The sequence below is a fragment of the Grampus griseus genome, assembly GCF_964374135.1.
Source record: "Grampus griseus genome assembly, chromosome: X".
Taxonomy (NCBI): Eukaryota; Metazoa; Chordata; class Mammalia; order Artiodactyla; family Delphinidae; genus Grampus; species Grampus griseus.
The window spans coordinates 13,600,082-13,672,170 of record NC_138999.1 but is presented as its reverse complement, the minus strand read 5'-3'; the positions used below and the strand labels follow the sequence as shown (position 1 = coordinate 13,672,170).

The 72,089-nt window shown below is 41.7% G+C and overlaps 2 protein-coding genes across 5 annotated transcripts in view; one reads left to right on the top strand and one right to left on the bottom strand.

The window, feature by feature from the left end:
- RBBP7 (RB binding protein 7, chromatin remodeling factor) overlaps positions 1–15,040 on the top strand; it is a gene marked incomplete at its 5' end in the record, with an annotated part of 25,289 nt that extends 10,249 nt beyond the window's left edge. For both annotated transcript variants that reach the window (XM_082681715.1, XM_082681714.1), the window contains 9 exons: positions 484–657; positions 1,777–1,892; positions 6,114–6,274; positions 7,062–7,188; positions 7,306–7,383; positions 8,750–8,826; positions 10,768–10,825; positions 13,761–13,871; positions 14,607–15,040. In XM_082681715.1, the coding sequence (XP_082537841.1) occupies positions 484–657; positions 1,777–1,892; positions 6,114–6,274; positions 7,062–7,188; positions 7,306–7,383; positions 8,750–8,826; positions 10,768–10,825; positions 13,761–13,871; positions 14,607–14,675 (971 nt within the window). In that variant the 3' untranslated portion in view covers positions 14,676–15,040. The remainder of the gene's footprint in view (positions 1–483; positions 658–1,776; positions 1,893–6,113; positions 6,275–7,061; positions 7,189–7,305; positions 7,384–8,749; positions 8,827–10,767; positions 10,826–13,760; positions 13,872–14,606) is intronic.
- Positions 15,041–16,200: 1,160 nt separating this feature from the next.
- On the bottom strand, positions 16,201–68,601 carry TXLNG (taxilin gamma). 3 transcript variants are annotated; one of them, XR_014298528.1, is made up of 11 exons: positions 68,465–68,601; positions 41,524–41,827; positions 38,889–38,980; positions 32,835–33,005; positions 31,011–31,205; positions 28,730–28,849; positions 26,980–27,054; positions 21,001–21,093; positions 20,264–20,359; positions 18,803–19,251; positions 16,201–16,270 (listed from the first exon to the last, which is right to left on the bottom strand). XR_014298528.1 is itself a non-coding variant. In XM_082681655.1 (11 exons), exons 1-11 carry the CDS (start codon positions 68,564–68,566, stop codon positions 18,797–18,799), a joined length of 1,404 nt encoding a protein of 467 aa, XP_082537781.1. In that variant the 5' UTR covers positions 68,567–68,576; the 3' UTR covers positions 18,662–18,796. The 3 variants fall into 3 exon arrangements, 2 of the variants coding, with proteins under 2 accessions (XP_082537781.1, XP_082537780.1); XM_082681655.1 differs by lacking the exon at positions 16,201–16,270 and having other exon boundaries at positions 18,662–18,841; positions 19,141–19,251; positions 68,465–68,576; XM_082681654.1 differs by lacking the exon at positions 16,201–16,270 and having other exon boundaries at positions 18,716–19,251; positions 68,465–68,576.
- Between the last annotated feature and the right edge of the window lie 3,488 nt (positions 68,602–72,089).

Sequence of the window (72,089 nt, the reverse complement as noted above, 5' to 3'; positions counted from 1 at the left end):
GGTGTTAGTTGGATTTCCGATATGAGGATGTTTTTGACTTTAGACTCAAGGAGTGTTCATACTCCTGAGGATGAACCTGTCTTAATGAAACCTAAAATACAATTCTAATTTCAGCACTTCCAAATGAGTTGTATTTGAACTAAAAGGCTGAGGTGTGTTAATTGTGTGGTTGTTTGAATTTTCGTGAATAATTACATCATCTTCACAACTGAAAGAAGCTTATTTTTAAATGTTTTAAGTCCAAGGTGGAACTGAACTGCATAAAATAGGTATCAACATTTTCCAATTCACATGGGCTTCGAGAATAAATTAATTCCAAGTGACAAGCGAGCCTGTATTTTTGTGTTCTTGCGTGCCCTCTCTCCCTCTCTCTTGGCAATTTGTGTTGTATTCTGTCAGATTAAAATCTCAGGTTGATTAAACTGAGTGACTTGTGAATTTTAATCGTAAGTGTATGTGTTTATTTCTTTCTTCTCACATTAGAATTTGGTGGCTTTGGTTCTGTAACAGGAAAAATTGAATGTGAAATTAAAATTAACCACGAAGGAGAAGTAAACCGTGCTCGTTACATGCCGCAGAATCCTCACATCATTGCTACAAAAACGCCGTCTTCTGACGTGCTGGTTTTTGACTATACAAAGCACCCTGCTAAACCAGGTATGTAGTAATAAAGTCAGACCATTGCTTGACCCTTCTTCTTGATTCAAAATGATAATAGCTTTGACGTCATTCAAACTAGTATACTCTAATTTTTAAAGGTTTAGAAATTGTTTCAGGGGTCCCAAAACCATGCCAAGTTCAGTGATTTAACAGAAGAACCTCACAGCAGGTTATTATATTCCTGGCTAAAGTTTATTAGAGCAAAGGGTATAGAGCAGAAAAACGGGAATAAAAACTGGCTAAGGTTTATTACAGCAAAGGTTACAGAGCAAAGGCAGGAGGAGAAAGATACACATCAGGCAGAGTCCAGAGAGGTCAGGCATAGTCTTGTGAATCCTTCTCCTCTGGGGCCACATACCACAGGGGCATAAATATCTCTGCCCAGGGAAGCCCATTTGAGTCTCAGTGTCTGGGGATTTTATGGAGGTCTGGTCACACAGGTACATTCTGCTCTGTGACCAGCCATGGTAAGGGAAACTCAGGACCCCAGCAGTGAAGCCAGATGCATCATGAATCTTGCTCAACAATCCTACAGGTCTCGACAAGCTGCCACAGCATGCCCCACTGCTCTGGGCATACACAGCTTCATCAGACGGCGACATGAAGAATTTTGTGAGAGTCACATTCCCAGGGGCTGGCTAGGTCAGTCATGGTTGCAGGCTACCTTGGAGACATGCAAGGACTGAACAGCCAGACCTGCTGTGTTAACTGTTTCCTCACAAAAATGTTCTTAAAACTGGACTTGGAGCTGGGGTGGGTTGTCACCATGTAAATTTGTGGGCTGGTATAGTTTTCAGTATTTTGTGTTAGAGCTTAGTACTAGGTTTTGCAAAGGAACAAGTCATTTTATGGTCACGAAACCTGGTTTGCACTGAGTATTTGAAATGAAGCACAGAGAACAGCTTTTCAGGGTGGTCGTGGGTGAAACCAAGTCCTTGCTTGTGTGTGGTGCTTTTCCAGGCATTATGATAAATGTTACGGCTCACTCAGGAGTGGGAATTTGCTCTTACCAGTTCTGATAAACAGATAATCACTTAGTAGTTAATGTATTTCTTTTTCTTTTTTTTTCTTTTCTTTTCTTTCCTCCTTTTTTTTTTTGTTTTTTTTTTTTTTTAGACCCAAGTGGAGAATGTAATCCTGATCTTAGGTTAAGAGGCCACCAAAAGGAAGGCTATGGTCTTTCTTGGAATTCTAATTTGAGTGGACATCTCTTAAGTGCATCTGACGACCATGTGAGAAACCTATTCTTCCTAATCTACTCATGCACTGAGAGTTAAAGACTGTGTCACGGACAGCTCTGCACTGATGGAGACTAATAGATGAAAGGTTTTCTAAGATAATACTGATTGTTGTGATAACATTTCCACAGGATTTAGAGAAATGGTTATCACAGTGCCCTTTTGGAGCCTTAGAATTCCACAAAGCTCTTCTGAAGCAGCCTTAGAGTGGAAGGAAAGTGGGCAAAAGGTGTCCCATTATTTAACAGTGGACCTCTGTAATGGAGACTCTTTTTAAAGTGTTTGTGAGGCCTGATTAATATAAATTACATTTTAGTTTAGTTGTTTTTTGGTTTTTTTGGGTTTTTTATACTGTTTTTTAAGTGTACAATCTGTAGGTTTTAGTATATTTACAAAGTTGTGAAACCATCACTAGTATCTAATTCTAAAACATTTTCATCAAATGTCACAAAAAGTAACTCCATACCCATTAACAGTCACTCCTTCCTTCCCTGAGCTCCTGGCAACCACTAGTTTACTTTCAATCAATAGATTTGTCTTTTCTTGATATTACATATAAATGGAATCATATAGTATGCGGCTCTTTCTGTCTGGCTGCTTTTATTTAGCATTAATGTTTTCAAGGTTCATCCATGTGAAAGCAGTGTCGGTACTTCGTCCCTTTTTATGGCTGAACAATACTCCATTATATAGATATACCACAATTTAGTCATTTATCAGTTGGTAGACATTTGGGTTGTTTCCCCTTGGGGCTACTTTTGAGTATTGCTACTCTGAACATTTTTGTACAGGTTTTTGTGTAGGTATGTTTTCATTTCTCTTGGGTAGTCACCTAGGAGTTGAATTACTGAGTCATGTGGTAACTTTATGTTTAGCTGTTTGAAGAACTGCCAAACTTTTCCAAAGCAGCTGCACCACTTCACATTCCTACCAACAATGTATGAGGCTACCAGTTTCTCCATGTCCTCACCAACACTTGTTATGGTCTGTCTTTATTATAGCCATTCTAGTGGGTGTGAAGTGGTATTTCATTGTGGTTTTGACTTATATGTACTAATGGTGTTGAGCATCTTTTCATGTGCTTACTGGCCATTTCTGTACCATCTTTGGAAAAATTTGTATTGAAATCCTTTGTCCATTTTCATTTTGTATTTCCTTGAGAGTGCTTTATATATTCTAGATTCAAGTCCTTTATCAGATATATGATTTTTTAAAAATTTCTCCCATTCTTTGGGTTGTCTCTTCACTTTTTTTTCCCCCCCCGGTATGCGGGCCTCTTACTGTTGTGGCCTCTCCCGTTGCGGAGCACAGGCTCCAGACACGCAGGCTCAGCGGCCGTGGCTCACGGGCCCAGCCGCTCCGCGGCACATGGGATCTTCCCGGACCGGGGCACGAACCCATGTCCCCTGCATCGGCAGGCGGACTCTCAACCACTGCGCCACCACGGAAGCCCTCTTTTCACTTTTTTGATGATTTCCTCTGAAGCCCAGAAGTTTTAAATTTTGAGTTCAGTTTATATATTTTATGTCACTTTTGCTTTTGATACCATATCTAAGAAACCATTACATAATCCAACATCACAAAAATTTACACCTATGTTTTTTCTAAGAATTTTACAGTTTTAGCTTTTATACTTAGGTCTTTGATCCATTTTGATATGGTGTGAGGTGTAGAGGTCCAACTTCATCCTCTGTGTGTGGCTATCTAGCTTTCCCAGCCAGTCTTTCCCTGTTGAGTTGCCTTGGCATCTTTTAATATAAAGTGTTTTAATTAATGAAAAGTACCACACAAATGCAAAGTGATCTTGTTAATTTATTATAGATCAACGTTTGTAGCATTCTTGCCACTAACAGCCCCATATTTTCTTTCATGGTTCCCATGCTGTAAGCCTGAAGTGTCTGGTATGACTCCAAGTACAAGCCGAGAGTAGACTTCTGGAGCTTTTGAAAGCTCATGTAACTTGGCCACAGTTAGCGTTTTATGTCAGCTTTGTGAGAGAAGGTTACTTGCCTTCTTCCTTAGTATATCCCCATACCTAGAACAGGGCCTGTCACATCACAGACCTTCTTTATTTGTCTGTTAATTGCAGTTTCTGTTCAGCTTTTTGAAATATTGAAAGTAGGCAGTTGGCCCAATCAAGATTGTTTAGTTACAAACAACCAAAACCAACTCTGGCTGATGGTTTTGTTTTGTTTTGTTTTCTATAATTTTTCTCTACATTTTTGTAAATTTTAAATTTTTACTATTTTTATTTTTTGTTTTTAAGGATATTCTTCAGGGGCATTTTCTGAGTGCTTTTAAAAAATATCTCTTTTAATTTGTTTTTAAAAAATAAATGTATACCCCCTTCACCTATTTCTCCCACCCTCCACCCCTGGCAACCACCAATCTGTTCTTTGTGTCTATGAGCTTGTTTTTTGTTGTTGTTTTTAAGTTTCCATATATAAGAGAGATCATGTGGTATTTGTCTTTCTCTAACTTACTTCGCTTAGCATACTGCCCTCAAAGTTCATTTTGTCACAGATGACAAGATTTCCTCTTTTTATGGCTGAGTAGTATTCCATTGCGTATATACAGCACATCTTTATCCGTTCATGCATTGATGGATACTTAGGTTGTTTCCTTGTCTTGGCTATTGTAAATAATGCCACAGTGAACATGGGGGTGCAGATATCTTTACGAGTTAGTGTTTTCGTTTTCTTTGCATAAATACCCAAGTGGGATTGCTGGATCATGTGGTAGTGCCATTTTTACTTTTTTGAGAACTTCCATAACTATTTTCCTTGGTGGCTGCAAAGATGGTGCTGGCTGATTTAAACAGAAAAGTAATTGATTGGAAGGGCCTTGGGTAGGGTAGCTCACAGAAGTGCTGTGGCGGCTAGAAAATGGTCTGGAAAAGAGGGGAGGCCGGGTCATTGACCCAAATTAGGCCAGTGAGGATGTCATTCTTGCCACCCTTGGAAAGTGGATGTAACACCCCCGCCCCCCAATCATCAGAACAGATTCTCCTTTTGTTGCTGTTCACAATTCAAAGACCTGGTCAGATGATTGAGCCCATGTCATGTTCTTGCAACCATGCTCCAAGGGAGGCCGGGAAGCAAGGGTCTACCTCAGTGCTCTGGAAGGAAGCTTTCCTTTGTTTCCCTCAAAGTGAACATCCTCCCAACAGGGAGGATGGGTTATACTCAGGAACTTAACTGCTAGTACTTTTTGAAGACACCAGGCTGGGAGTTGCTAGTCATAATTAATAGCTGACGTTTCCCAAGGGCTCCACATATGCCAGGGATCTTGCTAATGTTCCCAGGATCCTTCTGAGGTGAGGAACAGGTGATGGCAAGAGTTCCACACGTTCCGTCTCTTCCGTGCATGTACATTGTGCAAGTACCAACAGAGACTAAGGGCCATGTGTATTATGTAACAGAAACCCTTTCAGGTAAAAAAAGTGATTTATAAAGAGATGAAGCTGATACTAGTGTCAGTGGAATTAGGTCGAATATAGCTTAATGGAATTACCTCTTGTTTTAAACCATTGAGATGAGAATCATTGCGCTATAGCTTGCAGTATTTTTTCATAGAAACTTAAGACTTTTCTCAACTATTTTTATGATGAGATGTTAAGAAGAGACTCAACTCCCAGAGCCTGCTGATCTGTGATCTTTGAGGTGTGGGCAGGCCCTGTGGCGTCTTCCAGTAGCCTCATAGGGGTTCCTAGGTCATTCACCTTTTGCACTTCCCGATGTGTGTAGTGGTTTCTGCCATGAAGTGAGACTTGGCCAAAGGCTTTTGCTTTTTAAGAGGCATATTTTAGTTTTAATTCCCAGTCTCCCAACCCAGCGTTAAGTTTTAAGATGTGCATTTCTGTTCAGTAGATACCAAACACCAGGCTGTCAGTGTTGTGTTGTGTAATCTGGGTGAATTTTAGATACTTGACTGAATGTATGTAGGTGGAAACTCTATCTTGAATTTCTTGCCTGCCACCATGCTGTCTTCCTGTCCCCATTACACTGTATCTTCCTTGCCCTCTGCATCTCAGATTGTGGAAGCTGTACCAATACACTCTTCTGTTTATGAAGCTTTACTTTTGTTTATATTTCCTCCTCGTGTTTATTTGTAACTTTTATATAGTTAAGTAGTTTTGTTTTTAATAAAGGTGTTTTAAATAAGGTGTTAGCATTTAAATTCAGTATCTTATAACTTGTTTTGTTCCTTCTTCAGACTGTCTGTCTGTGGGATATTAATGCAGGACCAAAGGAAGGCAAAATTGTGGATGCTAAAGCGATTTTTACTGGCCACTCGGCTGTTGTAGAGGATGTGGCCTGGCACCTGCTGCATGAATCATTGTTTGGATCTGTTGCTGATGATCAGAAACTTATGATGTAAGGTGGAAAATTCAGTGGGGTCTCATTATATGGGTGTCCTGAATGGCCATCAGTGATTGTGGTGGCCTGTGGTTTGATTTCTTTTTTTTGTAATTATGTCTTGGCCTTCAAAAAAAAGAAAAAAAATAGCTTTAGTGAGGTATAATTGACATAATAAACTGCAAGTAGGTGTGGCCTTTTTACATAAAAGTTACTGTGCTGTATGGTTGAACACAACTTTTTATTTAGAAAAAGAAAGGAAAACAGGTATGTACACACAAAGAAACATGCTTAGGGCAGTGGTATGTATCAAAATTGGGATCAGGGTGGTTTGCATTGAAGTTGAGGGAGAGAGTGATTGCATCAAGGCATGGCCACGGGGCTGCATTCAACTGCCTGGAATGCTTTTTATCTCATAAGCTAATATCTGAGGCAAACAAAGCAAAACACGGAGATTTGACAAGGCTAGGTTGTAGGTATCAAATTGTTATTTTCTTTTTGTAGTATTTTGTGTACGCTTGAAATAGCTGGTAATCCAGACAGGAACGTAAGGAACAAGAAAGCAGAAATAGCCCTAGTTTGTTTTGCGCAGGTTTAGCACATATCAGTTAGTGGTTGGAAGTCCAACTCTGCGTGGTTGGAAGTCCAACTCTGCGTGGTTGGTGTCCCTGAAGGGGCGAGTTAGCGAGAGAACAGTGGCGTGGGGTGGTGCTGGTGTGGGCGCCGAGCGTTGGGGAGAGAGGCTGGGTCGGGTTGAGCAGCCTGCTCGTGTGCTATGTGCCTTGCTTGTACCTTTGTGTTTTAGATGGGACACCAGGTCCAACACCACCTCCAAGCCGAGCCACCTGGTTGATGCGCACACCGCTGAGGTCAATTGCCTGTCGTTCAATCCCTACAGCGAGTTCATTCTCGCAACTGGCTCTGCGGATAAGGTTTCTTAAGTTTTTGCATACTTGGTGTTTACAAACCCAGTGGTCTTGTTACTGCAATATTTTAAAGTTCTTATGTAAAGTGCATAAATGAATTCCTTTTCATTTATTTTTCTTCAGACTGTAGCTTTATGGGATCTGCGTAATTTAAAATTGAAACTCCATACCTTCGAATCTCATAAAGATGAAATTTTCCAGGTATGTGACAGTTTTCTGATATCTGTCAGATTTTAGTAACGTTTTGGTAGAGGGAAATCAAAAAATTTTTTTCTTTTATATCATGGTCAGTGGGCATTGTTCTTTTGTTGTTGTTTTGTTTTTTTTGGCCAAACCTCGTGACTTGCAGGATCTTAGTTCCCCGACCAGGGATTGAACCCACGCCCTCGGCAGTGAAAGCGCAGAGTCCGAACCACTGGACTGCCAGGGGAATCCCTGTTTTTTATTTTTGAAAGCTCCTCTTCTCCTATGTAAGTTAACTAGTGAGAAATAACTTGGATCTTTTTAGAAACTCTTAGTTCAGAAGTAGAAGGAAAAAACCTTGCAAAATAGGATCAGTTTAAAAAGTGAAGGGAGTTCCCTGGTGGTCTAGTGGTTAGGATTCGGCACTGTCACTACTATGGCCTGGGTTCAGTCCCTGGTCGGGGAACTGAGATCAGCGGTGTGGCACGGCAATCAATCAATAAAATAAGTAAACAAAATTTTAAAAAGTGAAATCCAGAGATTCTTCCCTTAAGGTATATCAGCATGGTGGGTCCTCTAGTGAAAAATATCTTGTATGTGGTTTAAAACAGAGATTTGCATAGGCTAAAATATACTTCATTGAAAATGTTAAAAGCTTCTGGGATGGTTTTGGGGCTGAATAAGTTTATTTGGACCCCTAGCTGAGTTCCCTTGTGTTGGGGAGTATGACCTTCCTGGGGGAAAGCTGAGGAGATGGTCCAACAAAATTGAGTTATTTGCAGTGAGGTGGATGGACCTAGAGTCTGTCATACAGAGTGAAGTAAGTCAGAAAGAGAAAAATACCGTATGCTAACACATATATATGGAATCTAAGAAAGAAAAAAGGTCATGAAGAACCTAGGGGTAAGACGGGAATAAAGACAGACCTACTAGAGCATGGACTTGAGGATACGGGGAGGGGGAAGGGTAAGCTGGGACGAAGTGAGAGTGGCATGGACATAAATACACTACCAAACGTAAAACAGATAGCTAGTGGGAAGCAGCCGCATAGCACAGGGAGATCGGCTCGGTGCTTTGTGAGCACCTGGGAGGGTGGGAGGGAGGGAGACACAAGAGGGAAGAGAGATGGGGATATATGTATATGTATAACTGATTCACTTTGTTATAAAGCAGAAACTAACACACCATTGTAAAGCAATTATACTCCAATAAAGGTGTTTAAAAAAAAAAAAGAGAGTACCTGAAGGGACAGAACAAAGAGGGTGAGGGCTTGTAGGCCAAGGAGAGGGTATAGAACACGAAATGGGAAAATGTCAAGGATTAGAACAATATCCACAAACTTAGGAACGGATGATTCTTTACATTTTCAAATATGTATTGCTAGGTCCACTGGTCTCCACATAACGAAACTATTCTGGCTTCAAGTGGTACTGATCGCCGCCTGAACGTGTGGGATTTAAGGTAACTCGGTATCTGGTGACAAGAAATTGCATAAATATGCTAATCTGGCAGATTATGTAGTAATTCATAAACTAGAAGAGCAATTTGCTAACCCCAGTTTAATAAGTCTAATATTAATTTTAAGTACCTTCCTGAAGAGTCTGTTCCATAAAATAGAAGTGAATCAGCAAATGGACTATAAAGTAAATTTATGCATATGTGAGTTTTGTTTTTCTATTGATAATTAGGACTGAAGTCAGGGGGCGGGGGTGCATGTGTGTTTCAACATCAAAATGATGGCATTGAAAACACTTCTGCTGTAGAAGGGGGTAAAGACATTAGCTGTTCATGTCTCCTTGGGTCACACTTAACACGTGCAGGACTAGTCTTTCTCAGGTTTTTTACCATTTGCTCTTCTGTGCTTTCATTGGTTCTCTTCGCAGGTATGAGCTCCCGCTGTGGGTTGTGTAGCTGCTGGGGTAAACTTGGGAACAGGATAAGCACAGCCCGTGCTGTCAGAGATCTTAAGTTCTTCTGGGCGCTCATTGTGTAAAGAGTTGCTCCCAATTCTTAAAGTTCCTTGACTGCAGAGTTGCTGTTGCAAGAATTTCAGACTCCTTTGCTTTTTTTGAGCCTTTAGAGCCATTAATAATGTTCCGTTACATACATCTCTGTAAGATGTCCTTATCTCAAATTTAAATCATTAAATTCCTGAAAATAACTTCTTTCCTACCTGTATTGCTTTGAAGTGGACTAAGTTTTTAGTCAAGGCTGCCTTACTTACAGAGACAGTATAGACCCACTTTTCAGTGTATGGAATAGAGACACTGCAGAATAAAATGCTTGTGTTGTAAAACTGCTAAACATCTAATGTTCTGTGTTCTTATGGAACAAACTCTGGCTGTGATAGATGCTTGAAAATGTAGAGAATCTTTAAAACAGACACTTGAGTGATTTTTTTTTTAACTTGAAAACAATTTTAGTAGTAAAATTAGAAACCTTAAACAAAAACTACAGTGTTGTATGAACTGGTGCAGCAAGGTTTGAAAGTCTGATGTCCTGGCAACTGGATTGTCTTTAGGGGTGCCGTAAATAAATTTGCAGGCATTGTATAATTTCTTCTTAAAGTTTATTCATGTCTTGCTTGCTGTTAAAAGCATACATTAGATAAAATTATGGATTAAAATGGTCGATGTTAGCGATTGTTCTCCTGACAGTGGGAGGAGAAACATAATTGTCTAGCAGTCCCATGTGTTTGGCTTGTTCGATTAGCTTTATTGGAAAGAAAAAGTCTAGCACATGGAAAGTTGTGTATTTTGGCTGTATTTTTTTTTTTTTTAAGCAGCTATTACTAGCAAAGTCCACCTGTGTACCTAGGTATCAGGGCTGATGATTGGTGTGTAACGAGTGATTTCACTGTTGGAACTGCTGGCAGCAAATTCTACAAATTGACGTTTTTAAGATAAGAAAAAATTAAAACTTAACCTTTCCTTGGCTTATATATTCCATAGTTAAAGTTGTTTTGTTGTCATATCTTTAGACACATCTACAGTACTGATGTGTAATTGTATTTCACTCCTGGGATGAAAAAGGCTTTAAGAGTGAAGTGTAGGGACTGGGCATCAGTTCTTCTGTAGATATTTTATATTCTTTTCACCTTTTAATCCTAATGCAGGAAACACCTCAGTTAAAATAGTGAATGAATTTTAAGTTAATATTTATTAACAATAATTACTATTCTTCAGCTTCAGTTATGAACGGCTCTTATTACCATTTCCAGGAAGTAAGCACCACACCCTCCCACCAAATAATTAATACAAAAACTCTAACCGATAACACTAGAGAAGTAAGTTGCTTTTAGAGTGTGTGTTTTAGGATGGGATTTGTGGGCTGATGCTGGCTTTGCAAACATAGATGCTAGAAGAATTTCAGTAATGAAGGCATTGTGTTCTTTCTCAATAGCAAAATTGGAGAAGAACAATCAGCAGAAGATGCAGAAGACGGGCCTCCAGAACTCCTGGTATATATTGGCTTTTCTTAATGCAAGATGAAATGTCATATGCAGACTGGACTATTTGTCATTGTTTCATGTATCTGGAAAATGAGTCAAGAACTTCAAATTCTAGCTCTTGAAGATGATTTCAAATTGGAGGCCTTGGAGGTTATTGTGATAGAGTTTTGACATTTATTGAAAATAGTAAATAGAGCCCAGTAGGTTTTACCAATGTTTCACTAAGAATAATTTAGGCTCCTGGAAAAATAGTGTATAATAATTTCTCACTGATTCTCTCAATTATGATGTTTCTGAGGGTTTGGGGGTGAGGGGCATTGATATTCAATTAGCAATACTTAACACTTTCTAACAGTATGGAAAAACTTAATGACCTGATTAAGTTCCCTGCTCAGAAAAATGAATGCTTCCTCGATCTTGTTGATGCCAACAGTGCCCACCATCTTCCTCCCATTCCTAATTAAATTATCTTGGCATCTCCTTGGCCCTTTGAAGGTTTGCATGGTGGTATCTGTCCTCATCCTTCCTGACTCTGAGTCCTTCATTGTACACTTCAGGTCACTTTTCTATGATTCATTGCCAGACTTGGTAATGGTTCTTTGTCCTCACTCTGAATTCAACATTTATCTCCACCAGTCATTTGGCAGATAACCACTCGTTCCTCTGTAACGTATATTTAGCTCTTAGGCCAGTACTAATTTTTGGAATGCTTGGGCTTTGCCCACCACTTTTAAAAGGTAAAGGCCATTGAGGATGAGCCCTGCACACAGAAGATGTTCACTAGATGCCACATAGTATGGCCATCCGAGTCCCCCTTACTCCTTGCCCTGTGTGTTACCGTGCCTGACGTACTAGCACGTTCAGTGTTAATACTTCTGCTGCTTATAGTATTTCTCAATAAAGTGCTACCATAGACAGATGACAGCATCTAAATGCTGTATTCTGTATTGGGTGTCTTAATTTGAGAAGTCTGTTTTGTGATGCAGGGCCTCGTAAATTTTTTAAGTCTTTTTTTAGCTAAGGTGTTGCTACCAACCATTTTTACTTTTTTCTTTTTTTTTTACTTTGTTAACGCTGAGATATAATTTACAGGTCATACAGTTCACTGAAGTATACACTTCAGTGATTTTTACTATGTTCATAGAGTTGGACAACTGTCACCACAAGTCAATTTCAGAATATTTTTTTTACCTCAAAAAGAAATTGTACCCTTAACCATCACTTCCCAGTCTTCTTTTGTGAGCCCCCAGCTACCACTAATCTACTTTCTATCTCTCTAGATTTGCCTGTTCTGGATGTTTCATATGACAGGAATCATGCAGTATGTGGTCTTTTGTGACTGATCCTTGCACTTAGTGTATAATGTTTTTAAGGTTTCCTGCTAGTTTTTGATATTGCAGGGAGAGGACAATGTATTTGTACAATGTCTCTGTAACAGTTTCGTGGGCCTTGACAAAATCCACTAGTATTTTGCTTCTTTTTTCATGAGAGTCTGAAATCAAGGGACATTTAAGTGTAGTAAACTGGATACTAACAAGAATTTAAATATAACAATGTCTTGATTTAATGACTCCTGTATATATTCCAAGCCTGTGGTCTGAAAAGATTTTCACTTATGTCCCCTTTATGACTATATTTAAAAGCTGTTTATCCCATTTTATACTAGGTAAAATAGTTACATTGCATATAACCTAATTGGTGGAGATAGATCTCACTGTCAAACTAAAGTCAAGTCTGACTTTCTGTCAGGAAGGGTGACTTACCAGTTCATAACAAAGTATTCATATTCTCCATGTGAAAATTGTTTCTTTTTTTTAATTTTAATTTTTTTTTTGGCTACACTGGGTCTTGGTTGCTGTGCGCAGGCTTTTTCTCTAGTTGCAGTGAGCAGGGGCTACTCTTTGTTGTGGTGTGCGGGCTTCTCGTTGCAGAGCATGGGCTCTAGACCACAGGCTCAGTAGTTGTGGTGCACGGGTTTAGTTGCTCCGCGGCACATGGGATCTTCCCAGACCAGGGCTCGAACCTGTGTCCCCTGCATTGGCAAGTGGATTCGTAACCACTGTGCCACCAGGGAAGTCCTCTTTTTTTTTTGGCCGCGCTGCGTGGCACGTGGGATCTTAGTTCCCTGACTAGGGCTCGAACCTGCGCCCCCTGCAGTGGAAGCACGGAGTCTTAACCACTGGACCACCAAGGAAGTCCCAAGAACTGTTTCTTCTGAATCTTAATTCTAAGATAAATAAAGCCCAGTGCAGGAAGTAAGACTGCCCGCTTCAGCATTTCTTAGCAAATACCTCGGTTTAGGTCTTATGGGGGACCTTCTGGAGTCCCAAGAATTCTTTTTTTCCCCCAGCCTTGGGGCAGTGTGCCTTGGAGAGATTGAAGGATGGCTGAGAAGTATGCCTTTCCATTAGTAAGGGGGAGAAGGGGATCTTTCAGGGGGCCACAGAAGAACCAGGAGACTCCAGGTTGGCCAGTTTTAGGAGAGTATGTATAACATAAGACATCCTGGAAATGTATGACCTTGAATATTTGTATCTATATATTTGCTAATGAGGCAGAATTTTAGTGTTAATTATATTAGCTATGGAAATGGCACTGTGGTCGTGAAGGAAAATGTCCTTTGTTTTTGGTGATGCAGGCTGAAGTATTTAGGGGTTAGGTGTGCTGTCTGCAACTTTGTGGTGGCTCAGCAGGTGGTGTGTTAACGAAATAGTATTTGGGGGACCTAGGTGATGGTTATCCAGGCGTTCGTTGTACTATCCTATCACCTTTTTTGGAGGGTTTGGAAGTTGCCAAAATCAAGAGTGGTGGAGGGCTGGCTTACTAAGCCTGTACCACCCTCACTCCAAACTGCAGTTCAGCGACCCGTTACAAGACTGATGCTCTAAAAACTAACTTCTAACATGAGATATGAAACCAAGGCTTTTTTTCTTCTTATTAACAGTTTATTCATGGAGGACACACCGCCAAGATATCAGATTTTAGTTGGAACCCCAATGAGCCTTGGGTCATTTGCTCGGTGTCCGAGGATAACATCATGCAGATATGGCAAATGGTGAGCCTAAAGTATTTATTTTTCCTCAATGACTATCTTGGAGAGATTTTACTAATGATGTAATGTAATAGACATATATCAAACATTTAGGTACATATTATATCAAATATTTATAGAAAGTCTGAAAAGACCTTTTTCCATTTTAACAGCAGTCTTTAAGTTCAATATGCACCTGTTGGGTTGGGAGAAATCTGTGCACGTTGAGGTAGACATAGCACCTGCTCCGATTTTCATGATCGTTACGCCCTTTATCAGCTGGGCTCTTGGCATCACTGCTCCATGTCCAGTGTCTGATATGTCGTAGGCATGAAGGATACGGGAGGAAACATCAGTGCGTTCACACTGAGATACTGAGTTCTGTGGTGATGTGCGCTAAGCACTTCAGGACTATCACTCCGTCGAAGTGTCTGAAATGCTTTTGGAAAACACCTTTTATGGATAACTGAAATAAGTAGTAGTGCATGGGCAGCTAGGTGTGTGTGTGGAGTTACATGCTGGCAAATAATTTTTGAGAACACTGGCGTGCCTTTTCCTCATGAAATTTATTGGTCTTTGGGGGTAAAACAAAAAGGAAACTAAGTTTTACTCCAAAATGTGTCCACATTTAATTTCCAGCACTAAATCACGCTGGCCAGTGACAGCTAAAATCTGGATAGAACTAGTGAATGCTATTTTTAGATAGTCTTGTAAAATCTTTGGGGAGTTTTACCTCTGATTTTATTTGGTTGTCTCCAGGCTGAAAATATTTACAATGATGAAGAGTCAGATGTCACAACATCGGAACTGGAGGGGCAAGGATCTTAAACCCAAAGTATGAGAAATGTTTCTATTGAATGTAATGCTACACAAATGCTTGATTTATCAAGCGCCAAAATGGCATTGTATAGTAGAAAGTCTAAGTGGGGTGGCATATGGCGTTCTTTACCTTCTGATCCTAGCACTTTTCAAGTGAGCTATTGCGTACTGTATCATATTGTAGCTTTTAGGGAAGAAAGGAATGTTGCTTAAGAAAGATCATCAGCCATTGTTTTAAAATACAGTAGCAGGGTACTGCCTTTGATTCAACTATTTTAAGTCCTTGTTTTCTCAAACTAAGTGCTTGCTCTTCCTAAATATGCAAGAATAATTAACTTTTACACTTTTTCCCTCCAACACTTCTTGATTGGCTTTGCAGAAATAAAGTTTTAAAATAAACTTTGTTTTATTCTTTTAGAACCTGGGTTGGGGGTGTGTGTGTGTGTATGGATGGATCTATGTATGTCCCTTCATGAGGAGGCTGTCAGGGTATACATGCTGAGAACTACCTGAATTTCTTTCCAAGGTACGCGATGGTATCCTATGCAGACGTGGGGAGAAGTTAGGTGTCTGTATTTTGTGCTTGATTGGTGAATCTAGAACTACCTAAAACTTAATGTCATTTGACCCATATGCTATTTCTGCCTTAACTTGGGCAGCTTTAAACAAACACGAGATTTCTCCCCAAGAAAGAAAAGCTTGTGTGGCAGGTGAGCAAAGGGGACAGACTGGCCTGCAGCTTGGCCCTCAACCTCTTCTGTGAGGCCTGCCAGCTAGGGATGGTTTTCGCATTGATTTTTTTTTAAGAAATATTTTTTAAGCATTTTAGTGAGTCAGTCAGTCAGTCGCACTGCACATTCCCTGACCAGTGATTGAACCTGGGCCCCAGGCAGTGAAAGCGTAGAGTCCTAACCACTGGCCAGCCAGGGAATTCTCTACATTGATTTTTAAAGGTTGTTTGTTGTTTAGGAAGAAACAACCACAGTAATCCTAAAATACTTACTTGCTGACTTACCTGACTTACAGGAAAAGTTTGCCAACTCCTTCGTATATTTGACTATATGTGCTTAAATACTTTTTGTTCACCATCAAATAAGGTCTTTTCCTATGTGCCCCTGTGTACATACCTACTCTCCTGCTGTTGAGATAGGTACACCCTGGAATGTGCTAAGAGCACCCAAACTGAAGAAATCCAGTCCTTGTAGATTTTTGAAGCTCTGACAGCAACTACACTGTAGAGTTTTCCTAGTTCTCTATTTTAGAGGTTAAAAAAAGGGTCTGGCTACATAAAACTCGTCTTCTGTCACCCAATCTGAGTGGCTGGTGCCCCATCTTCTTTCTTGAATCATACAATAATGAAACTATTTTTTAAGGCACAAGGAACAGTATCTACAACTGTCTTTGCACTTGATCGGCATTAAGGTCACATGGGCAACAAAAGAATACACAGAAGCTGTTAAAGTTTATCATACATATTTACTTAATCTATACAGAATTGAGTAGATAAAATCAGATTCACATTAGTGAAAAATCTCTACAAAATGTCTTTGAAAAGCAAAACAAGACTGCCTCTTAACAATTCGTATCCTCATGAAAGACGTGGGCTGTAAAAATAAAGCAGTGTGTTTAGCACAAACTAGAAGATATCTGCATCATTTTTTCACAGTTATTTCCATCTACAGTCTGAAAGAGGTAGATTTTTCTGCAACACCTGAGAATTGAATTGACAACCAGGTGTAGTAAAGGCAGTTGCATACATAACTAAAAAATACTGGTCTCAAGACCAAGAAATGTACTCCTACAAGTCTGAGGATGAAATGGTCCATTAGCCAAGACCCAAGTTTTCTCTACTCCTTGGAGTCTCCTGCCACTATAAATAATATACATCAAGATTCCATGATGGTGCAGCAAATGCAGTTGAAGCAAATTTGACATTTCAATCTTTCCTGGGCCAGCCTTAGTAGCATTACAGTGTTCTAGAATGTGGTAGAAACGGGGTGTGCTACAAAGCCACAACACTGGGCTGGCGAGGTGATTGCTTTAGGAGCGTGTCCTTCTCAGAGGGTCCCGTTTGTATTTATTCACAGGGTAATGGAAGGAGAGATTCTGAAAGGATACCAAATGCACCCCAGAGAGAATCCATGTCCTTTAAACACCATGAGAGCATCTAGCTAAAAATACACAGTAAGCCAAAAGCAGCAGGCCAAGTACTGTAAATCATGTCGCTTTACAAAGCCCTTGAAAACACACAACAGGTCCGTTACAATCTTCCACACAGGACAAGCACCACAAAGAAACGTGGCGGGCTACACAAATGGCTTAAGATGGTAAGAGCTGTACATCCAGCAGAGCGCTTGTGAAATGGGATCATTAGTACCAATTTTACAGTAGAGTGTATTTCTGATGTATACCTGCATTTCCTCTCAGGGAAATGAGTCCAATATTTCATTTAGTAACCGAAGGGGGTATCTATAAAAGGCTGCTGGAGGAGGATGTGTTTGTTTTTGCTTCCGACTCATTTGCACAGTAATTAGATAACCAACTTTGTGGGTTTCTTTTCCTTCACTGTCTGGCCCTTTGATTAACATGACTGATGGCGGAAGCTTAGATATAATCCGCCACTCCAGGCGCTGTTGCCTATCTATTGGACAGTTTTCAATTCTTCAACCCAGTTTAGACCATGAACGTGACAGGACAAATAAAACTTTAACAAAGAGAAAAACCCTTTTAACTGGACAGAAGGGAGTTTATTCGGTCCAGTAAGCAATATAAGAAGTGTCAGTTTGATAGTTTTGCTCAGTGGAATGTGCTAACATCAGTTCTAATAGAGCCTTTTTATTTCATAAAGTATTTCAATGCAAATTATACCAGGGACAAAGTCAAAACTCTCTTCAGTGCAGCCTGGCTAATGATGTGTATAAACTCGACCACATGTGACACTGTGAAGAACAAAGGAAGTTAGAGAGCAAATCCAAAAGTGATGTGCTGCATTTCCGAAGTCCCCCATTCCAAGTGTAGACACCTTGATAATACTGGTTTTTACTAAAAAAAAAAAAAAAAAAACCCCAAAAAAACACTAAGAAAAGGGGCAGAAACAGACTGAAAGCATAAGTAATAAATAGATCCTGGCTACTCTCTGCCAAGTTTCCTCAAAGTTAATGCTGGTTCCAGTCTTTGTTTTAGAAATGGAATCAGTTTCATTCAGTTAGCATGATCATAATTAAAATTCCCTTTAAAAAACCCTGGAGAACGGTGCTGTTTGGACTGTCGGAACAGTTGGACACCAACTTTCAAGCAGCCAGAAGGTAGTGCAGGGACTTCCGCTTAAGGAAAGCTACACATGATTTTATCCTCATCGCCTTACACTGACTGACAAAGGACTGTCAGTGGCAGCCCTCCGTGGGAAGTGGAGGATGCGCACGCAAACCAACCACCAGGCTCCCCACACAGCGGGCATCCAGGTGGTCCAAATTCAGATACTGCTTCTATCCTGAAAACAGTGGTGGGACTGTTTTTAATCACATAAACGTTAGCCCTGTCTCTCCAAGGATTTGCCTGTATATACTACTTTGTTTAAAAGTTACACCTTTATGTACATATTCTGCCAAAACCAAGTCTAGGTTGCAGCCACCTCAATTTGTCAAGTGATAAAAATATCAAAAAGCTAATTTGAATCAAATATGCTATGCTTGTTTCTGACCCAAGCCTAGACTTTTATTTTTACTTGGCATTTAAAATGGGCTATTAGACAAATATCTAATCACCTTGATATTTTTCTTTGAGTAATATTAATTGCGGGAGGGGCAGGATGTTTAAACGAGTATTGTTTTCACATCAGGAACCATTATCAGGGACTTCCCTGGCGGTCCAGTGGTTAGGACTGGTTCAATCCCTCGTCAGGGAACGAAGATCCCACAAGCCGCGGGGCGGGGGTGGGGGTGGGGGTGGGGAACCGTTATCAGAACAAAGTTCCCTTGTAATGGTCAGCCCTGGTGAGTGACATTTTAATTCGGACAATTCTGTGCAAGCAGCAGGGGAGAGGGAGAAAGGCAATGAGCACATGCATTCCGATGAAGGGGAAAGAGGCAGATGTGCAACACAGCTGAGGAAAATGTAGAGAGTAAAACTATTCAAACCTGCCAAGCAGCCTCCTGTACCACATAAGTCCAGTAGTTCTAAGAAAATACAGATATGGTAGAAAAAGTAAGAAAATTTTCACCACAAAACCAAGTTACTACTAACAGAGAAAGTTATACACAAAATAGAGCTCTCGATACAGTGATCATACTTGATCTCAGTCAACTGACTCGATGCTGGGCCCGGCACCCAGGGACTCGGCCTCCGGGCTGACACGGGCAGTGCTTTGCCAGGCGGCGCTGGGCTCCTCGGCAGAAGCCGGGGCAGCGCAGGGCTGGGCCCTGGGCGGCGCTGGGCCCCCGCCCGCCGCCCTCCCCGAGACCTGTTCCTTCAGCACCTCGACCTTCTCACTGAGCTCGTTCCTCTCCGTCTGCAGGGCCCGGCACAGCTTCTCCAGCCGTTCCAGTTTTATGTGAAAGGCCTTGTACTCTTTATCTCGCACAGTTTTCTGCAAAGAGGAAAAAGCAGGATTTATGTAACCCAACTGAATACAAGTTAGGTTACCGGATACAACAAATTTAAGTCTTTTGAGCCACTTGTTGGGTCACCTCTTGAACATGTTCAGTTTCTTCAACACCTCCCAACGTCCCGCCACCTGCCTTCTGCACACATAGCTACAGACACCAATTAACGTGGTTCTGGGGTGACAAAATGAAATTCCCCGTCATGTTTCTTAAAAAGAACCAAAGCTGGGCTTCCCTGGTGGCGCAGTGGTTGAGAGTCCGCCTGCCGATGCAGGGAACACGGGTTCGTGCCCCGGTCCGGGAAGATCCCACACGCCGCAGAGCGGCTGGGCCCGTGAGCCATGGCCGCTGACCCTGCGCGCCCGGAGCCTGTGCTCCACAGCGGGAGAGGCCACAACAGTGAGAGGCCCGCGTACCGCAAAAAAAAAAAAAAAAAAAAAAAAAAGACCAAAGCCCACTTTTAAAAGCATTTTGTATTGATGAATTACTAAGGAAATTGAAGATAACCACCAAAGACTAGCGGATAAAAAATGAAGGGCCTGCTTAAAAAAGAGGAGGACTCATCTTATTTCCACCTAGATTTCTCTTGTTTTTACCAATCCTCAGATGAGAACAGGATTTAAGGTGTGATATTTAGTGTTTGCAAACAGTACATCCCAGCTTCGTAAGACTGGCAAAAAGTACTATGCTACCTTTTCAGAAAGAGTAAGTCGAGGTGGAGAGAGAGGCACCCGAGTCAGTGGCCTGTGCTGGCCAGGTGGGCACCTGGTCGGAAGGCAGATTCCCCGACCCTCAGCCCCAGACCCAGTCAATCAAACGCCGGCTGAGCGGTGGGAAAGCCCACGTCACCTGGGACTCTAGCTGCGACTCCTGCCGGGACAGATCCCACTCAGCAGCTCTGGCCAGAGCCCTCGGCTAGGACGGCAGTGTCACAAGGCACGTCCCCCTGCCCTGTCAGCTACCTGAACATCATGAGCCCGCGGGAAACCACCTCACCTCTTCAGCCATTTGCAGAAGTGCTTTGTTATTGTTTTCCCATTTGGTCCGCCATATTATCGTTTCTTTTTCCAGTTTTTTAATTTTCTTTGTCATCTGCGAATCAACACAATTGCAAATTTAAATTCAAGGTTCCCTTATCTCTACAGCCCGCCCCACCCCCTGACCGTGCGCATACTAGTTCTCAGTTTAATATCGAGGATACCGCCTTCCTTATCACAGGCAGGAAAAAGAACCAGACGCCAAAAAATTGGTTTGCTTGAGGGAGAAAGAATTCAGTGGGAGTATAAACGAAGAAGAAGAAGGAAAAAAAAAGCTAAAAAGGTAGAAACACTGATCTGTATCGACCAACCAAAATACGTAGTTACTGTTCTGGGCGTGGTTGTCTTTAAATAATTTGATCTCCAAGGACATCGAGCTTTGTGAAAAGGGTGTGGGGTGGGGCTGGGAGGTATCACCTGAAGCAAGTAAAGACACCGCTTTACGGCTAGCAACAAATTGTATTTAATAGAGGAGTTAACTTTAATAAAGACAACTGTGAGGGCCTAGAGATCACTAGCTACATGGGGTACTACTGAGGGCAAAGTGACTAAACATGATGCCACTGGAGGATCAGAAGAGATGAAATGAAGACAGTACAGTAAAAACATGAACTCATCCAAGTAGCAATCATGCTTAAAATAGCTTCTTATATAAATTCCCCTTTAGGCAATACTCCACTAAAAATAGGCAAATACCTTTTCCATTTCCTGCCGGAAGGTTGTAAACAGTTCATTACTTTTTGCCATGGTAGTCTGGAATTCTTCAAACTTATCCATATAAAGAGAAAGCTACAGAAAACAAGTATAAAAAATTCAGAGTTCTAGGTAAATGATTTAAAATCCCAAACACTTTCAAAAAGAACATAATATGGTTAAACGTTACCTGTTATAAGCGACAGAAATAAGAACAAATGCACACCCAATCCTCGACCCCAGACATCAATGGCTGCAGTTCTAAGAACCCACTGGAATGCAATGAAACTTAGGAAGTTATGTTAACCTCACCATCTTTAGATGAAACTGTTTAAAATGTACAAATATTAGCTCCATTCCGCCAATTATAATAAAAACTGAAGTATGTGGAATAGCTATAAATTTCATACAATTAATCCTTTATGAACTACCTCCTCTCCTTATATTTGAAAAATTGTCCTTGGAAAAAGATCATTCTCTTAGAATACCACCTGCACAGTTCCTAGCTTGAAATCAGGGATATCTCTTTTCTTAATGTAGGCAGGAAAATGAAACAGAAGCCAAAGGATTGGTGTGGTTAGGGGAGAAAGAATTCAGTGGGAGTATAGTTAAGAGAAAAAAGCTGAAAGAAGTAGAAACAGCAATTTTTCTTTTAACTCCCACCCTTAAGGAATTTTTATTCTAGCTGGGAAAATAAGGCACTAACCGATAAGGCAAGCAGAATTTAGAACACAGAGTCACCTTCTCCCCCAGGACAGGAATTAACAGAAGCCAGGGGTGGGGGGAGGCGCGGTAGGGGTCAGAATAGAATAGTTAGGGAAGCTCCTTGTGGCTGAGGCCCAAGCTAGGTCTCAAGGGCAGGCTGAATTATTTCATTTCAGACAAGGTGGGAACCCTGAGAGCCCACCTAATGTAACTGCATTATTTCAGGATGAGGAAACAGGCCTGGAGGAATAAAGTGCTTTGCTCAAGATCACACAGCACATATAAAGAAAGCGGAGAAGAAAAGATCACCAGCGGCCCAGAAACAGCGTCAGCGATGCCTGTCCACCTTCAGCAGTGCTGTGTGCGGAGCATAAAGAGAAACCAAGACCAGGGCGGGAGGGGAGATGCCCTGGGAGGGAGCGGAGCAGCCGGTGGAAAGACGGGAGGCCAGCTCCGCTGTGTGGGAAGGAGACGCGGACCAAAAGCGACGCTACCAATGGCAACAGGCCAGGCGAAGCCACCATAAGACAGCCAAAGCACGCCCCCAGGAGGGGGAGGCTGAAGGCCGGGACCAACAGAAATTTCAGGGTGAAGAGAATAGCGCAGAGCATTTCCAAGCAGAGCAGTCCATAGAGGGGCACATGGTGACAGAGCCGCCAGGGCCGCTGGCCTGGGGTCGGAACAGCGGTGAGGCTCGGGCAGACTGGTGGAGCAGTTCCAGCACCTGAGGGAGATTAGAAGTTATGGCAGTCTTAGCATGGTCTGTTTTTATCAAAGACAGAACATCCAGGTGGACTGTCCCGTCAGAGTTCAACGCTGGCCCCCTCTGGGCAATGAGTAAGTGGCAACTACCATCTTGGACTTAAGGGCCTAGATTACAAAATTGGTCAAAACACACCAATAAGACTAAGGTCATCAACAAAGCCTGGAAACGGACATGGTGGGCAAGAGCAGAGAATGAGATGGACTCTTGGGAAGAACAGCACATTTGGGGAGCAGGAAAAGGAAGAGGCGGCAGCAAAGGAAACAAATTAACGATCAGATAACATGACTCAGGGCGACACAGATCACAGACAAGAGAAGCTGCACTGCTAACAGTACAACAGAACTGGAGCTGCCTGTGAACTCGGTAGAAGGGCCCTCTGGGGCCCTGCATTAAAGTCCATCTTCCAAAGCTATCTATAGACTTTTTATACGTTTTCCACATTGATTCTCTTCTCCATTTATGTGGACAACTGAATTTATAGGGCTAGTAAGGGGTTCAAAGTTTCCTAGAAGCATTCTAGCACAATAACTTATGGTGGAAAGTTCAAAAGACTTCTTCAGTTTTCACTCTAAGTTAGGCTAGCTTTATAGGAAACGAGTGTCACCATGCTGTAAAACGCACCCAAAGACAAACAGCACTCAAGAAATGTGTTCATACAGATTCAGGCCAGTCTGCATTTTAGAACTAATCTAGAGTCCTTACATTTAAAAAACGTGTTACATAATAAACTTTCAAAATGAGTAATACATTTTTTCATCAAAACGTAATCTACTTTTCTGAGAAAGGGTGAATTGTAGGTACAAATGCCTAATTTCACCTGTCTGTGAAGACATGGGAAGTCCTTCCTGTACCTCTTCTTTGAGTGGGGAGGCATCTGCTACCCTTACTCCATACAAGGCACCACAGAGAAAGACTGCATTAGAACAAACCTAAGGGGTCTGGACTGAAAAGCAGGGAGGCAACGAAGAAAAGCCTAGGCCTAGACAGCTTCATGGGTGAATTCTACCAAACACTGAAAGAAGAACAAACACCAATTCTTATCAAACTCTTCCCAAAAAGTGAAGAGAAGGGAATACTCCTGAACTCATTCTACAAGGCCAGCATTGCCCTGATACCAAAGCCAGATAAGACAGTACAGGCCAGATAAGAAAACTACAAGGATGGTTCAACATAGGCAAATCAATAAATGTGACACACCACGTTAATACAATAGCATGAAAGACAAAAATCGTCTGATCTAATAGATGCAGAAAATGCATGTGGTAAAATACAACATAAATTCATGATAAAAATGCTTAACAGGGAATCCCTGGTGGTCCAGTGGTTAGGAATCTGCGCTTTCACTGCCAAGGGCACGGATTCAATCCCTGGTCAGGGAACTAAGATCCCACAAGCCGCGTAGTGCAGCCAAGACGAAACAAAACAAAACAAACAAAAAAACGCTCAACAAACTGGGTACAAGGAAGGAACATACTTAATATAATAAAGGCCATATATGACAGAGCCACAGCTAACATCACACTCAAGTCAGTTGAAGGCTGAAAGCTTTCCCTCTAAGATCAGGAACAAGACAGGATGCCCACTCTCACCACTTCTATTCAACACAATAGTGAAATTCCTAGCCTGAGCAATTAAACAAGAAATAAACAGCATCCAAAGCAGAAAGGAATAAGCAAAACTGTCTGTTTGCTGATGACATGATCTTATATATAGAAAATCCTGAAGACCCCACAAAAAAACTGGTAGAATAAATTCAGTAAGGTTTCGGGATACAAAATCAACATACAGAAATCAGTTATGTTTCTATACACTAACAACAAAATATCTGAAAAAGGAATAAACAGAAATAAAATAATCCTATTTTCTATAGCATTAGAAAAATACTTAGGAATACATTTAACCAACGAAATGAAAAATCTATACACTGAAAACTGTAAGACATTGATGAAAGAAATTGAAGACAAAAATAAGTGGAAAGGTACCCTGTGTTCATGGATCAGAAGAGTAAATATTGTTAACAATGTCCACACTAGCCAAAGCCCTATCAAAACTCCAATGGCATTTGCCATAGAAATAGAACAAATAACCCTAGAATGTGTACGGAACCACAGAAACAAACAGAACAAAATAGCCAAAGCAATCTTGAGAAAACAAAGCTAGAGGTATTACACTCCCTGATTGCAAGCTTCATTACAAAGCTATAGTAACCAAAACAATATACTATGGGCATTAAAAGCAGAGACACAGACCAACGGGGTCAGAACTGAGAGCCCCCCAAAAAAACCCACACAGGGACTTCCCTGGTGGCGCAGTGCTTAAGAATCTGCCTGCCAAGGCAGGGGACATGGGTTTAAGCCCTGGTCCGGGAAGATCCCACATACTGCGGAGCAACTAAGCCCGTGTGCCACAACTACTGAGCCCATGTGCCACAACTACTGAAGCCCGCACGCCTAGAGCCCATGCTCTGCAACAAGAGAAGCCACCGCGATGAGAGGCCTGCACAACACAATCAAGAGTAGCCCCTGCTCACCCCAACTAGAGAAAGCCTGTGCACAGCAACGAAGACCCAACACAGCCAAAAAATAAATAAATAAATTTGAAACAAAACAAAACAAAAATAAACCCACACAAATATGGTCAATAATATTTGACAAATATGGTCAATAATATTTGACAATATTTGACAATAATATTCTTGGCTCAAGTATTTGAGCCAAGAATACTCAATGGGGAAAGGAAAGTATCTTCAATAAAAGGTGTTGGGAAAACTGGATAACCACATGCAGAGGAATGAAACTGGACTGCTATCTTGTACCAGTCACAAAAATTAACTTGAAATAGGTTAAGGACTTAAACAGGAGATATGAAACTGTAAAACTCCTAGAAGAAAACATAGGTTAAAAAGATCCTTGACAGTGGTCTTGGCAATTAATTTTTGGATATGACAACAAAAGCACAAGCAACAAAAGCAAAAATCAACACGTGGGACTACATCAAACTAAAAAGCTTCTGCACAAAAAACAATCAACAGAATGAAAAGGCAGTCTACGGAATGGGAGAAAATATCTACAAACCATATATATCTGATAAAGGGTTAATATCCAAAATATATAAAGAACTCATACAACTCAATAGCAAAAAATAAATTAAAAAAATTTTTAAAATCTTAATTTAAAAACCAGCTTGAATAGACATTTTTCCAAAGACATACAAATGGCCAACAAGTACATGAAAGGTGCTCAGCATCACTAGTCATCAAGGAAATACAAATCAAAACCACAGTAAGATATCACCTCACACCTGTTAACAAATGCTGGAGAGGGTGTGGAGAAAAGGGAACCTTGTGCACTGTCAGTGGAATTGTAAACTGCTGCAGCCACTATGGAAAACAGTATAAAGACTCCTCAAAAAATTAAAAATAGAACCACCATATGATTCAGAAATTCCACTTCTGGGTATATATCCAAAAGAAATGAAAACAGGATCTCAAAGAGATATCAGCACTCCCATGTTCATTGCAGCATTATTCACAATAGCCAAGGTATGGAAGAAACCTAAGTGTCCATCAACATATAACTGGATAAAGAAAATGTGGTGTATATACACAATGGAATATTATTCAGCCATAAGAAAGAAGAAAATCTTACAATTTGTGACACAGTGGATGGGCTTTGAGGGCATTATGCTAAGTGAAATAAGTGAGACACAGAAAGACAAATACTAAATACCGTATGATAATCACTTACCTGTAGAATCTAAAAAAGCCAAACTCAAAGAAACAGAGTAGAATGGTGGTTGCCAGAGGTGGAGGGCGGGAAGAAAGGGGAAGATGTTGGTCAAAGGGTACAAACTTTCAATCAGAAGATGAATAAGTTCCAGGGATCTCAGGTACAGCATGGTGGCTATAGTGAACAATATTGTACAGGGGAAGAAGGGAGGGAGGGAGGAAGGAAAGTTGGGGGCCCGCATTAAGGTGGCCACCACCTCCATACTCTACCTGGGAGTGGAAATGCATGATCAATAGGTAGTTTTTAAAATAGGTTACAGGCTCATAGCACAAAATTTTAAAGATTTTACGTTACCCTATATGAAAATGCCATTTTGTAGGTCAAATAAGTATCAGCAATTTCATATGGTTCAACCTCACAAAAAAGAACTAAAATCTGAAGATTTATCAGTTTTTCTTTAGTAGGAAATTAGCTGACACACATGGGAACAGACAGAGAAAGGGAGGAAATACGTGTGATACTGGAAGGAGGACCTGCACATAGCGGGACAAACTGTCCCTTCTGCCTGATTCCTGGGACCAAGTGCTAAAACCAGGAAAGTCCTAGGCAAATCAGGATGAGGTGGTCACCCTAAATGAAGATGAAAACTCCAAGAGGGACGTGTGATCTACTCTCAGGTCTGCTGGGAACAAGCAAAATCATCTTAGAGGAGATTCAAGGTATGTATCAAATGAACCATAGATTTTTTTCTTACAAATTCTACTACCCCTGCCGTCAAGTTACCTGCTGTTTTAGTTGTACTTCTTGTTGTTTCATTTGTTCATATTTGTGTCTTGATTCCGTTGCTTCTTTTAATAACTAGAAGACAGAAACATTCTGGCAAAATACTAATAGTCATTACAAATATGACTACAACGTCCAACGACCAGACAGTTAGGCTTAACCCTTCCACTCATTATTTTAGCAAGAACCACGACTCTATGAATGAAACATTCTGTCACATCAATTGCTAATTACCTGTATCTTTGATCTGTTCCATTGTTAACACTTAGGAATGTAGGAATACTCTTTTATTGCTTAGAAGAAGTACCCAGGAGGCCTAATAATAGGTTTACAAAACTCAGGGTTAAACTGTTGTCTTTTAGATGAAAATAATGAGAAGTCTAGTATTGAGCAGAAAACATGGCTGAGAATCTCGACATTATCTGGGTCATTTAGAAAGCCCCTCTGGGACGTCCCTGGCGGTCCAGTGGTTAAGACTGCGCTTCCACTGCAGGGGGCACAGGTTCGATCCCTGGTCAGGGAACTAAGATCCCACATGCTATGTGGTGTGGCCAAAAAAGAAAAAAAAATTAGAAAGCCCCTCTGCTCCATGAGAGGCAAGATGAGGCACTGTATGGAGCAAAACAATGAAATCAGGAACCTGGTTTCTGATCACATTTTTTTTAAAGCTGGGGGTGGGGGTAGGGGTGGTGATGGGATGGGAGCTTTAATTTATATACTTGAGTTTAAGAAAATTATGTAGTGAAATTGCATAGTAGGCAGCTGTGAAATTCAGTCCCTGAAGTAAAATGTCACACTTAGTCCAGTAGGTTTTGAAAAGTCCTTAAAACCAACCAGAAATAGATGTATCGTATGTATTTATTTAAATATGTGTATCATATTTCTATTCTAACTTGGGAAATGACAACTGTCTCTTCAGTTATGCATGGGATGGCGCTGTCAGTTCACATGGAACGACCACGGTGTATGAAAAATGTCTCTCTCTTAACCCTAGACTCACACTCAGAGTGACATGTTCACATCATGAGGGCCACTCAGGACCCGAGTCTTCAGACCTGGCTTGCCTCAGGGCCTAGGTTACTTAAGTGAAATCTGCATGGGACCGTCCTCATTATCATAACCACTTCTGACTTTTTTTTTTTTTGGTTAAGCAGGTAAAGTTAAATTTGCATGTGTTAAATATACAAACCCAATGACATTCCACTGTATTCACAATTACTGACAGGCCATATAATCTGAGCACACATTCTGAGAATAATGCTGAGTGATTAGGATGTAGAGAATTCTGTTAAAGTTTTTCAGAAAATTATACCAGAGTAAACAAATAAGTTTCCCTAGTTTCAAGTTACTTGTTTGAAATAAACTGTAACAGTATGAAGGACACCCATGTTTGGTAAGCTTGCTATTAAATCGAATCCCCAAATTTAATGTGTTAAATACTGCTATAATTCTTAAACTTGGTGGCCATTATCTAAAAAGTGAAATAAATATTCTAAGCACAGAAAAGTCCTATCAGTGCAGGTCTTTGCAGTAACTTGGTCTAATCTCTCCAGTGTATCTTCTGTATATAAAGTTAAATAGAAAGAAAAAGCTAATGTTTTCTAACACACACATGCCCTTCACAATCTAGAGAAAAAAACAATTAGCACAACCGAGTGCTAATTTAAATGTAGAATAAGTTTAACTGTTTTAAATGGCTTTGGTTACAATTTTGGCAATCATTTCTTTTTTTAAGAAATTGCAAACTTACAAACTCTCTCTCTCTTTGATGCTTCTCATCAGCTTCTTTTATCAGCTGTGTCGTCTGCTGCAGTTTGGCGTCCACAAGCTGCTGCTGCAGTTCCTTGTGTTTGAATACTTTATCAATGTGCTGCGGGGAACGTAAAATTTCTTCCGTCACTTAATGAAATAAGGGACAGGATGACGAGGAAACATGACACAAGTTACAAGACCTCACTCATGAGGCTGCTTTTCCTGCTAATACCACCGGGGCTAATACCAGCAAGGTGCCTGTCTGCATGCTGTGCTGGCAGAAGCCTGTGTCGGCATCCCTCCCTCCGGAGATGGCCCAGCAGCACGTCAGCAGCCGGCCTCATACTATTTCTGCCGTAAGGTGAAAATGAAGCTCAAATTGTATCAAGAAAAAGACGGCTACGGAGATCAAACTGTTAAACCCATAATACATCATACACATAATTACTGGATATTTTTTTCTCCCCATTAAATTTTCCCAAATCTCTCAATTGGAGGCAGCATGCTGTGATGGGAGGAATGGCCCCAGTCGAATTCTCCCCCTTGCTGAACGTCAGTCCCCTCACCTGTGGGGGGCAGCCACACCCACACTGCAGCACTGTAAAGGCCAACGCAATGGCTATACTATGTAAGGTGCTCGGTGCCTGGCACTTATCAGATAAATTTGATAAAAGGTCATTATGATTTCCAAGTGAAATTATTAAGTGGTTGTTTATGTACAATAAAGTCATCAGAACATCCCTCCCTGACCAAGGAAAGAACATTCAATAATACTCAAACTGAATAAGGCTCACAGGTAATGTGATTTCAACATACATAGCTTTCAAATTTTCTACATCTATAATGTGGCAGACTGTCATATTAAACTACAAAACTAAAACAATAATTTTAAGAAAAGTGAGGGCTTTATAATCTAATAGAAAATTTATTCTCTAGGACAAAAAAAGTTTCTTCAACAAACACTGTAAGAATAAAAAAGAGAAAAGGAAATGTTTATGTTAGAGACTTGACACACGTCAGCCAGTGAAGCAGACGGGCTTTATCTGGATGATTCAAATAGGTTTTTTCTTTTTTTAAAAAAAACGGGGAGACAATCGGAAAAATGTAAACGATGACTAGATTTTAATATTAAATAATTACTGCTAATTTTTCAGGTATGAAAATGGTATTGTGGTCACATCTAAAAATGAATCCTTAGTCTTTGTGAGGTACACCCTCAAATATATATGAATGGACTGATACCTTGGATTTGCTTCAAAATAACCCAGGGGAAAGTGATGGGAATATAGTTGAAACTGTGGTTTCATTTGCTAAAACCACATGATACAGTCTCTACTTTCTTCGTTTATGATTTTCCATAATAATAAGGGGGAAAAAGGTAAGCAAAAAGCATCGAGAGTGATAAAAAGAAAATCTTTAAAAAAACTAACAGTTTTTAAAGGGCTATATGGAAAACTAAATTAATATAAAGTTTGCCTTGAAAACTGGATAAAATAACCCACAGAGATGCCACAATCTTTTTTTTTTTTAAATCAGGTATTTTAATCTACCTCTATAAGGGATACAACACACATAAGAGAACATTTTACTAACTTAAAAGGCAGGGAATGTGTCATTTAAAGAACCTAACCCTTTGTTCCTGCCCATCTGACCTCTAAAAGGGAGGAACTTTAAAAAAGCACATGATCGCCTACTTGCATTTAATCTAGACACCACGCCCAGACTTCCCAACTGGCTTGTAGAACTAAGTCTTAGTTGGAGGCCAGTGACCAAGATGAGGTGCCACAGACCCTTCCAGTAAACTTTTTACTTCAATTGGGTGTATAAGGGTTTAGAAATAGGTTCGTTTTTTCTCCCAAATACTATAAAACCTCCACTAAAAAAAAATATCTGAAACACAGGCATAATGGAATGATAGTGTAGACCATACAGATTATCATGGACGTCTAAAATACAGTGTAGTTTGGGGCCAGGTATTTACTCACTTTTAGTCTAGACAAGGGGAAAATCTATGCTAAAATTACAATCTTCCAGAATCACATGGAAGACGAGTAGTGCTTAACACTGTCTCCAAGAAATCGCCTCACGCACCCAAATCCACTGACTTCCGGGCCATCGAGTATGGTCCCCACGAGTCCTGCGAGGGAAGGCCAGACTTCCACCATGCATACACAACGGTTCTAAAACACCCTGGAGGAAGAAGGTTCTAAAACACCCTGAAGGAAGAGCTTTAGTGAATGCTTTTGGTTCGTAGTGAGGGGACACACCAGCTGCCCTACCTCCTCCCTCAGTGCGTACTGCTCGATGAGCTTCTTCAGCTTTTCGCCCAGCTCGACGTTCTCCTGGCGGAGCTTGGCGTTGTGTATGTCGTGTTGCTCCAGCTGTGCCTGGATTTCATTCAAAGTGATTTGGAAGTGTGCAGTGGCCTCTTTCCGTCTTTCTTCCTCCTCTCGTGCCTGCTGCATATTTTCTTCCTTATTATCCAAAACAATTTCTGTTAATCGTACAGACCTATAAGATGGCACAGACGCCCACAAAAGACACTACTGCCATGTGGGTTCACTGCTTGCTGCCCTGAAGTGGTGCTTCTGAACTAGAATTCCTTCCCTTTATTTAGGACCGGAAGGCTCTCGTTTGAAAGCAAGCAGCTTCTCCTAGGTAGATAATCAGAGAGGCGCCGCCTGCCCTGCTCTACAGTAAGCGCTCTGTGATCAGACTGAGAGACGAGGAAGGAGTCTTGCCAGGCAGCTAGCCCCCTCCACGCGGGCTTCCCAAATACCCTCCCCCCTGGCTAGTCCTGCAGGGCAGCATCTGAAATCAGCCGGAAGAGGGCGATCCCTTCCTGCCCTTCACTTTCTGAGTCGCACCTTCTACTCCCTAGATGGCAAGGGACAAAAGGAATCTGCATCTTAAAAGCTTAGTCCCAACTCTTGCTCAGATCCAAGTGCTAAGAGACCTTTAGGTGTCTAGTGTCTAAAGCATTACCAGTCCAATCAAAGTGTGGACTTGCTATGGGGAAAAAATACCACTCAGTTTCATGAACACCGAAATCCAAGGATTCAAAAGCAAAGAAAACCTAACGGCTCCCACATCAGGTCAAGATCCATTTCCTGAGGGCTCCTATGTTCTAGGGCCTTGGGTGCCTGCCATGGTGGGGGAGTCTCACGAGCAATGCGGCTCAGTCAAAATCACACCACAACTGCACATGAGGACAGGCCCACCCCTGTGTCTCTGCCTTCTTCCCTTCTTCCTCTGTTGGTACCAACTAACTTTTGGATACCCGCTGCTTTGTCTTTTAATCAGCCGAGGAATAAGCGCTCTTCTAAAAGTACTTGGCAATGGGGAACTGGGATGGACAAGCGTGGCCGGTGATAAAACCAACGAACAGCCCTTGAGGAGCTCAGTGGGGCCTTTCCCTTCCCTCAAGTCTGCTCCTACTCGGCTTCTCATTTCATGTCCACTTTTCACACGTGCTAATGAACGACCTCAGTGCTCAGCAGGAAACTGCAAATTTGAGCTTCCTAAGCCATGGCTCCTAGTGGGAAAGCTGTGGTCTAAACATCAATCTCATCTAGATTCCCCACGAGCAAGTATGAGCAAGTATGAGGTGCGTTAAGAAGCACAAGGCCAAGCAAAACAGAACGGTGGCATCCCTGTCTCCAAGGAGAGACACGGATTTAGTTCAAATAGGTACACAGCGACTATAAATCAAGCTAAGCCAGACCCTCCTGAAAAACAGAAAACGGAACCAGACTTCCCTGGTGCTGCAGTGATTAAGAATCCACCTGCCAATGCAGGGGAGAGTGTTTGAGCCCTGGTCCGGGAAGATCCCACATGCCGCAGAGCAATTAAGCCCGTGCGCCACAACTACTGAGCCTGAGCTCTAGAGTCCTTGAGCCACAACCACTGAGGCCATAAGCCACAACTACTGAAGCCCGCACACCTAGAGCCCGTGCTCCACAACGAGAAGCCCATGCACTGCAACAAAGAGTAGCCCCTGCTCGCCGCAACTAGAGAAAGCCCGCGCACAGCAATGAAGATCCAGCACAGCTAAAAATAAATTTTAAAAAATTAAAAAAGAAAAACAAAAGGAACCAACTCACCTTTAACGTCTTATTGTGACGCTGAAGTTCCCTGCAAAGAGACTCGAGTTTGCTTCTTGCCAAGATAGCCTTGCTGTGTTCACTCTGCAAATGAACTTTCTCTTTCACGATCTGGGCTTGCTTCTTCTGCAGAATCTTCATTTGCTTCTGAACGTTCCTGCTCTCCTCCAGCTAAAAGTAATAAGCACTTTACATTTAGGAAATACAGCGAAAACCTTTGAGTTATGGCTGCAAGAATTACAATAAGAACTAAGGAATACATTTCCAAAAACCCACAGTATTGTAGTGTAATATTTTATTTTAACTGTTTCATGCCATGCTGCCCTGCCAACCTTCTCTTTTCCCATTATGATAGGAAAGTAAGCAAATGATTTAGGGTAGGAAAAAAACAATCTTAATCTCTTTATTTATTTATTAAAAACAAAAAAAAATGACGTTTTGGACTTTTTAGGAATCGACACCAGAAAGTTTTACTTTCTTGAAAAACACACTCAAGCTACTTTATTGAAACAATCCTCCAAATCAGAACTCAATAAGCAGCACTCAGTTCTTTGCAAGTGAGGGGGGCGCACTGCAACTGTAGGTCTGGAGCAAATGCGTCTGTTTCAAGGTTACACCAACACTAACAGATAAGATGGCAGCCTTACTGACCTGTTAACTGGAGAAGAAAAGGATGCTGAGTCACTATTTCAAGAGCAAGAGCGACACCTTGTGGCCTCTCAAAACACACCACACATCCTTACAGGCGAGATGCTTATAGCTATTAAAAACACCTTTACGGAAATCCCTCCCCCCCCCAGAAAATAATTCTGTTTTTGTAAAATACTCTCGTAAAGTAACCTTACTCAGGACCGTGGGCTGCAGGATCTGCACACCCTATCAGTAACTCCACCGAGGGCTGGAACTCCCCCCGCCCTCCCCAGATTCAAGGTAACCACAACCCTGAATCCTGGGGTCACTACTCCTTTGCTCTCCTCTGTATTTTATGCCATCCGTGTGTGGTCCTAAAAGAAATCGTTTTTCTGTTTTTGTATTTTTGCGGTACGCAGGCCTCTCACTGCTGTGGCCTCTCCCGCTGCGGAGCACAGGCTCTGGACACGCAGGCTCAGCGGCCATGGCTCACGGGCCCAGCTGCTCCGCGGCGTGTGGGATCTTCCCGGACCGGGACACGAACCGTGTCCCCTGCATCGGCAGGCGGACCCTCAACCACTGCACCACCACGGAAGCCCAAGAAATCGTTTTGATTTTAGTTGTTCTGACTTTATTGTGGCTACTGCAACTGAGAAACCAAAATTTAAATTTTCTTTAATTTAAATGAACTCAAGGGACTTCCCTGGTGGTCCAGTGGTAAGGAATCCGCCTTACAGTGCAGGGGACTCGGGTTCGATACCTGGCCAGGGAACTAAGATCCCACATGCCACGGGGCAACTAAGCCCGCACGACACAACTACTGAGCTCGCATGCCTCAGCTAGAGCCCACGTACTGCAAACTGCAGAGCCCACGCGCCACAACTACAGAGCCCTCGTGCCCTGGAACCTGCGCACCACAACTAAAGAAGAGAAAACCCGTACGCCACAACTAGAGAGAAGCCTGCACACTACAACGAAGAGCCCAGGTGCCGCAACAAAAGAGCCCGCATGCCGCAACAAAGATCCCACATGCTAAGACCCAACGCAGCCATAAATAAATAAGTAAATAAATCTTTAAAAATTAAAATAAATGAATTCAAGATTAAATGGCCACAAATGACTAGTGGCTACCATTCTGGACAGCACAGCTGAAGATTACACTGCTAGGATTCATTCAGATTGTTTGCATGTAGCTACAGAACAGGGACCAGCAAACTTACTCTGTAAATGGCCAGAAAGGAAATATTTTAGGCTTTGCAGGCCATAACATGTCGGTTGTGTCGTCACTGTCTTTTAAACAACACTTTTAAACAACAATTAAGTAAAACCATTCTTAGCTTGTGATCAGTACAAAAACAGGCCTTGCTGGCTTTGGCCCTCAGGTTGTATGCTATTTCACTTTTTAAAAACTATGCAAGGGGCTTCCCTGGTGGCACAGTAGTTGAGAGTCCACCTGTTGATGCAGGGGACACGGGTTCGTGCCCCGGTCCGGGAAGATCCCACATGCCGCGGAGCGGCTACGCCCGTGAGCCATGGCCGCTGAGCCTGCGCGTCCGGAGCCTGTGCTCCACAACGGGAGAGGCCACAACAGTGAGAGGCCCGCGTACTGCAAAAAAAAAAAAAAACTACGCAGGGCACTTCCCTGGTGGCGCAGTGGTTGAGAGTCCGCCTGCTGATGCAGGGGACATGGGCTCGTGCCCCGGTCCGGGAAGATCCCACGTGCCGCGGAGCAGCTGGGCCCGTGTGCCATGGCCGCTGGGCCTGCACGTCCGGAGCCTCTGCTCCGCAACGGGAGAGGCCACAACAGTGAGAAGCCCGCGTACCGCAAAAAAAATAAAAAAATTAAAAAATAAATAAATAAATAAAAACTATGCAGGGACTTCCCTGGTGGTCCAGTGGTTAAGAATCTGCCTTCCAATGCAGGCGACGTGGGTTCGATCCCTGGCTGGAGAACTAAGATCCCACATGCCGCGGGGCAACTAAGCCTGCACACCACAACTAAAATGAGCCCATGTGCCGCAACTAGAGAGCCCACGTGCTGCAAGGAAAGATCCCACAGGCCACAACTAAGACTTGATGCAGCCAATAAATAAATAAATATTTTATTAAATAAAATAAAAATACGCAGCACACAACACACTTTGTTGACCCAGTCTCTTGTCAATAGGCAATTGAGTTGTTTCCAGGTACTCAGAACAATTCGCATATTCTCACACATGGGCTTCCTGGTATACACCATGCAAGAATTTATCCTGAGTGCAAACCTAGAACTAGGGTTGTGGGGAAGTGATTTCTAAATGTTCTGTTGCAGGCTTCCCTGGTGGCGCAGTGGTTGAGAGTCCGCCTGCCGGTGCAGGGGACACGGGTTCGAGCCCCGGTCCGGGAGGTTCCCGCATGCCGCGGAGCGGCTGGGCCCGTGAGCCATGGCCGCTGAGCCTGCGCGTCCGGAGCCTGTGCTCCGCAACGGGAGAGGCCACAACAGTGAGAGGCCCGCGTACCGCAATCAATCAATCAATAAATAAATGTTCTGTTGCACATGACAATGGAACACTGTTTTCCAGAGTGGCCGGCACATTTACTCTCACACCAGCAATTTATAAGAAATCATGTAGATGCACTTCTCCAAAAACTTCATACGATAACAATTCTTCCTTTATGCCACTTACACTGGACATAAAATAGCATGTTGCTATGGTCTTGATTTGCATTTCCCTGTATTCATAAGATCGAACATCCCTTGTATGTTTACCTTTATGTTAAGATATCTTCGAATCTTGATGTTTCTCCACTTCTATGAAATGCCTCCTACACATCTCTTGCCCAGCTTTCCATTGGGCTAATTGTCCTTTTTGTATTCGTTTGTAGGTGTTCCTTGGATATTCCTCACATTGAATCTTCTACTGGTTATTATTTGTTGGAAATATGTTCTCCCCAGTTTGTAATGTGTCTTCTCACTTTCTTTGAAAATGTCGTTTGATGAATAGAAAGTCTTAATTTCAATACAGCCAATTTCTGAAATCTTTTCTCTGGTAGTGCTTTTTGTGTCATAAGAAATCCTTCTTTTAATTCAAGTTTGGAAAAATATTCACCTATTAATATATTTAAATAAAGCTAAATGATACCTAAAATTTTCATTTAAGTCCTTAATCACTGTATATGGTGTTCAAGGATCTAAATTCATTTTTTCCCCCATAAGGATATCCACTTTTTAAGCTCCGTTAATTTCTTAAGGATTGTATAATTCTCTCCTGAATGCAACTATAGATTCCATAAAATGCTCCTCAAAATCCCCAAGGGGTGTTTCCTTCCCATGGAACTAATAAGTTGAATCTAAAATTTTATAGAGTAAAGAGTCAAGAACAGCCAAGATACTTCTGATGAAGAGGAGATACACCTACCCAACCAGAAAATCAAGATTTATTATTACACTATAATAATCTACACAAACTAAGGAATGGGAAAGAACAGCACCACTACGTACTTAAGGACCATGTTACAGGCCTAATGGGATCCACACTTAGCAAGTGAAATGTGACAATTTCATAAACCCATGTTATCTGGTGAACGTGGCAGCCACAAGATCTCCCCAGAGGACAATCCCCATCACAGCGCAGGCACCCCTCCAGCTGCTCTACAGGACTTTCCTACCTGTCTGAGCCACAAGCACCAGTGATGTCAGACGATGCTGTCACCAAAAGGACAGAGGACAGTGATGGCAAAAGGGAAGTTTACGGAATAATCCTCGGGAAAAGCCTACTGCCTTGATAGTCTCACTGCTATATAACCTATATGCTCTACCTTTTAAAAGAAATGAGTGTTGTTTCAAGAAACAAAGCTTTATAACATTTTCTGAAAACAGTACACGTTTCGTCCTTCATATGCTCAGCACAAATCTAAATCAAAGAGAGGTTGCTCACTAAGCAAGTCTTCAACGTGTCACATCCTAAAATGAATGTAGCGATCATTACTGGTGCTTTAAAAGAATCAACCATACCCTCCCCCCAACACACACACAAAAAAAAGGCCACAAACAAAACGCCCTAGACTCTTGCTGCTTAAAAAGTGTGATGCAAGGGGTAAGAGTATCATCATCAACCTCACCTGGCAACTTGTTAAAATGCAGACTCTCAGGCCCCAGACACAGTGAATCACAACGTGCCTTTGAACAACAGAAGTCCCAGCATCTGTGTGAGTCTAAGAAGGACTGCTCTAGGCCACTATCTGCCCTTTCTTCTCCTAATCCACGTGTGACTGTCTGCTGTTGTCCCAACAACACTGGGTCAAGTAGCTAACCTGCTACACTACTTTTTTCTCTCTTACTCTTTTCTCCATTTTTTTTCTTTTCCCTTTTTTGTTTTTGTCTTCTTTTTCTACCACTTCTCACGTGATTCTCTTCATGTGGATGGAACCAAGAGGGACTGTCTTCCACAGCCAATGGAAGTGTTCCTTTCCTGAAGCCAACAATCTGACCTTGTGTTTTCTGCCATCTTTGTATCTGTGACTGTTCTAGGCTATTTTCATTGATGCACGGGGTGTCCTGCTGCTCTGAACAGAAGGTGCCAGACTGCTGAATGCCAGCTAAGTGGGGGTATTCCCGGACCCCTTTGTAAACTGAAGGAAAATATAACTGTAATTGAGTAATAATTCATTTCCAAAGCTGGTCACTGACAAAAAGTAGCATTTACGACACGGAATAACTGCTTTAACAACAGACGAAAACGCATAAACATTGTCCATGATAACTCACCTAAGTATTTCACAAAAGACATTAACTTAGCATATTAGAACCATTCGTTCTAAAAGCTTCCCACAACCCTTATTTCAAACGGTTCAATGGCTTCCCCATTCTTCAACTTAAAGAGGACAGCAGTGTTTCCATATTGAGACTGCTTTCATAATTTGACAAAGAGAATTAATGCTACTTGAAATAACTCAGGCACAGAACAAATGAGGTTAATTTCTTTGGAAGATGGAAAGAGTAATGCCTGGCACATATTAGATACTAAATAAATACTTCCTGAGACACAGTATTGTTTTAGTAGACTATTTCACCTAACTCACAATTTCAGTCACAATGGTTAGAGCCTTTATCTCTAGAATTCCCTTGGGAAAAGTTAACTACAGGAACCACTACACTCCAACTGACTGGCATTTAAAGCAACACAACACAAGACTGAGTTTTAGAAAACCTATGCTGTATCTTCAGCATTATAATGCTCTATATATGTAACACCTTACAAAATGAAGTCATACAAGCAACAAAAAGCCCCAAGAAATCAGATTCTCCTCTTCAATTCTGGAGTAAAGTATAATTTTACATGTAAAGCCACATCAAAAGCTACATCATATTTTAAAAAGCTTATCAAGCACATACACATTTTGCTATACTTTATATGGACCTCACTCCCTTGATTTAATACTCACAAGATCGGCATATTTCTTACAGAGAGCTGCCAGCTTTTCTTCTGGAGTTGAAAGGGTGTTTAGGGCTTGCATCAATAATAAGACTTCTTTTCCTGATGATTAACAAGATAAGAAATAAGTCCCAGAAGAAGAATGAGATCAACCTGTAAATTCTAAATAACACTTCCTATGTTCTGACATCCAGAGTAAAATAATTTATGCCTATAACTAGAAATAAGAGATTTACTAGCTAAATTAAGAAAGCTATTTTTAAAATCTGGGTCAGCAGGCACCCCTTCCTCCCCATCTCCACCCCAAATTTCTTCACTCACTAACACTGCGAGCTATTTGTGAACAGAACTCTTGCTGAAGGCTTAAAAATTCCCTTGCTTAACCACTGATATTCAGGTTAAGAAAAAGGGCAAGTTACAAAGGGCAGAATATTTTTATATGCTTCCTCCTAACCAAGTACGAATATAGAAGGAAGTTCAAAGGCAATTTCGGGTGGTACTCTCCACCTATCTAAGACGCTCATTATCACTGGTGACACAGATCTTTGCCTTTGAGCAATTTAAATAACTTCTGATGACTTACTAAGCAGATTCTGTGTGTTAACCAAATTTAGTGTAAAAAAAAGAAGAAGAAGGATGTCAAGATGGCACTTCCCTTGGGAAAAAGAGCTGAACAGTATTTTAAGGACTCTGGCAGTGAGAAGCAGGTGACTGAGACAGGATGGAACAAATGGTGTTTTAAAATAAGTGATAAGTTTTATTTCTTCAGCTGGGTGGTAGGTACCATTTTTATTTTTTTAAACGTTCACTCTTCATGAAGAGTATTTCATTAAAAATACATATGTGATGGCAATTCCCTGGTGGTCCAGTGGTTAAGACTCCGTGCTTCCACTGCAGGGGGCACGGGTTCAATCCCTGGTTGGGGAACTAAGATCCCGCACGCTGTGCAGCATGGCGAGAAAGAAAAATAAAAGTGAAAATGACTCTGACTTTGGTGTATGGTGTTCAGATTGCTATGAGGAAAACAAGTAGGCTAACTTCAAAACAGAATCCTTTTCCAACCACAGAAAATTTTAGCAACAAATCCTCTCTCGTTTGGCCCAAGGCCAATAAGAATTTTAAGAGAGATGACAAAATATGATTATTGAATATGATTAGAAATAACAGTAAGGTAACTTGCAATTTTTATGAAGAATTTTAAACTCACACTCTACCTGGTTTTTTCTGAGATACAACTCACATACCATAAAATTCACCCTTTTAAAGTGTACAGTTAAGTATAATCACTAAGTCGTACAACTATCACCACTGTCTAATTTCAGAAACCCCATGCCCATGAGCAGTCACTCCCGAGGCTCCCTCCTCCAGGTCCCTGGCAGCCACTACTCTACTTCCTGTTTCCATGGATTTGCCAATTCTAGACATTTCATATTAAGTGGAATCATATAATTTGCGGTCTTTTGTGTCTGGTTTCTTTCACTTAGCATAATAGTTTAAAGCTTCACCCACAATGTATGAAGACTTCATTCCTTTCTACCACTGAATAATATTCCATGTACAGACAGACCACATTTTGTTTATCCACTCATCAGCTGATGGGTAACTGTGTTGTTTGGACTTTACAGCTATCATGAATAATGCCGCCTTGAGCACTCCTGGACACGTTTTTGTGTGGACACGTTTTCAACCCTCTTGGGAATATAACTAGATGTAGAACTGCAGGGTCGCATGGTAACATTATGTGTAACTTTTTAAGACTCCTTCTGCTTTTACACATTTAACTGGGGCTGCTAATATTGAAGAAATTTGTCTTGTTCGTAAGGAATTAAAAATTTATAGAAATATGAAAAATAATTTTAAGTTTGCCAAGTTAACAGAAAATGGGTATAATACGAAGGATCACTCCAACTCAGCATATAGAAAACCAAACAAATTTAAACACTGTTAATCTCAGGTAGAATAAGTATAAAAAACGTAGGGGCAACCAGTAAGCTTAAAATAAAAGGAGAATTCAGATTTCCTAATGAGATTTACTGTACCGCATTCTTCATCCTGAATCTCAAACACAGCAGAAGAAAACATACCCTTGAAAACCAGTGTTAACCCACTTCTTGAACTTCACCCAACGTTATATCGTCTCTAAAGTTTTGTGACTAGGTTTAAAATAAAATGATCAAATAAATACACAGTTTTCACAGTAAATTTTGGTCAGACTACATTAAAGATGCAAAGAAGGCAAATCAAATACTACTTCCGTCTGGGACTTCCCTGGTGATCCAGTAGTTAGGACTCCGCGCTTTCACTGCCAAGGGCGCGGGTTCAACCCCTGGTCAGGGAACTAAGATCCTGCAAGCCTCATGGTGAAGCTGGGGGTGGGGACTACTCCTGTCAAATTGGCCCCAGATTTTTTTCACGAAAGCCCATTCTTGACTACTGAGAGAGAAGTAACCTCCTCCTCTGCTGTCTCGGGCCCCCCGGCACGTCACTGCAGCAGACAGGCTGCCTGCCCCACTGAAAACAACAGATGTGTCAGCTGAGCAACATTGCCCCCGACGCTGGCCATGTTCATCATCACCTGTGCTGCGGACAATACAACTCAAAGGAGCAACGTGTGAAACATGCAACCCCCAAGCTGAGGTTGTTACCTAAGGTTTTGTCTTTGTTCCTGTCGCACTCTGAATCTTGCTGACCATCAGGAGGATCTGTTCGAGCCTCTCGCCCAGGAATTTCCTCCCTTGACTCTCGTGTGCAGTACTCTGGGCTCACCAAACTCCTGCCCTTCGTGATAAAGTCACTGTGTGCATCCTCTTCCAAGGAATGCTTGTTACTTGTGCCACCACAGTGTGAGCCTTGATGCTGAAGAATATCATTGGACTGAGAGTTATGCAACATATCCGTTTTCACCCCTAGCCCGCACATTCCAGCTTCTTCCATTGTGCCAATCACAAACTAGAGGGAAGGGGAGAGGAGAAAAAAAGATGGGAAGGGGGGTTAAATTAAATGTAATCAATGTTTACAATCCATCACACACCACAGGTTGACAGCTTTTTCCTTTCTTAGTCATTTGTAAAACCGATGTAAACATGGTAATTTCTAAGTTTCGCTGAAAGGTGACCTCACTGTAAATAAGAAAATTAAAGTTAAGATGGCCAAAAAACACACGGAAAGATGCTTAATATCACTAATTATCAGAGAAATGCAAATCAAAACTACAATGAGGTATTACCTCACACCAGTCAGAATGGCCATCATCAAAAAATCTACAAACAATAAATGGTGGAGAGGGTGTGGAGAAAAGGGAACCCTCTTGCACTGTTGGTGGGAATGTAAATTGATACAGCCAATATGGAGAACAGTACGGAGGTCCCTTAAAAAACTAAAAATAGAATTACCATATGATCCAGCAATCCCACTACTGGGCATATACCCTGAGAATACCATAATTCAAAAAGATACATGCACTGCAGCACTACTGACAATAGCCAGGACATGGAAGCAACCTAAATGTCCATCAACAGAGGAATGGATAAAAGCAGATATGCTACATATATACAATGGAATACTACTCAGCCATAAAAAAGCATGAAATGCCATTTGCAGCAACATAGATGGACCAAGAGATTATCATACTGAGTAAAGTAAGTCAGAAAGAGAAAGACAAATATCATATGATATCGTTTATATGTAGAATCTAAAAAAATGGTACAGGGCTTCCCTAGTGGCGCAGTGGTTGAGAGTCCGCCTGCCGATGCAGGGGACACGGGTTCGTGCCCCGGTTTGGGAGGATCCCACATGCCGCGGAGCGGCTGGGCCCGCGAGCCATGGCCGCTGAGCCTGCGCGTCCGGAGCCTGTGCTCTGCAACGGGAGAGGCCACAACAGTGAGAGGCCCGCATACCACAAAAAAATAAATAAATAAATAAATTTTTTAAATGGTATAAATGAACTTATTTACAAAACAGAAATAGACTCACAGATGTAGAAAACTTACAGTTACCATGGGGGAAAGGGGGGGAAGGATAAACTGGGAGGTTGGGATTGACAGATACACACTACTATATATAAAATAGGTAACTAATAAGGACCTACTGTATAGCACAGGGAACTCTACTCAATACTCTGTAATGGCCTATACGGGAAAAGAACCTAAAAAACAGTGGATATATGTGTATGTGTAACTGATTCACTTTGCTGTACACCTGAAACTAACACAACATTGTAAATCAACTATACTCCAATAAAAATAAAAATTAAAAAAAGAAAGAAAATTAAAGTTAAAACAAATCACAGAACTCAGTGGTACCAAAGGAAGCAAGAAATGCCATTTAGTTGTACATCTAAACTTGTTTCAAAAAAAAAAGTATCAAGTTGTGTTAGTGCCCTAGCCAATAAAAAATAAACATATTTCCTTATAAAAATTCACCACTTAAAATAATTAGCATCTTAAAAGACATGAAATTATCCCAAGTTAACGAATGTTAATTATTCTGGTCTTAGCCTCTAGGACACAGTACAGCAGAGATGGCTCACTGGCTGTCCAGCAGAAACCCAGGCTCCTCCACAATCCTGTGGAGCCGGGACTGGTGGCCAAGTGCTCAGACCGGCCGACACTTCCCAGCCCCTGTCATCTGGCCGGGACTCCCATGCAAAGTTGCCACCAATAAAATGTGAGCCCAAGGAATGACTTTTCCTTCTGCAACAAAACTTTTTTTAGAAGCACACATTCTTTCTCCTCCATCTCTTTCCCATTCTGGCTGGACGCAGAGGTCTCCAAGACCCCAAGAGATGGCAGAGCCACAGGATGAAAGCAGCCCGCACCCCTAAAGCTCACATACCTATACAAGGAAAGCCATCTGTCTTACTAAGAACACCCACACTGGGCTATCAGATGAGAAAGAGAATACCTTTCTCTCTTATAAAGCCACAGACATTGTGAGAATTAGGTTTTAAACAGCTACCCCTGCCCTAACAAATACAGACAGCAGGCATGGGACAGACAGCTTCATTCTAGTATTTTATTCTCCATCAGTACTTTAAACTTCTCCTCTCTTCTATCATAATGTTAACCCATTTACTTATGGGGTGGTATGTGTTTTTCCCCTGGTTGACACTACTTGGTCATATGATGGGGCACAAACTTAAATTCTGTGTATTTCCTCTCTGCGTGAAAGAGGGCCTCTTCCTTTTTTGAATAACATAACTGATGGGGAGGTGGCTAATACCTTTCTCTTATTACAAGTGGACAAAAGCTACTCTACAAAGTTAATAGGAAAAGAGAGATTTATTTTTTCAAGTTACAATAGTATCCAGCTGAAGAAATGACGATAATTTAAAGTATCAAAGTAGCAGAGGATGGAGAGGTTAAGGGAACTAAATCCGCATCTTTTATAGTCCAACGTTGATAAATCAAGTACTGTGCTTCTGCAAGAACAAACTGGTGCAGCCACTTTTAAAACCTTTTGCAATATGGCTACCTTCCAATCCAGTTAATTCTACCCCTAGGATTTTACCCTAGTATGTACAGATGTGCAGCCAAAGGCCAAGAACGTTTAAAACCACACTATTTGTAATTGCCCCCGAATGAAATCAACCCAAATTTCTATCAACAGAAGAATGGATGCATTGTGGTGTGTTCATACCATCCAGCAGTGAGAACGAAGTACTGCTACATGCAGCAACAGGGATGAGTCTCATAGAATTTTGTGAGGAAGGTGCCAGAAGAAAACATACTACAGGAAACCATTTACATATAAAGTTCAGAAACAAGCAAAACTAATCAATGGTGCCAGAAATCAAGATTGTGTTCACCGCTGGGGGTGGGGCCTTCTGGGGTGCTCGGTAATAGTCTGTTTCTTGATCTAGGTGGGGTAACGTAGATGTTCACTTTGTGAAAATTCATTAAGCCTAAACCTTTATGATTTGGATACTTTTCTGAATGTATGTTTTACTTCAGTAAGGTTTATTTTAAAAGTTGCAATTTATATATTATTCCAGCATTATGAAGAACCAAAACAGAAATATTTTCCTCTGGGGAGAGAGATTAGAGATGCATTCTTTTCTGATACTACTTTTTAAAAAATGTGCCTGTTACACTTTTTCTTAAAAAAATTAATGCATTAAGGAGAAATGCGTTTTTTAGAGTTATGGTTTGATGCTACACTCAAATTCTTTCCAAAAAATTCTCTTCCATACGTAATGCAGTCCATAAAGCAGTATTTCTCAAATGTAATCCAGAGATATTAGGTCTACAAAAAATTACCAAGGATTTAGGAAATGTCTTTTGTTAAATTTCATTACTGCAGAAACTTCTTAAAGTCCTTGATAGGCCCAAATAACATACAGAAGTATTAATATCAAGCCAAATGCAAAGTGATCTTTTTTTTTTTTTTGGCTGTGCCATGCGGCTTACAGAATCTTAGTTCCCTGACCAGGGACTGAACCTGGGCCCTCGGCAGTGAAAGTGCAGAGTCCTAACCACTGGACCACCAGGGAATTCCTGCCAAGTGATCATTTTAATGCTACATTATACACAGAACTACTAGTCCCACCTCTATTTTATACCAAATATTAAACTGTCATATACTCGTTGGGCAGATGGATAATGTTAACAGAGATCCTTTATGCAAAAGCAATACTGAGAAGAAGAAAAAAAAAAAACCAACCTAGGGCTTCCCTGGTGGCGCAGTGGTTCAGAGTCCGCCTGCCGATGCAGGGGACACGGGTTCGTGTCCCGGTCCGGGAGGATCCCACATGCCGCGGAGCGGCTGGGCCAGTGAGCCACGGCCGCTGAGCCTGCGCATCCGGAGCCTGTGCTCCGCAGCGGGAGAGGCCACAACAGTGAGAGGCCTGCGTACCGCAAAAAAAAAAAACCCCAACCCAGTGCTATTAATACCATCTTCCCCAACTTTTTAAAAATTAATTAATTAATTTTTATTTTTGACTGCGTTGGGTCTTTGCTGCTGTGTGTGGGCATTCTCTAGTTGTGGTGAGCAGGGGCTACTCTTCGTTGCGGTGTGTGAGCTTCTCATTGCGGTGGCTTCTCTTGTTGCGGAGCACAGGCTCTAGGCGCGTGGGCTTCAGTAGTTGTGGCTCGTGGGCTCTAGAGCGCAGGCTCGGTAGTTGTGGCACACGGGCTTAGGTGCTCTGCGGCATGTGGAATCTTCCCGGACCAGGGCTCGAACCCGTGTCCCCTGCATTGGCAGACGGATTCTTAACCACTGCACCACCAGGGAAGTCCCCCCAATTTTTAAAAAATAATTTTTAAACCGATTCCCTGAAAACCATTAGCCCAATATTAAGAATAGGGCTACAAAACCACAATGCTGGCTTTAAACACTGATGAAAGTCTGTTAAAAGAAAATTAAAATGGAAGATTGCTTATCTCTAAGACAGAATTTCTCAGAAGCATAATGATAATAAAACTCACAAAATACCAGAAAACATGGTGTCAAGCAATATCAAAAATATAATGAGCAAGCAATTTGTTGGAAGAAGCAGGAACATAAATAATTTTCACCAAGAAAACCCAAGGCCTCTCCTAAGATCAATTTTATTGAGAAGCCTACCTGAGGATTGGAATTGGTTATTTCTAGTTTCCCAGTTCAATTAGTGATTTTTCATAACACCTTTATTGAGATATAATTCACATACCATCCAATTCACTAGTTTTTAGTGTATTCACAAAGTTGTGCAACGATCACCACAATCTATTTTAGAATACTTTGGTCACCTCAAAATGAAACTCAGTACCCTTTTCAGCTATAAACCCCTAATCCGCCGAAAACTCCCAGCCCTAGGCAATTAATGTGCTTTCTGTCTCTATAGATGTGGTTATCCTGAACATTTCATATAAATGGAATCATACAATATGTGACCTTTTGTGTCTAGCTTCTTTCACACAGCATAATGATTTCAAGGTTCCTCCACATGGTAGCATGTATCAGTACTTAATTTCTTTTTATTACCAAATAATATTCCACTGTATGGACAGACCATATTTTGTTTATCCATTCATCAGTAGATGGACATTTAGATTATTTTCAATTTTGGCTATTATGATTATTTTCAACTTTGGCTATTATAAATAATTTTGCTATGAACATAAATGTACAAATCTTCGTGGGGACATCTGTTTACATTTCTCCAGGGTATATACCTAGGAGTGGAACTGCTGGGTCATATGGTCACTTTCTGTATAACCCTTTGAGAACCCGCCACACTTTTTCTAATCGATTGCACCATTTTACATTCTCACCAGCAGTGGGTGAGGGTTCCAATTTCTCCACATCTTCATCAACACTTGTTATTGTCTGTCCTTTTCATTATAGCCATCATAGTTGGTGTGAAGGTATCTAACTTAATGACCAGTGATGCTGAGAACATTTTCATGTGCTTATTGACCATTTGTATACTTCCTCTGGAGAGATGTTTATCCAGATCCTTTGCCCATTTTTACATTTGGGTTATTTGTTATTTTATTATTGAGTTGTAAGAGTTCTTTATAGACACTGGATACAAGTCCTTTATCAGAGGTATGATTTGCAAATATTTTCTCTTAAGACTGTCCTTCATTCTCTCAATTTTGGAGAAAACTCACAGTATATTTATTCACCTATTTCAAAATGCCATAGGTGATTTAACTGCAAGTTATGCTGGCTTTCAGATTAAAGGCATATAGGTCAATTACAACTACCAGAGACAGAAAAAAGACAGGTTAGAAAGGCCAAAATGTTCACCTAACTCAAAATAATAGCTGGTGGCAGGCTTCCCTGGTGGCACAGGGGTTAAGAATCCGCCTGCCAACACAGGGGACACGGGTTCGAGCCCTGGTCCAGGAAGATCCCACATGCCGTGGAGCAACGAAGCCCATGCGCCACAACTACTGAGCCTGCGCTCTAGAGCCTGTGAGCCACAACTACTGAACCTGTGTACCACAACTACTGAAGCCTGCGTGCCTAAAGCCCGTGCTCCGCAACAAGAGAAGCCACCACAACGAGAAGCCCGCGCACCGCAATGAAGAGTAGCCCCCGCTCACCGCAGTAGAGAAAGCCCGCGCGCAGCAATGAAGACCCAATGCAGCCAAAAATAAATAAGTTTAAAAATAGCCAGTGGCACTGAGCATAAATAAGGATGTTAAATTAATCTGTATAGCGCACAACCATCATATCTAACGTTATCCTTCTAATTTTATTTCATCATTATCTTTAGCTAACACTACTTCTTTTTTGTCTTTCCAGACACTCCTTTCACCTTGAAATTCCTGCCATACATATTACATTATCACTTACTTTGTATGTACATCCTCCTAGATAGCGACAGCTTATGCATAAAAGGTGCTCAAGTGCCAAATGAGTGGAAAACACGAGGGGCCAAAATGGCTGCTTAAAACAAGCCATGGGAAGTATCTATAGAGAAAAACACCACTATTATTATTTTATCATTAGAAGCAGGACAGTATTACATTTCCCTTCTCTCCTGTACAGTTAAGTTTGATTTATTCTTCACATTTGCTAATGAAAGACTTACTCTGGCTCTACAAAATCTTTTTGTTTATGAATAAGCCCAGTTAGAGCTGGGCTTGTTTCCAACCCTAGTCTACAAATACTCTTGATATAGTAGGCCCCAATTTTCCCCACTTGAGGTTCCGCACTGGACCATTTGATATGAAACAAATTCTTAGGGCCAATAACTTTATTTAAATTGTAAATGATTTCTCAGCCTTCAACTCCTTAAGCAGAGAATTCTCTATCACATGGCCAATACAACTTCCTACTCTGCCCTCTTTGACACCCATTCTGGATGCCTTTGCTTGGTACACTCTCTTGGATAAACAACAGCAACAACAGCTAGCACTTATACAGCAAATACTACAGCCAGGCACTACTGTAAGCACCTTCCTATACTCACTAATTTAATCCTCACAATAATGTCAAGAGACAGTTACCATTATTATCTCTATTTTACATGTGAGCAAACGGTGGCGTGGTAAAGTTAAGTACCTAGCTGAAGGTCACAGACAGTAAATTGCCCAGCAAAGATCTGAACCCTGGCCAACTAATTTCCGAGTCCACGCTCTTAACCACAACGATGTACTGCTTCATGAGTCACCTTTGTCTACTGTACAAACACCCTTGTCCTGACCGAGCCGTCTTACAGAAGTCTATTTGATAACGGGGAGAGATGCTCCCAAAGTATTATATATAAAAAGAAATTACAAAATAGTATGCACCATGTATTATGTATATATACACAGACACACAAAGTATTGGGAGGAAATACATCTAGAAACAGATGAATTTGGGAATTCCCTGGAGGCTCAGTGGTTAGGACTCTGTGCTCTCACTGCCTGGGTTCAATCCATGGTCGGGGAACCAAGATCCTACAAGCCACGCGGCCCAAAAAAAAAAAAAAAAACAGTTCAAAAACTTTCACTTATGCTCCTTCAAATATTGTTGAAGCTAAAGAACCACCTTTCTTTGGCTTATTTTGTTTAAAAGAGCTTAAATGTTTTTAGTGATGGTTGTTCTTTTACTAAGACTGGTCTAAAGGAAAAAACAAAAAAGCCAACAACCACATTCACTCTCAAATTATTTCAACTACCATCTGCTTAAACCAGCTTGAATGCCTTTGACCAGTGCCAGACACGTGCTGAGCGCAGACACTCCCTGTGGAGAGCTGGGCGGCCACAGGAGGGGCAGGGGGGGAAAGGCTGTGTACACAGATGCATTTCCCCATCCCCGCCAGAGGTCCTGAGCTCGCCTCTAGTTCCCAAAGAGTCTCGAGAAACTTATCAAGTAGGTAAAGGTAAACCTTCAGAACCTACAAGCCCCATTACCCCATTTAACCTTCTCCGCGCGACTGAGAGGTGGGTCTTAGGAAAATGAGACTCAGTGACATGAAGTAACTTGCCCAAGATCATATTCAAGTCAGTAAAATGGGCCAGTAAAACTCAAAACCAGGTCTGTCAAATTCAAGAGCCTATGTTCTCTCCATTACACCACTCCTTTCCCTTCACACATCAGCCTTGGAAAATGAAAGTTCAAAGTCAAACAAAGAAATCGGAGACATTAAATGTCTAAAAATACATACCATGCTAGATATACCAGCACGAATTTAGGAAAACATTGGGAAAGAGCTGGTGAGTTTTTAGCAGTAATTAACTCTGGGGTTTAGGGAAGCGAGACAACACTAATTTGGGAGTAGAGACATCTTTAAATAATTTTAAGTGATTATATTTAAGACATTGAAGGTTTTTTTTAAAAAAAAACTTTTTGTGTCTTAGGATTAAACTAAATTATCTCTAAAAATCCTTTCAACCCTATGTTTCTAATAATTTCCTCTAAGAGTCATCAACGACGAAGCAGGAATGTGAAGACACAGAGCGCACGCCTGCCTGGCCTCAGACACCAGGCGCTTCCCACTCTCAGCATGGCCACGACCAGCCTTATTTGGTTTTGAAAATATGAACCTCTTTTGTAAATGTTTCCAGTATTTTGAGGGGCTTTTACATTTCCAAATACAAATTTTACAAACAAACCTACCCATAAAACTTACATTTTCATATGCTTTTTTATTTGTTATTTTTTTAAATAAGTGGTTGGAGTTGGTAGGTTCATGTGCTTTTTAAATTAGAAAAGTGGCAGAAGATCTAAATAGATATTTCTCCAAAGACCCAAAAGGCACATGAAAAGATACTCAACATTGCTAATTATTAGAGGAACGCAAATCAAAACTACAGTGAGGTTATTACCTCACACCAGTCAGAATGGCCATCATCAAAAAGTCTACAAAACAATAAATGCTGGAGAGGGTGTGGAGAAAAGGGAACCCTCTTGCACTGTTAGCGGGAATTTAAGTTGGTACAGCCACTGTGGAGAACAGTATGGAGGTTGCTTAAAAAACTAAAAATAGAACTACCATATGACCCAGCAATCCCCCTATACCCTGAGAAAACCATAATTTGAAAAGATACACGCACCCCAATGTTCACTGCAGCACTATTTACAATAGCCAAGACATGGAAGCAACCTAAATGTCCACTGACAGATGAATGGATAAAGATGTGATACACACACACACACACACACACACAATGATATACTACTCAGCCATAAAAAAAAGAAGGAAATAATGCCATTTGCAGCAACACAGATGGACCTAGAGATTATCATATTAAGTGAAGTCAGAGAAACACAAATATATGGTATCACTTATATGTAGAATCTAAAAAGACGATACAAATGAACTTATTTACAAAATAGAAACAGACTAACAGACATAGAAAACAAACTTATGGTTACCAAAGGGGAAAGAGGAGGGAGAGGGATAAATTAGGAATTTGGGAGTAACATATACACCCCACTATATATAAAATAGAAATAAGGACCTACTGTATAGCACAGGGAACTACACTCAGTATTTTGTAATAACCTACATAGGGAAAGAATCTGAAAAAGAAAATATATTTGTATAACAATCACTTTTTTTTTTTTTTTTTTTGGCTGCGTTGAGTCTTTGTTGCTGCGTGCGGGCTTTCTCTAGTTGTGGCAAGCGGGGGCTACTCTTCACTGCGGTGCGCAGGCTTCTCATTGCAGTGGCTTCTCTTTTGTTGTGGAGCACGGGCTCTAGGTGCGCGGGCTTCAGTAGTTGTGGCACCTGGGCTCAGCAGTTGCGGGACACAGGCTCTAGAGCGCAGGCTCAGTAGTTGTGGCACACAGGATTAGTTGCACCGCGGCATGTGGGATCTTCCCGGACCAGAGATCGAACCTGTGTCCCCTGCACTGGCAGGTAGATTCTCAACCACTGTGCCACCAGGGAAGTCCCTAAAAAATTTTAAAATGGCGTCATTTCAAACTGGTAAAGGAAATAAACGATTTGAGATATCTCCCAAGTCATATGGGAGGAAAAAGTGATAACCCATCACACCCCTCCAGATATATCAAGATTGAAACGTGAAAAATGAAAACCACAAAGAACTAGAAGTTCAAAGTGAAACTTTGGGGCTTCCCTGGTGGCACAGTGGTTGAGAATCCGCCTGCCGATGCAGGGGACACGGGTTCGTGCCCCAGTCCGGGAAGATCCCACATGCCGCGGAGCGGCTAGGCCCGTGAGTCATGGCCGCTGAGCCTGCGCGTCCGGAGCCTGTGCTCCGCAACGGGAGAGGCCACAACAGTGAGAGGCCCGCGTACTGCAAAAAAAAAAACAAACAAAAAAGCAGTATTATATTTTTTCACTATTCCACCACACCCCAGCCTCAGAGTCTGAAGAGTTGCAGGAGTTTCTTTCGAGTCATTTCAGGTCATCTTCTCCCTTCACCCTGCTCAACAGACCTCTGGGTCTGTCCCCACAAATCTTTACACTACACCTTCTCCTATAGTAGGAACACGATCTACTAAGCATGAATTTTTGTAGCCGTTCTGATATATCTCCTTCTTAAAACAATTATGAAAACTAAAATATCTCATTTAAACTTGGCCTCAATCTATAACTACGGCTAGGACATCTACCAAATCATTTTACCAGTTGAAAAAAAAATAGGTTCAATCATGGACAGTTAACTCTTCCCAAGTAGAATCAGACAGTCAACAGCTAAGCCTATACATAGAACACACAAAAGAGGGTTAACATACTGTATATAAGGCTAAGTTCTGACTGAAGGGAGAAAGGAAAAAAACCTAACATTTACTAATTGCTATGTGGTAGACACTTAAAATACTTTATTTAGTTGAGCCTTACAATTCTATGACAGTGAGAATATTACTTCATTATACAGATAAACTAGGGAACAAAGTAGGAAGTGAGTGAGGAAAAAAAAGCCATGATTTGAGACCTACATGTACTGAGCCTGGTATGAAAGTAGTGTTTCTATGTCCTAAAGAATCACATCTGAAGTTAAGAAACGTGAAAACTACCCAAATGTCCATTGATGGATGAATTGATAAATAAAATATGGTAAAGGCATACCTGGTTTTATTGTGCTTCACAAATATTGCGTTTTTTACAAATTGAAGGTTTGTGGCAACTCTGCATGGTCAGATGACGATTAGGACTTTTTAGCAATAACGTATTATTTAATTAAGGTATGTACATTGCTTTTTTAGATATAACACTACTGCACACTTAATAGACTACACTATAGTGTAAACAACTTTATATGCACTAAAAAACCAAAAAATTCGTCTGACTCACTTTATTATGTTATTTGCTTTACTGTGGTGGTCTGGAACTGAACCTGCAATATCTCCAAGGTGCACCTGTATATACGTACATTAGGATATTATTCAACCTTAAAAAGGAAGAAAATTCTTTTTTTTTTTTTTTTTTTTGCGGTACACGGGCCTCTCACTGTTGTGGCCTCTCCCACTGCGGAGCACAGGCTCTGGATGCGCAGGCCCATCGGCCATGGCTCACGGGCCCAGCCGCTCCGCGACATGTGGGATCTTCCCGGACCGGGGCACGAACCCGGGTCCCCTGCATCGGCAGGCGGACTCCCAACCACTGCGCCACCAGGGAAGCCCAGGAAGAAAATTCTGACACATGCTACAACATGGATGAACCCTGAAGAAGACATTATGTTATGTGAAAAAAGTCAGACACAAAAGAACATAGTATGATTCCCCTTATATGAAATACCTGGAGTAGCCAAATTCATAGAGAAAGAAAACAGAATGGTGGTTGCTTGCCACGGGCAGGGCAGGGGGAATGGAGTACAGAGGTTCAGTTTGGGAAGATTAAAAGGTTCTGGAGATGCATGGTGGTGTAGCTTGCACAACACTGTTAACCTCTTAATGCCAATGAACTGTACGCCTAAAAATGGTTAAAATGGTAAATTTTATGTTATATATATTTTACCCCCACCCCCCCCAAAAAAATCATGATGAATCACAATTTCAAATATTCAAGTCTTTAGCAAATAAAATCTAACTTTATACTGGTCATCAGGAGTTAGTGTAAAAATATTCCAGTTGCTAGAATTACTGAATTGCTCCATTAGCAAGATAAAGCAGTTGAGTCAGTAATAAATGGTATGCCACATTCCTCAGAACAAGTCTTAGGCAAAGGCCCATGAAAAATAAGCCTATTCTCTTCTGACAGAATACAGAATAATCTTGGGAAAGATGAAACAAGAAAGAGCAGTCCCCACTTCTGATAAAACCAGAGGGCAGGGCTTCCCTGGTGGCGCAGTGGTTAAGAATCCGCCTGCCAATGCAGGGGACACGGGTTCGAGCCCTGGTCCGGGAAGACCCCACAGGCCCCGGAGCAACTAAGCCCGTGCACCACAACTACTGAGCCTGCACTCCAGAGTCCGCAAGCCACAACTCCTGAGCCCACGTACTACAACTACTGAGCCCGCGTGTCACAAATACTGAAGCCCACACGCCTAGAGCCTGTGCTCTGCATGCAAGAAGAGAAGCCACTGCAATGAGAAGCCCGCGTGCTGCAACCAAGCGTGACCCCGGCTCACGACAACTAGAGGAAGCCCGCGCACAGCAACGAAGACCCAATGCAGCCAAATAAATAAATAGATAGATAAACAAAATTTATTACAAAAAAAACCAACCAAACACAGGAGAGCAGCTAACAGCAGCCAGGTGGTGACCAGGACATTTTAAAGCTTCAGAATCCTGGAAGGCTCAGGAATTCTGAGCTACCTCTGAAGACAGAGGAAGAAATTGGTTATCAGGTGGGCAAATAGCAGTGTCTGCCACAGTTTAAAACAAAATGAAGGAAGAGCAGTATAAGCGTATTCTGAGATACAGAGGCAAACAGATGAAACTGCTAAGGATGTAAAATGGTGGTTTCTGGGAAGTGGGAATTGGGATGGGGACAAGCAGTTCGGGGTTTTGCTCTTCTGAAAGCCTTGCGTCATTTGACCTTTAAAATTAGGTATATACATCACTTAGATTTTTTTTTTTTAAGCTGCTTTTGAAATGGGTATGGGGGAAAAGGCATGCAAGCACTGTAGATGGGAATATAAAGTTGTACAAACTTTCCGAATGGCAGCTGGGTAATATGTTTCTAAAATATGGGAAACATTATTAGATATAACCCACATTAACAAAAGCTCCCTGGGGTAATCAATAATTTTTAGGTATGCAAAAAGACCCTGAAACCAAAAAGTTTGAGAACTGCTGCCCGGCTGCAGTAGAGGAGGAACAGAGAAAGACGAGAGGCCAGCTCAGTGAAAGCATGGTCTGAGAGGGCTCCCAAACCAAGCAGATCCATCTCTAGGGAACACACCCTGGGACCGGGTGGGAGGACAGAGAGAAGAGTGTCCTTTCCTTCCTGTTCAACCACACCTAACAAATCAGCCTCTTTCCCTTTTGGTTAAGTCACTACAGTACCAATCACTATAATCCACATGGGTGGTGAGGGAGAATTGGTATAAGCCATTTTCCCTTGGCCTTTCTTTGTTGCTCTGGTTCATTCAAAAGCCTCTCCAACAGTAGTTGATATACTTCCTTGCTGAATCCTCAGAACTGTCTTAAAGGCAGGTATGATGAACAACAGCCTCAGTGATCAGGTAATCTTTTTTTTTTTTTTTTTGCGGTACGTGGGCCTCTCACTGCTGTGGCCTCTCCCATTGTGGAGCACAGGCTCCAGACGCGCAGGCTCAGCAGCCACAGCTCACAGGCCCAGCCACTCCGCGGCACCTGGGATCCTCCAGGACCAGGGCACGAACCCGCATCCCCTGCATCGGCAGGCGGACTCCCAACCACCGCGCCACCAGGGACGCCCCAGGTAATCTTAAGTAATGTGTCCAGTCACGGACCTAGGACCTAGAAAGCAGAGACTGAATTCTCTTCTTTCTCTATAATATTCCAAAGAGTATGTTCTTCCAAAGTATGTTAAAAATAAACAAGTGTGGTGATGGCCACACAATCTGAATATACTAAACACCATCGAATTCTACCCTTTAAGTGGATGAATTGTATGGCATATGAATTATACCTCAATAAAACTGTTAAACAAAAAATGAATGAACACGAGCAATGACAGAGTTCTGAGGAGGGACACAAATTGGAGGCAAGGTAAGTTTAGGAATCATCCCAACTTTTTGTTTTGTTTTTCGCTGCACAGCTTGTGGGATCTTAGTTCCCCAACCAGGGATTGAACACAGGGCCCTGGCAGCAAGAGTGCCGAGTCCTAACCACTGGACCACAAGGGAAGTCCCAAGGAGTTGTCCCAGCTTCTAACTTTAGGCAGCAAAAGGCTCCAGAGTGATGTGTCACAGCATGTAGAGGACAAGGGAGCACACAGAGGCATTAATTAGGCAAATGAGAAGAAAAGAGGGGCAAACCAGTGCTGAAGTTAGGGCAAAGGCAACTGATTTCTCCCACTGGTGAAGAAGACAAGAAGGAGCCAACAGAAGCAAGAAGAACTACAGTCCTGCAGCCTGTGGAACAAAAACCACATTCACAGAAAGACAAGATGAAAAGGCAGAGGGCTACGCACCAGATGAAGGAACAACATAAAACCCCAGAAAAACAACTACATGAAGTGGAGATAGGCAACCTTCTAGAAAAAGAATTCAGAATAATGATAGGGAAGATGACCCAGAACCTTGGGAAAAAATGGAGGCAAAGATCGAGAAGATGCAAGAAATGTTTAACAAAGACCTAGAGGAATTAAAGAACAAACAAACAGAGATGAACAATACAATAACTGAAATGAAAACTACACTAGAAGGAATCAATAGCAGAATAACTGAGGCAGAACAGATAAGTGACCTGGAAGACGGAATGGTGGAATTCACTGCTGCAGAACAGAATAAAGAAAAAAGAATGAAAAGAAATGAAGACAGCCTAAGAGACCTCTGGGACAACATTAAATGCAACAACATGCACATCATAGAGGTTCCAGAAGGAGGAGAGAGAGAAAGGACCCGAGAGAAAATATTTGAAGAGATTATCTCAAAAACTTCCCTAACATGGGAAAGGAAATAGCCACCCAAGTCCAGGAAGCGCAGAGTCCCATACAGGATAAACCGAAGGAGAAACACGCCGAGACACATAGTAATCAAATTGGCAAAAATTAAAGACAAAGAAAAATTATTGAAAGCAGCAAGGGAAAAACGACAAATAACACAAAAGGAAACTCTCATTAGGTTAACAGCTGATTTCTCAGCAGAAACTCTACAAGCCAGAAGGGAGTGGCATAATATACTTAAAGTGATGAAAGGGAAGAACCTACAGCCCAGATTACTCTACTTGGCAAGGATCTCATTCAGATTCGATGGAGAAATAAAAAGCTTTAAAGACAAGCAAAAGCTAAGAGAATTCAGCACCACCAAACCAGCCCCACAACAAATGCTAAAGGAACTTCTCTAAGTGTGAAACACAAGAGAAGGAAAGGACCTACAAAAACAAACCCAAAACAATTAAGAAAATGGTCATAGGAACATACATATCGATAATTACCTTAAACGTGAATGGATAAAATGCTCCAACCAAAACACACAGGCTTGCTGAATGGATACAAAGACAAGACCCATATATATGCTGTCTACAAGAGACCCACTTCAGACCTAGGGACACATACAGACTAAAAGTGAGGGAATGGAAAAAGATATTCCATGCAAGTGGAAATCAAAAGAAAGCTGGAGTAGCAATACTCATATCAGATAAAATAGACTTTAACATAAAGAATGTTACAAGAGACAAGGAAGGACACTACATAACGATCAAGGGATCAATCCAAGAAAAAGATATAACAATTATAAATATATATGCACCCAACATAGGAGCACCTCAATACATAAGGCAACTGCTAACAGCTATAAAAGAGAAAATCGACAGTAACACAGTAATAGTGGGAGACTTTAATACCTCACTTACACCAATGGACAGATCATCCAGACAGAAAATTAATATGGAAACAGAAGCTTTAAATGAAACAACAGCCCACATGGATTTAATTGATATTTATAAGACATTCCATCCAAAAACAGCAGATTACACTTTCTTCTCGAGTGCGCACAGAACATTCTCCAGGATAGATCACACCTTGGGTCACAAATCAAGCCTCAGTAAATTTAAGAAAACTGAAATCATATCAAGCATCTTTTCTGACCACCACGCTATGAGATTAGAAATGAATTTACAGGGAAAAAAACGTAAAAAACACAAACACATGGAGACTAAATAATACATTAATAATTAACCAAGAGATCACTGAAGAAATCAAACAGGAAATCAAAAAATACCTAGAGACAAATGACAATGAAAACACAACAATCCAAAACCTGTGGGATGCAGCAAAAGCAGTTCTAAGAGGGAAGTTTATAGCTATACAAGGCTACCTCAAGAAACAAGAAAAATCTCAAATAAACAATCTAACCTTACACCTAAAAGAACTAGAGAAACAACAAACAAAACCTAAAGTTAGCAGAAGGAAAGAAATCATAAAGATCAGAGCAGAAATAAATGAAATAGAAACAAAGAAAACAATAGCAAAGATCAATAAAACTAAAAGCTGGTTCTTTGAGAAGATAAACAAAATTGATAAACCATTAGCCAGACGCATCAAGAAGAAGAGGGAGAGGACTCAAATCAATAAAATTAGAAATGAAAAAGGAGAAGCGACAACAGACACCACAGAAATACAAAGCATCCTAAGAAACTACTACAAGCAACTCTATGCCAATAAAATGGACAACCTGGAAGAAATGGACCAATTTTTAGAAAGGTATAACCTTCGAAGACCGAACCAGGAAGAAATAGAAAATATGAACAAACCAATCACAAGTAATGAAATTGAAACTGTGATTAAAAATCTTCCAACAAACAAAAGTCCAGGACCAGATGGATTCACAGGTGAATTCTATCAAAATTTAGAAAAGAGCTAACACCCATCTTTCTCAAACTCTTCTAAAAAATTGCAGAGGAAGGAACACTCCCAAACTCATTCTATAAGGCCACCATCATCCTGATATCAAAACCAGACAAACATACCACAAAAAAAGAAAATTACAGACCAATATCACTGATGAATAAAGATGCAAAAATCCTCAACAAAATACTAGCAAACAGAATCCAACAACACACTAAAAGGATCATATACCATGATCAAGTGGGATTTATCCCAGGGATGCAAGGATTCTTCAATATGCGCAAATCAATCAATGTTATACACCATATTAACAAATTGAAGAAGAAAAACCATATGATCATCTCAATAAATGCACAAAAAGCTTTTGACAAAATTCAACACCCATTTATGATAAAAACTCTCCAGAGGGCTTCCCCGGTGGCGCAGTGGTTGAGAGTCTGCCTGCCGATGCAGGGGACACGGGTTCGTGCCCCGGTCCGGGAGGACCCCACATGCCGCTGAGCAGCTGGGCCCGTGAGCCTGCGCGTCCGGAGCCTGTGCTCCGCGATGGGAGGGGCCGCGGCAGTGAGAGACCCACGTACCGCAAAAAAAAAAAAAAAAAACCTCTCCAGAAAATGGGCATAGAGGGAAACTGCCTCAACATAATAAAGGCCATATACGACAAACCCACAGCAAACATCATTCTCAATGGTGAAAAACTGAAAGCATTTCCTCTAAGACCAGGAACAAGACAAGGATGTCCACTCTCTCCACTACTATTCAACATAGTTTTGGAAGTCCTAGCCATGGCAATCAGAGAAGAAGAAGAAATAAAAGGAATACAAATTGGAAAAGAAGAAGTAAAACTGTCACTGTTTGCAGATGACATGTTACTATACATAGAGAACCCTGAAGTTGCCACCAGAAAACTAGAGCTAATCAATGAATCTGGTAAAGTTGCAGGATATAAAATTAATGCACAGAAATCTCTTGCATTCCTATACACTAATGATGAAAAATCTGAAAGAGAAATTAAGGAAACATTCTCATTTACCACTGCAACAAAAAGAATAAAATACCTAGGAATAAACCTACCTAGGGAGACAAAAGACCTGTATGCAGAAAACTATAACACACTGATGAAAGTAATTATAGATGATACCAACAGATGGAGAGACATACCATGTTCTTGGACTGGAAGAATCAATACTGTGAAAATGACTATACTACCCAAAGCAATCTACAGAATCAATGCAATCTCTATCAAATTACCAATGGAATTTTTTACGGAACTAGAACAAAAAATCTTAAAATTTGTATGGAGACACAAGAGACCCCAAATAGCCAAAGCAGTCTTGAGGGGAAAAAAACAGAGCTGGAGGAATCAGACTCCCTGACTTCAGACTATACTACAAAGCTACAGTAAGCAAGACAATATGGTACTGGCACAAAGAGAGAAACATAGATCAATGGAACAAGATAGAAAGCCCAGAGATAAACCCATGCACCTATCGTCAACTAATCTATGACAAAGGAGGCAAGGATATACAATGGAGAAAAGATAGTCTCTTCAATAAGTGGTGCTGGGAAAACTGGACAGCTACATGTAAAAGAATGAAATTAGAACACTCCCTAACACCATACATAAAAATAAACTCAAAATGGATTAGAGACCTAAATGTAAGACCGGACACTATAAAACTCTTAGAAGAAACATAGGAAAAACACTCTTTGACATAAATCACAGCAAGATCATTTTTGATCTACCTCCTAGAGTAATGGAAATAAAAACAAAAATAAACAAATGGGACCTAATGAAACTTCAAAGCTTTTGCACAGCAAAGGAAACCATAAACAAGACGAAAAGACAACTCTCAGAATGGGAGAAAATATTCAGAAACGATGCGACAAATGATTAATCTCCAAAATATATAAACAGCTCATGCAGCTCAATATTAAAAAAACAAACAACCCAATCCAAAAATGGGCAGAAGACCTAAATAGACATTTCTCCAAAGAAGACATACAGATGGCCAAGAAGCACATGAAAAGTTGCTCAACATCATTAATTATAAGAGAAATGCAAATCAAAACTACAATGAGGTATCACCTCACACCAGTTAGAATGGGCATCATCAGAAAATCTACAAACAACAAATGCTGGAGAGGGTGTGGAGAAAAGGGAACCCTCTTGCACTGCTGGTGGGAATGTAAACTGATACAGCCACTATGGAGAACAGTATGCAGGTTCCTTAAAAAACTAAAAATAGAATTACCATATGATCCAGCAATCCCACTACTGGGCATATACCCAGAGAACGCCATAATTCAAAAAGACACATGCACCCCAATGTTCACTGCAGCACTATTTACGATAGCCAGGTCATGGAAGCAACCCAAATGCCCATCGACAGACGAATGGATAAAGATGTGGTACATATATACAATGGAATATAAGCCATAAAAAGGAATGAAATTGGGTCATTTGTTGAGACGTGAATGGATCTAGAGACTGTCATACAGAGTGACGTAAGTCAGAAAAAGAAAACAAATATTGCATATTAAAGCATCTATGTGGAACCTAGAAAAATGGTACAGATGAACCAGTTTGCAGGGCGGAAATTGAGACACAGATGTAGAGAACAAACCTATGGACACCAAGGGGGGAAAGCAGCGTAGGGGTGGGGGGGGCGTGGGGGTGGGGGTGGGATGAATTGGGCCATTGGGATTGACATGTATACACTGATGTGTATAAAATGGATGACTAATAAGAACCTGCTGTATAAAAAAATAAAATTAAATTTAAAAATTTTTTTTAAAAAGGAGCCAACAGGTCTGGAAAAGGCCCTGTCAGAATGCAGCTTCTCTGGCTGCACGCTCTCTCCAGCAGGGGTTTGTGCTACTATCTCTAGTGGTTGGTGCTAACATCTATCTTAGACTGTGCACATCGTTTGCCTTTTAATCCAAGGATAATGGCACTCGATTTCACATTTAACTTCTATAGCCATTTCTTTTATTAAAAGGAAGGGTGCTGGACTCCATAATTTGCAAAATCACTTCAAGCTCTAAAACTGTAGTTCAGTGATGAGCAGCAATCTGAGAGATACCTGTATTAGCCTGAACACCTATCTAGGTGGCAAAAGGATCAGAAAATAAGATGTTAATTCCCAAAGCTACTGAAATGTGCTTGGGCCTGATCTACTTTGCAGAAGGGCAGGGGCCAGGCCACACATTTAGCATCTTCAAGCCACAGACTCCTGAGATGTAAAATGGTCCTCTAATTTTTACAGGTTACGTAAACGCAACACCCCGGTTCCAAATTTATGAAGTCATCCTTCGCCAGCTCCACATGGACCAATCATGATGCACCTTTGAAACATCAAACCTTCTCTTTTTCTTGTCCTACTTAACCCAACCACTTCAGCTGTTTGTTAACACTGTGCTATGCAGACTCTGAGAGGTTAAAAAAAGGGTCTCTCTCTAAACCCTCTACCTTTTAATTCATCCAAACTACACTTGGAGGTGCCTTTGCAGGGAGTCAAAAGCACACTTCCTAAAACAAATATCTTAAGGTCAACCTGGGGCCTAAAGCAATGAAACAAAAGCTATAAGGCTCAAAATTCCCTGGGTTCCTGGATTACAATAGCTTTCCTATACCCCCAATGACCTAACCCCACCCTTTGTAACTTGATTTCATTCAGCAAAAACCATTACTCATTTTACCTATCACCAAGTTTTACTCACATTCAACGAAGAGCACATTTTTATTTACCATCCTCAAGAAATGTGTTTAGAGAGCACAAGAGACATGGAATATGGCTAATGGCTTTGGAGCCCAGAGACCCCGGCCTTTGAATATACCACTTACTACCTCGTGTGTTGCCATAGGGAGGTCAACCTCTCAGTTTCCTGATCTGTAAACTAGAGATGCACAGTACCTACCTCCTAGAGTAGTAAGATAAGCTGTAATGAATATATATTGCTACCATGCAGAACTGTTTATAATATGTGAATAAGGATGCATTTGCAAATTATGCATTCTCACTTTTAAATATGATCCACATGTCAATCTAAAACATCCTTGGGACTTCCCTGGTGGTCCAGTGGGTAATACTCCACACTCCCAATGCTGGGGGCCTGGGTTCGATCCCTGGTTGGGGAACTAGATCCCGCATGCATGCCGCAATTTAGAGTCCACATGCCACAAGTAAGACCTAGCGCAGCATAAATAAATAAGTTTAAAAAATGAAACATCCTTAACGAAACGTGCTTCTAAGCTACTGGCACATCTTCCTCAACAAACCATTCTACTTTGACCTGAATAGGGAAAGAAGAAAAATGAACAAGTGGTAGTTTAGCAATATTACTCGTGGCAGACTACAGAGTAGGAAGTGGGGGTAATGGGGGTCGTCCTGGGGACATTTTGGAAATGTAACACAGAATGCAAACCAGCACCCTGAGCAATAAATGTTAATAAAATTATGTTGCCAGCACAACAGGACAACAATGGTCATTTTATATATCTTTTCCTTCAAGTAATAAAATTTAAGTAGTTGTAAGTCCCAAGAGCATTTCAACTAGGAAATAAATTGAATCATAAAAACATACTCAAGGTTCAAACCCTTAAAGGGTCACCTAACCTATTTTATCCTCTTCTAGAAATGCCCCACTTGGGAAAATTTTAAACATAGCTAATTCTCAATGTTGATGAATACTATATGAAACTTGTATACCACTTTACACACTTTAAATACTGTCACATCCATTACATTAACTAAAAGTTACTGATAATCGTGTTAGAACCAAACAAAAAGTAATTGGGAAGAAGGGGGGTGGGGGGGGAAGAGGCAAAGGGATTTCTTTGGGATATTAGGTTAAAAAAGTGGAAACTGTAATCGTGTTAGAACCAAACAAAAAGTAATTGGGAAGAAGGGGGTGGGGGGAAGAGGCAAAGGGATTTCTTTGGGATATTAGGTTAGAAAAGCGCAAACTGTCCATGCAGTAGGGTACATCAGTTGCGTTATCAATTACACGATTATATACCAGCTCTAGGCCAACTTCACCAACTCTGAGCTGTGTTATTTAATTTGAGCAAGATTTGCTGTTGTTGTTTTGACTGAGCTTCAGATGCCTTATCTACATATCTAGGGATACCACCTATTCTGCAGAGGTAAGGAAGATATCAGAATGCAAGCACATTTTAAGTGCTGAGCACAATGCAGGAAACAGTGAGAACTCGAATTCCTTTCCTTTGAAGTACAACTCTCTGCAAAGTGTAAAACCTGAACAGCATATCTACTGAAAGGAAAACTATTATAGTGACTCCTTCTGTGAAGAATCCCACACAAAGGGAAATCACATGTGACCTGTTTTATGGAATCTGGATTTGGTATATACACTCCTAAATAAAACTTCTCTAGTCAAGACCGATATAAATGACACAAAATAACATATACAACACCTTCCAGTAATGTAATAAATAACTGTGGCATATTACGATCTATGAATGTGGTATTGCTAGAGGGACGTGCTGTATCTGGTCCGCTCTCATGACTGCTTTGCCCGTTTGGTTCTCCATGAAAATAAAACTTACCAAAGTTTGCTGATAGAATTAGATGACGATGTCGTAAAGAGAAGGTCACTTTGATTCTTATTACTTAATCTCTGTGCTAGAAGAGTGGAAATTCATCATCAAGTCCGCAAATGGGGAGAAAAACAAGACAACGAAATGGTTTCTTCCTACCCCATACTCTCGCCCCACCCTGATCTGATTTCTCCTCATTAAGTCTATCACTGAGAGATTCTGGGAAGAGTGAAGGACACAAAGGTTGGAAGATAGATTTACAGAATAACACCCTAAAAGCAAGAGAAACGGATCTTTCATATATGCTAGCCTCCCCACCAAGTAAAATTCTACATGCCCGGCACTGGGCTGAACGTGTCACATCAACTTTTTTTTTTTTTAATTTTATTTTTACTTATGTATTTTCGGCTGTGTTGGGTCTTCGTTGCGGTGTACAGGCTTCTCATTGCGGTGGCTTCTCTTGCGGAGCACGGGCTCTAGGCACGTGGGCTCAGTAGTTGTGGCGCACAGGCTTAGTTGCTCCGGGGCATGTGGGATCTTCCCGTGTCCCCTGCATTGGCAGGCGGGTTCTTAACCACTGCGCCACCAGGGAAGCCCTCAACTCTCATACTTCACAACAGTCCTATGCGGTAGGGATTAGCATCATCGCCACTTTACAGATGATGCAATTGAGGCTTAGAAAGATTGCGAAACCTGCCCAAGGTTGCACAGCTAATAGGTGGCAAGAGCCACGGACGGGTCTTGACTCCAAATCCATACTATTTGCCCACTACCACGCTACTTATTACTGTAGTGTAGATGAAAGGGTACTTTCCACACTCGGCTTCACCCCTTGGGCAAATCACTTGACCTTGCTGAGCAATTTGTCATCTATAAATGAGGACAATGACAGTTGCCCAGCCTTCTCCACAACACCTGAGTGATGCTGAAAGACTTAATGTATGTGCAAAAATATGCTATAAAAACTATAAGGCAACATGTAAATGTAACATTTCATTAATTTGAGCATAGATTCCATATATCTTTATCCTTCCTATCTGACCTGAAAATAAGTTTTTAAGAGTAGTTAAATAATTTTTAACACTCCCAAGCAAAAATCTAGGGGGAAAAAAATCAACCTTAGACATTCTGGAAAAGGCAAAACTATAGAGACAGTAAAAAGATCAGTGGTGGCCAGTGGTTTGGGGGAAGAGAGGAAGGGATGGAGGTTCTTAGGGCAGTGAAACTGTTCTGTATGATATCATAATGGTGGACACATGTCATTATACATTTGTTAAAACTCTTAGAATATAAATAAACAGCACCAAGAAGGAACCCTAATGTAAACTATGGACTTCAGTTAATAAGAATGTATTAATATTGGCTCACCAATTGTAACAAATGTACCACAATACTGCAAGATATAAATAATAGGGGAAAGGGGTGTGGTGTGAGGGGATAAATGGGAACTCTGCAATTTATGTTAAATTTTTTGGTAAACCTAAAACTGCTCAAAAAATAGTCTATTCGTTTTTTGAAAACTCAACCTTATAAAACAAATTCTAGTAAAAATACAAACAAACAAACAAAAAAAACCCCCACAAATTCTACACAAGGATTTAGGAAGTACTATGAAGGAGCCTGGTGTTCTAAAAAATGCCTGGAATACTTGACAAAGTAATATCCCATCTTTTTAGACCAGTGCTGTCCAACAGAACTTTATGCAATGTGCAATGATGGAAATATTCTAGATCTGCTCTAACACAGTAGCCGCTAGTCACATTGGCTACTGAACACTTGCAATGTGGCTAGTATACTGAGGAAGGGAATTTTTAATTTTACTTAATTTTAATTAACACTTAAATAGCCACAGGTGCCTAGCGGATATCACATCAGACAGCAGTTTTAGACAATTCAAGAGACTCTTAGAAATGTACTGTAATGTTAAAAGAAAAAAGTCACCTTAAGAGACCATCCAAATAGCAGTAGTTATGAAACAATGCCACAATTACCTGAGGTCAAGAGTGACTAGATGGTTAAGACAAACAGGAAGCAACAAAGCCCATCTCCAATTGTTTCTCACTTTTAAGTCCCATAATGTAACCCAAAAGTGACAAAACGGTCACTGTTCCTTTAATTCCTTCAATATTTTCAAAACAACTCTATTAGTTAAACACCATTTCTGCTTCCTGAAAAATAGGGCTGAGGTCAAGTTAGAATTACGAATATATTTTCAAGCTAGTGGCTCAGAGGAAATAAAAAACGAGGGGTCCGAAGAAAATAACTTAAAAAGTGACTTCTGCAAACACAAGATATTCACCCAATTTTTTAAAACGAAAATTCAGAAACTAATATTTAGCCATGTATTTCAATTCCACGTCATAGTCAATTGTAAATCAAAAGGAAAAAAGATGCCCAGAAAAGCCTGAGCAAAGAAGAATGGTGCCTGAGTAAGTAAACAAAACTGAGACAGTACAGACACACCTGACTATTCTTATCCAGCTGTTAAACAGAGAACTGCGTCAAAGGGTCATTACCTCTTCGTCGTTTAAAATGCTAGTTGATTAAACGTCAGTTCCTAGTGCTGACTTTTTATCCTTAGGCTAGGGGCATAAAAAGGAACTCATATCCTCAACTGCACTGGCTTTTTATCGGAGTCCTCCCCTGGGGGGCCTATGAAATCAAACCCTGAGATTGAGGCTCCCCACCCTCAGGGAATAAGTGAGGTGTCCAAAGTGACAGTGTTGAATCCCTAGAGTTCCGTTCGGTCCAGCTTCTTTTTCAGTCCTTCAAGTACTGGATCTTTCTTTTAGAGTACAAAGAGAGGGAGAGAAAGACAGGTAATTGAGAAGCAGTAACACGCTCATGAAGACAGACGTGAAAACACCTGACCTTAGAAACAGGCCTCGAAAAGCTAATTCTTGACACTCTGCGCAGAGGTAAAGCGAACCTTTGTTCTTTTTTTTTCAAGTTCACGAGTCGCATTAGAAAAATATTATTTCGTAATTTCCAACAGGAGTGATCTTTAAGAGTATTCAAACGCATAATTAAGTGACATTAAACAGCCCCGAGTGATCAAGCACGACGTCCAACAACTTGAATGTTTCAATCTGTTCAAACGCAAGGAACGAGACGGGTTTCCACCTTTCCAGTCCTTTTCCCCGCACTTCTCTCTTCCTGGGCCCTGAAAGCCCTGTATCCCGTTTGTTGTGCAATTTTTTTCGAACTCCACCCACTGACTCCAGAACAAGTGGAATTCTCCCATTCTGAAGGTCGGGATTTTCCTCCAGAAAGGGAGGGAGACACTGAAAACTCCTTGACTTGAGTCAAATAAGGCAAGGGGAACAATCCAGCCCGACTCCCAGATTAAGAGAGACCAAAGGCCAAGCTGGGGGAGGCGCTCAAGTTTCCGCTCACCAAGGCGGGGGGGGGGGGGGAGAAAGAAAGAAAAGGGGCAGAAATAAAGAGCGAGAAGGGGAAGGAGGGAGGGCTGGATTGGGAAGACCGGTTATCCGCGATGCTGCTCCCAACTGTGCGGGACCCAGGTCCTCCAGCATCTTCTCCCCACGTTCAGCCAAGCCCGTGGCGCCCACAGAGCAGCCGCTGGGCCTGGGTCCCGGGGGCCGAGAGGCCCGGCTCGCCAGCCCGCGCAGTGGCGGGGAGCGCAGGGGGGCGGGGGAAGGGGGCGCAGCGCAGCCCCGGCTCCCGCGCGGTTATCTTACTGCGCAACAGCCTCGCCCGCGCCGCCCGGGCGCACCCAGCAGCGCGCCCCGCGCACCTGCCCGGCGCGAGGAGGGCGAGCCAGCGACCCCTGGAAGCCCAAACCGCGGCGCCCAGCGCTAGGAGCACTGGAAGCACGCGGAGGGCGGGGGCTGGGAGAGGGAACACCTGGCGCCCGGGGCCCCGCGGCGCCGGCCGCACGTGGCTGTCACACCTGGCGCGCCCCCGCCAAGCACCCCTTCCCCCTCCCACTCGGCTGCGCCCCCTGCCCTCACTCCCGCCCCCGCCTCAATCCCCAACCATCGCCCCCTCCCACCCCCTCCACCCCGGTTCCACTCCCCTCACCTGCTCCCACCGTCGTCACCCTGGGAGCGAAGAGGGCCGATGGTCGTCCCATGGCTAAAGGTAACCCGGGAGAGTGAAGAGGTGCACCCCGAAACAGCTAGCCCCAGCATTCCCCGGGCCCAGCAACAACGCAGGCACCCCCCAGACTGACCTTCTGCCGCGGGCTGCGTCGCCGTCCGCCCCGTCCGGCCTCAACTGCCTCCTCGGCGCCGCCGCCTCTTCCCCGCGAAGCCTCTTCTACCCGCGTCGCCATGAGGTGACGGCAGCAGCCAAACAAGCAGCCCGACAAGGGGCACGGAACCTCGCAGGGCCTCGCGCCCCACCCCTGAATCCCCCAGCCAATTGCCGCATGCAAGGCTCCCCACGTGACCGGAGGAGGTTGGCCCCTGAGGGGACGGAGCGGGTTGGGGGTGGGGAGCATCGAAGCCGGGGCTGGGCTACTGCAGGGCCGAAGGGCGAACAGAGGCCGCGCGAGCCTGCGCGAACGAGGAAAGGGACTCTGGAGCGGACTACAATCCCAGCAGGCTGCGCGGCCACGGCTCGCAGACCCGGATCAGGATTGGAGCGTAATGCGGCGTTCTGAAATGGGGGAAGAGTATCCACTGTGCTGCGCGTGCAGCCTCCTGGGATTTGTAGTTTTCTAGGGGCGATGTACCGGTACCGGAAGGTACTGCTTATCGTCCTGCGGGAAAAGTTCAGAAATAGTTCAGTGTTTGGGAGGGAGCGTGGTCGGGGACACATTGTTCTGCTTTTGTTTTGGTTGCTCTTCTTCGGAACAGAGCCCGAATGATTGGGGGATGAGGAGAAATACTTCGTGACTTTCAAGGCGGGAGAGTTGTAATGGCTTTCAGAATTTGAGGTTTCTGGCTCGACACCTGTCCCGAGTCCTGCCCCTCCACCAGAGCTCTCAGCACCGTTCAGCGGTCCCGAGCTCCTGCGGGGTGGGGGCTGCGTCATATTCACCTTGGCTGAACCGCCCGGGCTTCTAGCACAGTTCTCCTCCCTTAGTTGGCGCTTAATACACATTGAACGTACTGGCTTCCTCCGCCAGTTGTTTCGTTACTGAAATTTTTTAACAAACTCGGTTTGCTGAATCGATTTTTTTTTTTCTTGACGAGATTAGGGCGGGGATGGATTTTTTTCTCAGGCATACTCCCTATTTACATCTGATGGAACCAGATCTCCAATGACCGAGCTTCTGATAGTCACAGAGCGTCATGAAATCCTGACATGTTGCCTTAAATAACTCATTATGAAAATTTGTGTAAATCCTATGTCATTTTTTATGAGAGAATACTAAGTAGTGGTGTCAGGCGCCAAAAATTTAATAACTTACGTGAGAGTAAATTTCAATATTGGGGAAATTCCTTCTATTAATTTTAATTATTTCTGTAAATTTGGGGAAAGTACCATTATTTTATTTCACAGGCAGAACACCTCAGTCCAGCTATGAGATTTCAAAACTAGAGCAGCAGATAATGAACCCATACCTAGACACTATATAAAGCTGATGGCCTCGGCCACTATTCCTCACCTTCTTAAAGGCAAAAGTCCCAGTGAGATGCAGAAAAAATCTATCGGTAATGCTGCCTCTAACCCGCCTGGGGAATTGAGTATTAAAATGCACCATAGTTAAATTATGGTACAAGAGAACACCATGCAGCTACTAAAAATGATAAACATTTTTTAAATTGACCTAGAAAATATACATAGCACAGTGAGCTTAAAAAAAATCCATTTTCATAGAATTGCCTGTAGGTTTATAAAGAGATGTTTAGAAGGACATTAACCGAAGTGTTAAGAATGTTTTTCCCTGGGAGATGAAACTTGGGAGTATTTTTACTTCATGATTTTCTGTATTGTTTGAGTATAAGTATGCATGGAATTAAAAAAAATAGTTATCTTTATTAGGAAAACAAAAGGACTATGCAAGTGACCTCAAGTCTTAAGAGAAATGAAAAATAGTTAATTGTATTTGTCTTATTTATATACATTCTTATTTCAAAGGGATTTGGAAGGCTGTAAACATACACGATATGCCACGACATACATATGTGTGTGTAGGTATATAGATATATGTCATATCATTCGTTTATATACAAATAGAGAGGCAGAGAGAGAGAGAGAGAGAGAGAGAGAGAAATGGCAAGAAAGTGAAAGTGAAAGAAGGATCAGGAAAAAGAAGAAGAAGTCATGGGTGAGTTGATTCCATAAAACACAAGCCTTGAGGTTCTTGTCCACAAGCTGGACATGAGCCAAATTTTTATTTTGAGCTTCTTGACAGCTGGGAAAAGAGGAAAACACAATTTACAGAGTGATTCACAACATAACAAAATAAAAACAAACCGGGTGCTCAAGAGAAACGTAGCTATTACTGCTCCCGCGAGAAATATGAATTTCAGAGGTCTGCTTCTTACAACGTCTTTAATAGAGGGGATGGTGTATTTTAAAATCTGTCCACAAGTTCTTTGATGCTCCTCCCTTCAAAAGGTGGAGTCTGATTCCCCTATTCTTGCAAGTGGGCCAGGCTTAGTGATCCGTTTCTAAGGAAAACAGCTTAGCAGAAGGGAGAGAGAAAGAATAGCTTCTGGCTGGCTCTCTGGGTCTCAGATCACTCTCTTCTTCCTCAGGTCAAACTAACCTGATTTTTGATAGACCCATTCTTTGTTTAAATGCCTTCAAAGAGGTTACTGTCCAGCCTTAACCCAAGGCTCTATAAAGCACTGTACTTATCTCAGCTGGGATCCATTATTGGGGTTATGTTTTAAGTCTTCAAGAGCTAACATTTCTTTTTTTTTTTTCCCCCAATATTTATGTATTTGGCTGTGCCAGGTCTCAGTTGCAGCATGCGGGATCCTCGTTGCGGCATTCATGCAGGATCTAGTTCCCTGACCAAGGATCGAACCCGGGCCCCCTGCATTGAGAGCACAGAGTCTTAACCACTGGACCACCAGGGAAGTCCCAAGAGCTATCATTTCTTTATTTCCAACTCTTTAATAGGCATCCCATGATCTATCTGCATTAATTATTCTCACGTTTTGCTCAAGGACTTATGGTCTCTGTTAAGAACTCTACCTGCCAGAAAGGTGAAGGTCACAAGAAAAACAGCTCGTCGCCAGTAGGGGGTATTCTCCCCACTTCCTGCCTAAAGGCTATGCATGTACCTGAATACGGGCCCACTTATTCAGATGCTTAGTAAACAGCCAGGAGCCTGAGGCAGAAAGTTCTTAAGAGCAGTAAGCTCAGTGATGCCCCCAGCTCTCTGTCCTGTTAAGAGGCCAACTTGCCTCTATTACAGAGGCAGGATTCTGTTGGCCTTATGGCCACAGGGAACTGGAACCCTCAGAGTTCATAGCTGGACACAGGGCTATTTAGAGGTTTGGCCTGTGGTATTACCCCTTAGGGAGCAGGCTTCAGATTGCTAGGTTCTCATACCCTGTCAATGCAACGGTGAAGATGAATATTGAATATTACTAATTTCACCGCTGTGAGTCCATTTCTGACACCCATCATACTGGCTAACAAGCTACTACTTTCACCAATGAAAACCCATTTCTAACTTTCATTTTGCTACTTAGCAAAGCCTCTGCTATTGATTGAGCTATGGCTAACAGAAGCATTTGTAGTAGCTAGAATCTGGAATACAGACTCCCTGATTAATATAGCCGACTACCCCTCCCCTGGTGTGTGACGTCCTGATTGGGGTCATTGCTAGCCCTTAATTTTACACAACACACACACACACACACACACACACATACACACAGAGGCTACTA

What these genes read in the sequence shown, in the direction of transcription:
- TXLNG (XM_082681654.1), bottom strand. Translation starts at nt 68,566, where the DNA reads ATGGCGACGCGGGTAGAAGAGGCTTCGCGGGGAAGAGGCGGCGGCGCC. An exon ending in AAGTACAACTAAAACAGCAG is followed by an intron (nt 21,094 to 26,979) that starts GTAACTTGACGG and finishes TGTTTTCTGTAG; the next exon opens with CTTTCTCTTTATATGGATAA. An exon ending in TCCGGCAGGAAATGGAAAAG is followed by an intron (nt 20,360 to 21,000) that starts GTATTTGCCTAT and finishes GTTGATTCGCAG; the next exon opens with ATGACAAAGAAAATTAAAAA.